Source organism: Dendrobates tinctorius, unplaced genomic scaffold, assembly GCF_039654945.1.
Source record: "Dendrobates tinctorius isolate UK_male_01 unplaced genomic scaffold, ASM3965494v1 ptg000106l, whole genome shotgun sequence".
Classification (NCBI taxonomy): domain Eukaryota; kingdom Metazoa; phylum Chordata; class Amphibia; order Anura; family Dendrobatidae; genus Dendrobates; species Dendrobates tinctorius.
The window spans coordinates 1,512,600-1,584,688 of NW_027361774.1; the positions used below are offsets into that span (position 1 = coordinate 1,512,600).

The window sequence follows — 72,089 nt, forward strand, 5'->3', positions numbered from 1 at the left end:
GCACTGTGCGATTCCTCAATGACACCTAACTCTAACATTGCCTTCACTTCTCGGGAAACGGCTTCACGGCGCGCTTCCGGGATTCGGTAGGGCTTTACGTGAACTGTGACACCAGGTTCCGTTACAATGTCATGTTTCATTAGCGTAGTCTGCCCGGGTTTTTCTGAGAAAAACTTTTGGTTGTAAAGTAGAAACTGCCTGACCTCAGTCTTTTGCCGCTCCGAGAGAGTCTCTGCAACCCATACCTCCGGTACAGTATGTGAGCAGACGGGACGGGCCAGCTCCGCTGACAAGGCAGACCGATCTTTCCAGGGTTTTATCAGATTTACATGATAAATCTGTTCAGGTTTCCATTTACCTGCCTGGTATACTTTGTAGTTTACTTCACCAACTCTTTCCTTAATCTCAAAGGGGCCCTGCCACTTTGCCAGGAACTTACTGTCCACCGTGGGGACCAGGATCAACACCCTATCTCCGGGTGCAAACGTACGGATCTTGGTGCCCCTATCATAGATTCTTTTTTGGGCTCCTTGAGCCTGTATCATGTGTTCTTTGACGATAGGCATAACAGCCGCAATACGGTCCTGCATTTGTGTGACGTGATCTATCACTGTTTTAAACGGAGTGACCTGACCCTCCCAGGTTTCTTTTGCAACGTCTAACAGTCCGCGAGGACGTCGGGCGTACAATAACTCGAAAGGCGAGAATCCCGTGGAAGACTGGGGTACTTCCCTGATGGCAAAAAGCAAATATGGAAGTAAATAGTCCCAGTTCTTCCCATCCTTGTCTATCACCTTTCTCAGCATCTGCTTCAGAGTTTTATTGAACCGTTCGACCAACCCGTCTGTTTGAGGGTGATACACGGATGTGTGTAACGGTTCGATTTGTAACAATCGGCAGAGCTCTTTCATTACCCTGGACATAAAGGGGGTCCCCTGGTCGGTGAGTATCTGTTTTGGTATACCGACCCGACTAAACACATGCACCAGTTCCTTGGCAATCGTCTTGGTGGCCATGTTACGCAAAGGGATGGCCTCCGGGTAACGAGTGGCATAATCCAAGATGACCAGGATATGTTGGTGTCCACGTGCAGACCGTGGAAGGGGCCCAACTAAATCCATCCCAATCCTCTCAAACGGGACTTCAATAATAGGTAGGGGTACCAAAGGGCTACAGAACCGGGGCTTAGGTGCAGAGGCTTGGCAGTCAGGACAAGACTCACAATATACACGAATATCGTGATGCATGCCTGGCCAAACAAAACAGTGTAATATCCTTTCGGTGGTTTTCTGGACTCCCAGGTGACCTCCCATCACATGTCCGTGGGCCAGGTCCAGCACCTGCCGCCGGTAGGGTTTTGGCACGACTAATAGTTGCACCGTATCTTCCCCCTTTTTCTCTATCTGATAGAGTAAATCATTCTCCAGAACCATGTAAGGATATGCCAGCCTAGAGCCAGGTTCTACGGGTACCCCATTTATCACTTTTACATTCGTCCTAGCCTGAGAAAGGGTAGGATCCTTTATTTGCTCGCTTTGGAAGTCATCTTTCTGAACTTCTAAATCCGGCAAACGGGGAGGTGGACGGCTGTCGGCCTCCTCCTCTTCCCCGGTCTCTTCCGTATCACCCGCCATGACTGAAAACGGGAACTGCAGGTCATTTCCCGCAGACTCTTCCGCCGAGTCTTCCGGGGAGACCTCTCCCAGGGATTCGGGACCCACATGCGCCCTGGGAGAAGAACCATGTACACTATTACCCGAGGGCATCAACTGATTCTCCCACAATTGCCAGAAGTGGGGAAAATCCCGGCCCAGGATAACATCATGCAATAACGCCGGGACGAGTCCCACTTTATGTTGCACAGACCCATAGGAAGTAGTAATGCATATGACCGTGGTGAGGTACGAACAGGTGTCTCCATGCACACACGTTACAGAAAATTTGTCTGACGGTCCTGTCGGGGCTGACACCAGACTGGCCTTCACCAGAGTCACCACACTTCCCGAGTCTAACAATGCCACCACATTTTTTCCATCAAGAGTTAAACCACACAAGTGTTTTTCCACCGCCTTTTGACCAGCATTCACACTCACTACCCGTGCAACCATAGACATGCGGTTTTTAGAGTCTGTGACGTCGCACTGCATGGGTTCAGTAGTGAGCTGACAGTTCGCAGCAATATGTCCCATCTCTTGGCAGCGGAAACACCTAACGGGCCCCTTGCTTAGACCATAGTTCGTTACTCTCGGCCTCGCAGTGCGGGCAGTCCCGTTTTCCTCCCCCACTGTCTTAGGGATTTTTCCATCTCCCCTACTCCCTGGAACAGTCTTACCGGTTCCACGTGGAGATGATGAAGAACGAGGTGGGGTAGCGTCGTCTCGGAGTCCTTCCGCCACGGAGTAACGTTCAACCAGATCCACCAGTTGATCTGCCGTCGTAGGATTTCCATGGCTTACCCACTTCCTCAGGGCTGGCGGTAGAGCTCTCAAGTACTTGTCCATGACGACTCTCTGGATTATCTCTGGCGCTGTCAACACCTCGGGTTGTAGCCACTTCTTCGTCACGTGGATCAGGTCGAACATCTGTGACCGCGGTGGTTTATCCGGCTGATAAGTCCATTGATGCACTCTCTGTGCACGGACAGCGGTCGTCACTCCCAGCCGGGCCAAGATCTCGGATTTCAATTTGTCAAAGTCCTGCGCAGCTTCAGGTTCCAAGTCATAATAAGCCTTTTGGGCCTCACCGGAAAGAAACGGGGCAATCAGGCCGGCCCATCGTGCCTTCGGCCATTTTTCTCGCACCGCCGTCCGTTCAAACGTGGTCAGGTATGCCTCGACGTCATCTTCGGTCGTCATCTTCTGCCAGTACCGACTCACGTGAATCACTCTCGACTCGGCTTCCAGGTTAACCTCCTGTAGGCTTGCCAGGCGCTGCGCCACCTGCTGGAGAAGCGAACGATCGGTAGCTGTCATGTCCACCAACTCCTTCAGCTGGGCCATCATCACCCGATTAGCTTCTTGCTGGACGGCGGTGGACTGTACCAGCGCTTTCACCACGTCCTCCATGCTCATGCTTGCAACGTGATGCCCGCGTTCTCCACCACAATGTGATAAAACACTCCGGGATCGCCTTTGCTGGGGTCAAAGGTCACGTGCGTTCAGTATGAAACTCAGGCGCAGAGCTGGGATTCGTGTATAACTGACCCTGGGTCAGGTTTATTAACGGTGAAAGCAATGCAAAAGGAAATAAAACATAAAACAAATCCTTGCCTGTCCGGCACTAACTAAACAATGGACAACCTAACTACCAACTGGCGGGCTTCTCCCGTCCAGCCAAACCACAGTTGCAGTGGGCACTGCTTCCACTCACGTGTGTGTCTCTCACACAGACAGGCTCTCTGTGTTCCCAGGCTGAGACACTCACACAACCACCTTGCATCCTTTTATATCCACCTCCCATTATCCATTAGTAAGCAGGTGCGATACTGACCAGACTAGGCCACATAGGAGAGGAATCTGGGCGAGATATACCTGCCCTCATCCACTATTCCCACATGATTCTCACAGTATGTATGTATGTGTGTGTGTGTGTGTGTGTGTGTGTATGTATGTGTGTGTGTGTGTATGTCCGGGATTGGCATCCGCACCGTCGCAGCTACAGCCACAAAATTTGGCACAGTTACACGTCTGGACCCGAGAGCGTCCTAAGCTATGTTGTGAGGCGAAATTTTAACCCCGCGCGTTCCAATTCACCAAACAATTTTGCCCCTATCTACATACTGGGGAAAAAGTGTGTGCGTATCAAGCCCCACCCCTCATTGTGATGTCACAATGGTTGCCATGACGACGCTGATGTCATCATAGGTTGCAAGCCCCGACGCTCATTATGATGTCATAATGGTTGACTATGGGATGGAGGATGTGTGATGGGTATATGGGCATGGGACTATGGGATGGAGGAAATGTATGATGGGTATATGGGCACTGGACTATGGGATGGAGGATATGTATGATGGGTATATGGGCATGGGACTATGGGATGGAAGATGTGTGATGGGTATATGGGCACTGAACTATGGGATGGAGGATATGTATGATGGGTATATGGGCATGGGACTATGGGATGGAGGATATGTATGATGGGTATATGGGCATGAGACTATGGGATGGAGGATGTATGATGGGTATATGGGCACGGGACTATGGGATGGAGGATAATTATAATTTGCTATAACTAACCACAGTTAGTTACTATGCCCGGGCAGCGCCGGCCTCTTCAGCTAGTAGTTAATAAATAACATTTCCCACATGTCTACTTCACATCAGCACAATTTTGGAAACATTTTTTTTTGTTAGGAAGTTATAAGGGTTAAAAGTTAAACAGCGATTTATCATTTTTACAACAAAATTTACAAAACCATTTTTTAGGGACCACCTCACATTTGAAGTGAACTTGGGGGGTCAATATGACAGAAAATACCCAAAAGTGACACCATTCTGAAACCTGCACCCCTCAAGGTGCTCAAAACCACATTGAAGAAGTTTATTAACCCTTCAGGTGCTTCAAAGGAATGAATGGAATATGGAAGGAGAAAATAAACATTTACTTTACTTTCACACAAATTTTCATTTGCACCTAATTTTTTTTTAACTTTTGCAAGGGTAACAGGAGAAAATGGACGATACATTTTGTTTTGCAATTTCTCCTGAGCATACCGATACCCCATATGTGGGGGAAATCTACTGTTTGGGCGCACGGCAGGGCTCGGAAGGGAAGGAGCACCATTTGACTTTATTTAGGTCACTGATGTGCCTAAACAGTGGAAACCACCAACAAGTGACCCCATTTTGGAAACTAGACCCCTTAGGGAACTTATCAGATGTGTATTGAGCACCTTGAACCCCCAGGTGCCTCACAGAAATTTATAATGTAGAGCCGTGGAAATAACAAAATAACATTTTTCTCAAATCTTTTTAGCTCCATATTTTGCATTTTCATAAGGGTAACGGGAGAAATTGCTCCATACAATTTGTTGTGCAATTTTTCCTGAGCTCGCCGATACCCCATATGTGGGAGAATACTACTGTTTGGGCGCATGGCAGAGCTTGGAAGGGAAGGAGCGCCATATTGGAGAGCAGATTTTGCTGGAATTGTTTGTGGGTGACATGTCACATTGTCAGAGCCCCTGAGGTGGCAGAAAAGCATAAGACCCCAAAAGTGACCGCATTTTACCAAATACTTCCCTGAATGAATTCTTCTAGTGGTGCAGTGAGCATACTGACACCACAGCTGTTCCATAGGAAATTATACCATTGGGCAGTGAAGAAAAAATAATTACATTTTTACCACTAAAATGTTTTATCTCCAGATTTTACATTGGAAAATAGGTAGATAGGTAAATGGTCACTACACCCAGAGATGAATTCCCAGAGGGGTGTCATTTCCAAAATGGGGTCACTTCAGGGGGGATTCTGCTGTTGTGGCACTTTGGTGAGCCGCTAAGTGCCAGAACAACAGAATCCCCCCTGAAGTGACCCCATTTAGGAAATGACACCCCTCTGGGAATTCATCTATGGATATAGTGATCATTTTCACTACATGGATGATTTCCAGAAACTCGTAGTGGAAGTTTCAGAGCAAAGATTGCAAAAATGTCATTGTAGTGCCCAATATATTGTGCCCAGCTCGTGTCTCTGGAGACCTCCCCCACCTACCCCCGGAAATTGTTAAGTCAGCTCTACTCAAATGTGTCTGTCACTAAATAAACCAAATGCTTGAATGTCAAAACCGTTCAAAACCGTGGTTCTGTGTGGAAGATTGTAAAGCAGTCATGGAGGCATAAGGCTGGCAGTGATGGGCATTGTGGGTAATAATAGCGGGGATCATGCCTCATTCCTCTCTAGGAACATACACGACATCTTCTCTGGGGGTTCTTTCTTGGTTCAAAGAATAAATGTGAATTTATACACCGGCGCTCCACCTGATATAAACTAGAGCTGCAGGTGCTGAGACAGCCTCTGTGCTAATGGCTGACAAAAAAGAGGTTTACAAAAACTAAACAGGAAAGCAGCAAGCTAAAGTTGCTACTGTATGGGTAAAATCAGAAAAGCAATACCTAGAGATCATGGAATCATAAGGTAAATGAAGAAAACCGTCTGCCTACCTTGAGGTGAATGTATGATCCAGCACGGATAGAAGGGTACTATGAAGAAAGTTTCTGGGTTACTAGCCTGCAAAATAATCCACAGAGGTAGCTGCACCAGAAGGATCCTCAACGCTGGAGCAGGGAGATGAGAGCCAGCAAGTGTACAGGTACTGGCATGAAATCACAGCGGCACGTGGAAAAGATACTGTGTACCCCAGGTGGAGGATGAGTGGGGACCGGGGAGTGTCCCCCTTCCTTAGCAATGGAGCCCACCTGAATCCTCACCGAGGATAAGAAGCACGCGGAGTGCGCCGGTGTCAGTGCCAGAGTGTCGGGGGGCATTGTCTGGGTGACGTCACCTTGAGCAGGCGAAGAAGGTCCGTGCACCTTCGAAACGCGTTGGCGATTGGCCCTTCTCAGCCTCCGTTCCCCTGCTTCTAGTCTCTGCTCTAGGTGACATCACCCAGACCATGCCCCCCGTCACTCCGGCACTGACAGCGGGGTCTCCTGGCCAGCACACGCCGCGTGCTTCTTATCCTCGTTGAGGATTCAGGTGGGTCTCATCTCCCTGCTCCAGCATTTAGGATCCTTCTGGTGCAGCTACCCCTGTGGATTATTTTGCAGGCTAGTAACCCAGAAACTTTCTTCATAGTACCCTTCTATCCGTGCTGAATCATACATTCACCTCAAGGTAGGCAGAGGGTTTTCTTCATTTACCTGCATGTTATGCCTCCATGATCTCTAGGTATTGCTTATTACACTTAAGGGCAAGCAGCTCTTCATTGCGTAAAGCCCCTGACTGCCCCTTTCGGAACTTTTTGCTGACCAATGATTGTGGAAACCCCTGACGGTTTTTGCGAATGGTCCCACAAGCCCCTATGCTATGTTCAGCCAGACTTTTAAATAAGGGTATGCTGATGTAGTAGTTGTCAATATACAGATTGTAGCCTTTTTGTAAAAATGGAGTTTTTACCCTTCGCCACGACAGCACCCACTGGAGATATCGGATCCGCCCCATTTGGAACAGGAAACCCTACAGGAAAGATAAAAGGGGCGGTCCGCCTTTCCTCCTCAGTTTTGGTTTCCTGTTCCAAAAGGAGCCTCACGATCCTTCAGGAAAGCATACCTGGGCTATGCATGCCGCCTGTGCGGACTCCACAGGAACGGCAGGGGCTGCGGTTCGGAGGCAGCGTCGGGGGAGACTCCGTTAGACGGCTCCCCCCTCATCTGATGCATGGAGAGTGATGACCGGGTCCGGGGAGGGCCGCCCGGTCTCACCTAGGAGCGCGCCGGGTGGCACCACGACGCGCAGGCTGCCGCTGCTAGGAGTGGTAAGTGCGCCAGTGGCGCGAAGAAAGAGAAGAAAAAAAATTTTTTGAAAGCACAGCAGCGGTGGCGGTGGCGTGGAGAGCGCGGGCCGCAGGCAGAAGCGGAGGCACGGTAGCCGGCCGGCGCAGAGGCACTGACCGCCGGAAGTAATGATTGAGCTTCCGGGGCAGGATGGCTGAGAGTGCGATGGCGCATGCACGGTGATCCCGGGGAGGAGGAGTGACTTCTGGGGGCAGACACAAGGAAGAAAGGAAAAAAAAAAGAGGCAATCTATTTAAACAGCGCCGCAGCTGAGCGGTGGTGAGCCATGTCGTCCCCAACAGAAGTGCATGCTCCAGCAGGAGACTCTGTGGGGGGCAGCTCCTCCAGGGACCGCAACACCAGGACAGACACCGCCTGCAGGAGTGAGGCAGGAGAGTCAAGGCCTAGGATTGGATCTCAGCCATCCGATCCGGTAATATAAGGCTTCACTGGGTGAGTGTGCAATGTATATACTCTGCCTATTAAGCTGACCTCTCCCCCCCCCCTCTCCTTTCGCCATGTCTCCCCTCTCCAGGCGAAGAAAAAAGAAAAATCTAAGCATAAGGAATACGCGTTATGCGCTTAACCTCTCCCTGACTCCTACCCCAAAAAGCTCTGTAAGCAGTGCACCAGGGAGACTAGGCAGGGGTCCACAGTGTCATCAAAGGACATTCGAGTCATAATCAGGGAGGAAATACAGGCTATCACCTGCGCCAGTACTCCCCTAAGAGTCTAGGAGCAAAAAACAGGTGACCCTCAGCTCAGAGTCAGAGGAAGAACAGGGGTTAATCTCCGACTCCTCACTCACATCCTCGTCATCATCAGACATGGAGGGACGGACATGTTTTCCTCTGGATAGTGTGGATAACCTGGTCAAATCTGTGAGGAATACTATGGGGTGTGAGGAAGCAAGGGGTGCCCAAACTGCACAAGAAATAATGTTTGCGGGGTTGGCGGAAAAGAAAAGGAGAGCGTTCCCAGTAATACTGGCAGTTAAGGCCCTAATAAAAAGAGAGTGGGAAAAACACGATCAAAGAAGTTTTCTCCCATCGGCCTCAAAGAGGAAATATCCATTTAGCAATGACGAGCTATTAAAATGGACCAAAGTGCCAAAGGTTGATGCCGTTGTAGCCTCTACCTCGAAACAATCTACTATTCCGGTAGAGGACGCAGGCTTGTTGGCAGACCCGCTAGACCGTAAGGCAGAGTCATCTTTGAAAAGATCTTGGGAGTCTACCACGGGGATTTTTAAGCCAGCAGTAGCCAGAACGTGCACCGCTAGATCTATGCTCGTATGGTTGGATCAAGTGGATCAACAAATCGAGCAGAAGGTGTCAAGAGAAAAACTACGGGCCGCTATTCCATTGATCAGAGGGGCAGCAGCCTTTATGGCCGATGCTTCGGCAGACACTCTGCGGCTGGCAGCGAGATCGGCGGCTCTGGTGAACAACGCCAGGCGGGCTCTGTGGATGAAGAGCTGGAAGGGGGACGTGCAATCAAAATCTAAGATTTGTGCAACCCCGTGTGAGGGTGAGTTTCTCTTTGGGAAAGCCCTAGATGACATACTCGCCAAAGCGAAGGAGAGGAAGAAGGCCTTCCCTGATTCTTCTGTCCCTTTCTATAGGAGAACCTTTAAAAGACGACCGTTTGGAAGAAGGAGGCAAACGGATAGATCAAATAGATGGCCCGTAAAGGAAGAAAAACAAAAGGGTAACATGTTCAGGGGTTCAACGTTCCGGAAGGAAAATAAATATTAAAAAATCAGACCCACCAGTAGGGGGTAGATTAAAATTTTTTTATTCAAAATGGGAACAAATAATTTCGAGCCCATGGATCCTAAGTATAATTAAAGAGGGAATGAAAATAGAATTCCTTCAAATCCCTTATGATTTCTTTATCATAACCCGCCTTAACTCTATAGTTCAACAAAAGGCCCTCGAAGAAGAAATTCGGAGCCTACTATCCAAGGGTGTTTTAGTAGAGGTCCCAGAGGGACAGGAAGGTAGAGGATTTTACTCTCCTTTATTTTTAATTTCCAAACCAGATGGTACGTTTAGGACAATTATTAATTTAAGGAAGCTTAATACGTTTATAAAAAATTATAAGTTTAAGATGGAATCAATCAGATCCACCATAAAGCTTCTCTTTCCAAACTGTGTAATGGCGGGGATTGACTTAAAAGATGCTTACTATCATCTTCATATCCATGATAGATACCAAAAATACCTAAGAGTCGCAGTGGTGTTCGAAGGCAAGATCCGTCATTTTCAGTATACAGCCTTGCCTTTCGGCCTCTCTACAGCGCCAAGAATCTTCACCAAGGTGATGGCAGAGGTGATGGCCTATCTTCATCAAAAAGACACTCTAGTCGTACCTTACCTAGACGACTTCCTAATAATCGGGAACTCTGTCACCCAATGTACCAAACGTGTGGCTGACGCGATCTCATCTTTGCAGGATCTAGGCTGGATCATCAATGTACAGAAGTCTAGACTCGTTCCGCATTCCCTCCAGATGTTTTTAGGGTTCCAGTTAGACTCCACAACCCAGAGATGTCTACTTCCTCAGGTAAAGATTGCACTCACAAAAGAGAAAGTGGAGGCAGCAATAGGTAGACCACGCATGTCTCTGAGAGGGGCAATGTCGCTATTGGGGTCCCTAAATTCTTGTGCCCCGGCAGTCCGGTGGGCCCATTATCATGTCCGCATCAGATCCTCCAAGAGGACAGGCGACATGGTGGTCACCTCGAGAGCAAGATAACCTTAACACAAGAGGTCTTGACTTCTCTAGAGTGGTGACTAGATGATGACCATCTATCCTCAGGAGTCCCATGGGTTATAGTACCATCTTGTATCCTAACCACCGATGCTAGCCCCCATGGCTGGGGAGCCCATATGGGGAATAGCTTTTGTCAAGGAAGGTGGAATAGAGAGGAATGGGAATACTCGTCTAATTTAAAAGAGCTGACAGCGGTATATTATGCTCTATACCATTTTCTTCCACAGCTCCAACAGAAACATGTCAGGATCTTGTTGGACAACACCACTACAGTGGCCTACATAAACAGACAGGGAGGTACTCGATCAGAGACTCTGATGTCTTCTGCGGGAAGAATCTTAAACTTAGCCGAAAGCTATTTTTTGTCCCTCTCGGCTCTTCATATCAGGGGAGAGAACAACCGAGAAGCAGACTTCTTAAGCTGACACACACTTCGGCAAGGGGAGTGGTGCCTCAATCGCCGAGTCTTCAAGGACATAGTAGCCTTATGGGGGCAACCTCAGGTGGACCTCTTTGCCACGAAAGAGAACAGACAGATAAAGATGTTTGCTTCCCTGTCCCCGTCAGATCACCCAGACATACTGGATGCCCTCCAGACCTCATGGAAGTTCAAACTGGCATACGCCTTCCCTCCGTTGATTCTCCTGCCACTGATTCGGAAGATCAGAGAGGACAAGGCGAGAGTAATCTTGATAGCACCATTCTGGCCCAAGAGACCGTGGTTCTCGTGGCTACGAATTATGTCAGTGACAGATCCTTGGGTCCTTCCTTCGATTCCCAATCTACTCTCCCAAGGCCCTTTTTTCCACCCCCAAGTGGACAGCTTACCCTTGACAGCGTGGAATTTGAAAGGCAGCTACTAAGATCAAGAGGCTATTCTGAAACACTAATTGCTACGCTCCTACAGAGCAGGAAGCAGTCCACGACCCAGATTTATACAAGAATATGGAAGAAATTCCTACAGTTTCATACAGCACCTCATACAACAGAAGTCCCGATAGTTCCTATCCTAAAATTTCTACAGAGAGGGAAGGACTTGGGCCTGGCAGTAAACACACTGAAAGTTCAGGTGTCCGTGTTAGGGGCACTGTACGGCCATAATATAGCAGGAAATAAGTGGATATCACGATTCATTACAGCTTGCGAACGGATAACTCCAGTTCACATACCTGCAATCCCCGCATGGGACTTAAATCTGGTCTTAGATGCCCTGACGGAAGAACCCTTTGAGCCAATAGACACGATATCCCTCAAATACTTGTCACTCAAGACAGTCCTCTCAGTAGCACTGACATCTGCTAGAAGAGTGGGTGATATCCAGGCCCTGTCCATAGATTCATCCTTTTTTCAGGTATACCAGGATAGATTAATATTAAAGCCAGACCCCTCATACCTGCCTAAGGTATCAACAAAATACCATAGATCTCAAGAGATACTTCTTCCAACCTTCTTTGAAGATCCCTCCACTCTAGAGGAGCGGAAATTCCACACTTTGGACGTCAGAAGAACTGTCCTAAAATATATTGCGAGGTCCAGGAGTTGGAGGCAGTGTAGGGCTCTGTTCGTATCTTTTCAGGGCTGTAAAAAAGGGTATGGAGTCACGAAGAGCACCATTTCCCTATGGATCAGGGATGCCATTCGCTTAGCCTACTCCGCAAAAAATGAAGATCCTCTGGAAGGCATCAGAGCTCATTCCACTAGAGCAATGGCGACCTCCTGGGCCGAGAGGGGAGACGTTCCAATTGAAACCATATGTAAGGCGACAATTTGGTCATCTCCTTCTACCTTCTATAATCACTATAGACTTGACCTTTCATCAACTTCTGACCTAAGCTTTGGCAGGACTGTCCTTGGCACGGTGGTCCCACCCAGGTGATGGTCTCTGGAATCTCTCCAGTGGGTGCTGTCATGGCGAAGGGTAAAAAGCCGGATTACTTACCGGTAATGCTCTTTTAATGAGTCCACGACAGCACCCGCTCACTTCCCCCCTGTTAAAGATATCGATAATAAAGTATATCTGCTAAAGATGAATAAAAGACATTGCCTAATCCTTGGCGGTCCTCCTGGTACTCTGATATGCAAAACTGAGGAGGAAAGGCGGACCGCCCCTTTTATCTTTCCTGTAGGGTTTCCTGTTCCAAATGGTGCGGATCTGATACCTCCAGTGGGTGCTGTCGTGGACTCATTAAAAGAGCATTACCGGTAAGTAATCCGGCTTATCAGCTCCCAAACGATTTTTCCCGATGTCCCCAGATAAGTAGGGCATCCTAGTGGGTTTAGTTGGCTATCTTTCCCCTCATAAATGTGAAAAACTAATGTGTATCCGGTTGAAGTCTCGCACATCTTATAGAGCTTTATTCCGAACCTTGCCCTCTTAGTAATAAATTACTTGAGGTGCAGTCCTCCTTTGAATTTTACAAGGGAAATGTTATCTGCTGGGGTGTAAAGCTTTAAGAACTTTTCTGTCAAGTCTTCGATGATGGGTGTGATTTTGAATAGTCTGTCATGTTCAGGGACATTTCTGGGCAAGCATTGACTATTGTTGTTAAAATGCCAAAATCTCATGAGCATTTCATAACGGGTCCTAGGAAGAACAGCAGAAAACATAGGGGTGGCTTGAACAGGGCGGTTGGACCAATAGGACAGAATGCTCGTTTTTTTAACAAGCCCCATAGCGAATGTAAATCCTAAAAATGTTTTCCATTCTAGGACATTAGTTGGTGTCCATAAATTTGACCTAGCATAATAGGATCGTGGATTCTGGCTGATGAATTGGGATGATGATTATTATTATTTATTTATATAGCACCATTGGTTCCATGGTGCTGTACATGAAAAGGTGTTACATACAAATTACAGATATCACTTACAGTAAACAAACTTACAATGACAGACTGATACAGAGGCAAGAGGACCCGGCCCTTTTGTGCTTACATACTACGGGATGGTGGGGAAGGAGACAGTAGGTTGGTGGGTTGCAGCAGTTCTGGTGTTGGTTGAGGCGATATCTCCGGTAGTGGTGAGGAGGTAGCGGGGTCATTGCAGGCTGTAAGCTTTATTGAAGAGGGGGTTTTCAGGTTCCGTCTGAAGAATCCGAATGTGGTTGATAGTCGGATATGTTGGGGCAAAGAATTCCAGAGGATGGGGGATATTCAGGAGAAGTCTTGGAGGCGGTTGGGTGAGGAGGAGCGACATAAATATATAAATTTGTAGACTAATATGCTCTAGCAAGCTATCTGTCACAAACAAATTAAAAAAAGAATTGGTCCAAAATTTTCCAACTCCACATTTATACCAGGAATGACCTTAAAATTAGGGATGAATGGATTAGCCAAATCTGAAGCCTCCTATCTAGGAAATGCTACATCAAGAGGCAAAGCCCCTTGGACTTTGGTGTGTGCCAATTCACGAGCACTAGGGACAGCGCTAGTACTGGGCATTGTTCCCTGAGTTGGAGACATTTCTCCAGAAGCGCTATTTGTCCTTCTTGTTGTACTGGTCCGTGTGTGTGAGGATGGACCAGAATCACTGCTCATTTCTGAGCTATCACTGTCGCTGCTACTACAGTAAAGCCCTCGAAATCCAAATCGCCATCTGACACTGCACTTTCTTCGCTGTCCGAACATAAAAGTGCATAAGCCTCCTCTGCACTATAATACTGATGGGCCATTTTATTCATTTTTATTTTTATTTTCCGGAAATAGAAAACTCTGACGTGACCAAATTATTGGGGAGACAATTGAGAAAAGCCTAATTCTTTAGAATAAACCCTAACTTCAGCCTTACATTAACCCTAACTTTAGCCTAACAGTAACCCAACTTTAGCCTAACAGTAACCATTACTTTAGCCCCTAACCGTAACTAGCATTATATGTAACCTGCCCTATTTGTTTTTCTATTGACAGATGATGGACCTGATTGAGGACTTGTTTTTTGTGAGATGAGAATTGGTATTATTTTCACCTACATAACATTGATTGGTTTCTTTATATTTGACATTTGGGAGGCAGAATTAACAAACAGTTGAACACCACACACTACTGGCTCATCCAACAAGGTTTTCTATTAGACTGTGAACTGTCATTGTCTTGGTAAATAATTAAAGTTCTTTACATAGCTTGCCATTTTTATCGTCAGTTTAAGTAGAAATGTTCAAAAATATAAAACTCAAGGTTATTTTATTAAAAAAATTGTTTTTTTATCTTAGCAGAGGACTGCACCAGGAGATCAGAGGGACAGCTGACATCTTCAATTTTTAATTCTGATGATCTTGAGATCCTACAAGATACAACGGAAGTGATTGCTATTACTCCAGATATACCATCATCCATTCACAGCAAAGATCTGTCATCCGATCCTATGAAACAGGTCCCATCTTCTGATTCTTTACTTACTACTAAGGAAAATCAAAGTCACAAAAGAGGCATTAAAAAACAAACTGCTCCTAAAGCAAAGAAGTCATTTTCATGTTCAGAATGTGAGAAATGTTTTAACCGGAAATCCGATTTGGTTAATCACCATGCAACTCACACAGGGGAGAAGCTTTTTTCCTGTTCAGAATGTGGGAAATGTTTTAACCAGAAAGGGAATCTTGATAAACACCAGAGAATCCACACAGGAGAGAAGCCTTTTTCCTGTTCAGAATGTGGGAAATGTTTTAACCGGAAAGAGCATCTTACTAGTCACCAGAGAACTCACACAGGAGAGAAGCCTTTTTCCTGTTCAGAATGTGGCAAATGTTTTAACCGGAAAGAGCATCTTATTAGTCACCAGAGAACTCACACTGCAGAGAGGCCATATTCATGTTCAGAATGTGGGAAATGTTTTAAATTGAAAATAAGTCTTAATATCCATAAAAAAACCCACACAGGGGAGAAGCCTTTTCCCTGTTCAGAATGTGGGAAATGTTTTAACCGGAAATCACAATTGGTTTATCACTATAGAACTCACACAGGGGAGAAGCCTTTTCCCTGTTCAGAATGTGGGAAATGTTTTATCCGGAAATCAGATTTGGTTATTCACCATAGAGCTCACACAGGGGAGAAGCCTTTTTCATGTTCAGAATGTGGGAAATGTTTTAAAAGGAAAATAAGTCTTGATAGCCATCAAATAACCCACACAGGGGAGAAGCCTTTTTCCTGTTCAGAATGTGGGAAATGTTTTAACAATAAATCAGCTTGTGTTAAGCACCAGGGAATCCACACAGGAGTAAAACCTTTTTCATGTTCAGAATGTGGGAAATGTTTTAACAATAAATCAAATTGTGTTAATCACCAGAGAATCCACACAGGAGTAAAACCTTTTTCATGTTCAGAATGTGGGAAATGTTATAACAATAAATCAGATTGTGTTAAGCACCAGAGAACTCACTCAGCAGAGAAGCCATATTCATGTTCGGAATGTGGGAAATGTTTTAAATGGAAAATAAGTCTTGATAGCCATCAAAGAACTCACACAGGGGAGAAGCCTTTTTCCTGTTCAGAATGTGGGAAATGTTTTAACAATAAATCAGATTATGTTACGCACCAGAGAACTCACACAGCAGAGAAGACTTTTTCCTGTTAATGTGGGAAATATTTTAACCAGAAAGCGCTTCTTGATCGCCATCAGAGCAGTCACACAGAGGAGAAACCTTTTTCATGTTCAGAATGTGGGAAATGTTTTAACAATAAATCAGATTGTGTTAAGCACCAGAGAACTCACACAGCAGAGAAGCCATATTCATGTTCAGAATGTGGGAAATGTTTTAAATGGAAAATAAGTCTTGATAGCCATCAAAGAACTCACACAGGGGAGAAGCCTTTTTCCTGTTAATGTGGGAAATATTTTAAACAGAAAGCGCTTCTTGTTAGACATCAGAGCAGTCACACAGAGGGGGCCATAACTTTTATGGAGCAGCATATGGGGCATATTATTCTATGGAGCATCTTATGGGACCTTTATTAACCTTTGTGCAGCATTATATGGGGCGTATTTTGTATGGAGCATCTTAAGAGGCCATCATGAACTGTATGGAGCATTATACGGGGCTCCTGATTCAATATGGATATTCAAAAACATTTAACCTACTGATGTCTCAATTAATTTTACTTTTATTGGTATATATTTTTATTTTTGAAATTTACCAGTAGCTGCTGCATTTTCCACCCTAGGCTTATACGCAAGTCAATAAGTTTTCCCAGTTTTTTGTGGCAAAGTTAGGGGGGTCGACTTATACTCGGGTCGGCTTATACTCAAGTATACAGTATATGGTAATTAGCCGTGCAGGCAAATTGTCCTAGACTAAACTCAGTTTTCAGATGGCCCTGTATATACTACTCAGGGAAAACTTACCTGCTCCAAAGATCATTAGCAGCTTCTAACTAATGGCCATGCTGCGGTCTGTCAAGGAATGAGTGCAATATCGTTATAAAGACTAGAGATATGTGCAGTCATAATGTCTGGGAGATCTGTGCCATTATTTAGTATGAATATGGAAATTATCTCTGAAAGGTAAGTGTTCCCTGAGCGGTATATACTGTATTTTCACATACTATCTATTCCTGACACTGGAGGGGCTTATAAACTTGCAAAGTATATAGTTTGAAGTCTGGGGTCGGCCAATATGGGGCTAGTTTTCTGACTGTTTCGGATAACATGATACATGATTTTAGGGTTTTCTTCATCTAGTCCCACTTGAATATACTTCAGTATTAAATAGTCTCCTGATGGATGAATGAATGAATGAATCCAATGAATATTCATTTCTCTTGAGTAGCGGCACAAGTGACCGCCGGCAGCAGCAGGAAGCCGGTGGCTGACACTGCGCGCTACTGAAGAGGAAGGAATACTCGCTGCTCTCTGTGCGCACAGTCCTGGTGAGTACTCCGGCAGCTGTGCTCTGCTTGTGATCAACGCATGACATCCCTGCCAAGCACTGCTTACAAGCATAAAGCAGTTGCTGAAACCGGAGCAGGACGCAGCGAGGGAGCGCCGGGTAGGTAAGTGTAATTTTTTTTATGTTTTCTGATTTGGGCCAGAATACGGATGGGGCCCTGCATACCAGGATAGGTATGAGGGGGCCAAGTGTATCAGGATGGGGGTGAGGATACCATAGATACCAGGATAGGGGTTATTAAGTACAGAGTTGACCACATTTTTTGCTTTAATTTTGTTCCTAATTTCCTGCTCTAAAACCTAGGTGTGTCTTATAGTCCATACGGAATATTTTTTTTTCCTCAGTGAACTCATTCCTCATGTTTGGCCTCATTAAAATAAAAACACTCATACTCCGCTGGCGTGCCGGCTCCACTTCAGCGGTGTTGAGACTCACTGTCCCGGGGCTTATGTGAGGTTCTCACATCACACGAGCCCTGCACCCAATCAGCGGCAGCTTCACTGTTCCTTCGGACGTATTGAACATGAAGCCAGGGCTGCGGCTGCTCTCTGATGGCCAGATGATGCTTGATTTGTCCGAAGGTGGGGACAGTGACGTCAGCGCTGATTGGGCACAGGGCTCACATGACGTAACAACCTCAAAAGAGCCAAGAACACAAGTGCCGACACCGCTGAAACGGTGCCAGCATGGGAGGTTTGTATAAGTGTTTTAATTCTAACAGGACCAAACATGAGGAATGAGAAGGGGTTGTCCAACTAGTTGTCAACCTTTTTATCAAAAATCCCACACAGGGAAAAGTCATTATTATACCGAGAGTGTGAGAAATGAATTACAGGAAAATCGTATTTCATTGACCTTCAAAAATAAATCAGACGAGGAGAACCTATATATATTATTCACAAATTGTACAAAAACATGATGCACGCGGCGTGCGTTCAAGAATGGAATATTATATGGGAGTTTTATAGGATAAATTCAAGGTGAGAATATTATATGGGAGTTTTATAGAATAAATTCAAGGTGAGAATATTATATGGGAGTTTTATAGGATAAATTCAAGGTGAGAATATTATATGGGAGTTTTATAGGATAAATTCAAGGTGAGAATATTATATGGGAGTTTTATAAGATAAATTCAAGGTGAGAATATTATATGGGAGTTTTATAGGATAAATTCAAGGTGAGAATATTATATGGGAGTTTTATAGGATAAATTCAAGGTGAGAATATTATATGGGAGTTTTATAGGATAAATTCAAGGTGAGAATATTATATGGGAGTTTTATAGGATAAATTCAAGGTGAGAATATTATATGGGAGATTTATAGAATAAATTCAAGGTGAGAATATTATATGGGAGTTTTATAGGATAAATTCAAGGTGAGAATATTATATGGGAGTTTTATAGGATAAATTCAAGGTGAGAATATTATATGGGAGTTTTATAGGATAAATTCAAGGTGAGAATATTATATGGGAGTTTTATAGGATAAATTCAAGGTGAGAATATTATATGGGAGTTTTATAGGATAAATTCAAGGTGAGAATATTATATGGGAGTTTTATAGGATAAATTCAAGGTGAGAATATTATATGGGAGTTTTATAGGATAAATTCAAGGTGAGAATATTATATGGGAGTTTTATAGGATAAATTCAAGGTGAGAATATTATATGGGAGTTTTATAGGATAAATTCAAGGTGAGAATATTATATGGGAGTTTTATAGGATAAATTCAAGGTGAGAATATTATATGGGAGATTTATAGAATAAATTCAAGGTGAGAATATTATATGGGAGTTTTATAGGATAAATTCAAGGTGAGAATATTATATGGGAGTTTTATAGGATAAATTCAAGGTGAGAATATTATATGGGAGTTTTATAGGATAAACCAAATACCAACAGAAAATAAACGACCCAAAACAAACATCAGTAAAAATAACTCATCTTTATTAGGTAAAGTATAAAAGAATTGCGCCATTTTCCGATACCCCTCATATCTACATTTTTCATGATCTTGGGTTGGGATAAGGATTATTTTTTGTGTGCCGAGCTGACGTTTTTAATGATACCATTTTGAAGCAGATACAATCTTTTGATCACCCATTATTGCATTTTAATGCAATGTTGCGGCGATCATAAAGACGTAATTCTGGCGTTTGGGATTTTTCTCGTTACGCCGTTTAGCGATCGGGTTAATTCTTTTTTTATATTGATAGATCAAGCGATTCTGAATGCGGCGATACCAAATATGTGTATGTTTTTTCTTTGTACTGTTTTGTTTTGAATGGGGCGAAAGGGGGGTGATTCGAACTTTTATATATTTTTAATATATTTTTAAAAACATTTTTTTACTTTTGTCATTGTGAAGACATACAGCATTGTATCTTAATTAGCCAGACGACTATTTTTAGCAAATGAAGAATAATAGAATGTTACCTGTATGTTGGCTTTCAAATTTAAGTGTTGATTTCTAATTGGTCAAGAAAACAGACTTTTGTTTGTGTAAGTCAGTAATATTGACTTTTATTGTGCGCTTATCCTTGATCACTAGTGATGATTGCTGATATGCTAATTATACATTGTGTTATGGAGCCAGTTTCTTGACTTATAAAGCAAAGAGGGAAAAACTATGCAAATATTTTAAATAATCAAGTAATGCTATAATAATCTCATCTCCATTCTTACCCTTTATGTAAATACTGAATGAGGGACACTTCTTAAGTCTAAAAATAGGTTACATGCCTCTGTATAAAGAGTAAAGAGACAGAGAGAAACAGCCAAAGAGATTCTGTCAAGACATCCATGCATCCCAAAAAGACAAGAGACAGGACAGCAGCCATTTAACATCATGGCTCCATTATGAGGGACACGGATCTATGATTCTACAGGAAACAACCTAGGGGTTTTCAGCCTCGGTTACAAGAACACAGATCTGCTCCATTGACCATCGCTGAAACATGGATACGTTTGGAGACAGGTTGTGGACCTCAGATCAACTGGCCTTGTACCTTATGTGGACTCAATAACCTGTCATCTTCCTACACTTGTCATTACCTCCTCTCTGTGCGTGCCACAGGTGGGGTAGTGACCCTGGAAGATCTGAAGTCACAGCAGCTATTATCCCGACGGGTCAGTGGAAGGGTGAGAGTCTGTAATGTGCCCCATCTTGGGTATTTTGATGGGACTGTTCTATGTGTTATTTGCCTGTTTTGTGGTACAATAAAGCATTGTCACACTTTTACCCTCCCCTTGTGTTGTCTGAGTAGCGTTTTGCCCACGTTAAAAGGATAGCAGGAATTCGTCAGGACGATCCCTGTGCCATGCGGTTTTGGCTAGTGGTCCAGACCGCCTGCTGACCCCCCATGTCTCCACAGGCATGCTTCAATAGTGTCCATGGGAGACTAGAAGCTGTCATAACCCAATCGGCTCTGCTACATAGAGGCGATGACCAGATCTCCTGTATGTAGCAGAGTTGCTCACTTGCTATGAGCACCGACCAATGGGCAGCACTCATAGGATCTGGCAGTGACAAAACCATAGAGGTCTGTTGGAGACCTCTGGCTGTCATGCCAACCCAATGGTGACCCGCGATCATGTGACAGGGTCACCGATGGGTGGAATTTCCGGTCCATCGTGTGCCGGAAAAAATGTGGGCTCAGTGCCGGGGCCCATATCAAAGGGAGGGAGTCCGACATCAGCGTACATTTACACCCCATGTCAGAAAGGGGTTAAATGGGATTGTTTTTACAGAGACAGAAGTGGTAATCAATCATGTATACATACAAATAATTACAGAAATACACAGCTTCTAATGGTAAATAGTATAGAGTTAAGACAAGAAAATATAATTTGTGTAAATCATGTGTAGATATAAAAATTCAGGCAAATGTCAGATGTAGCGCCATCTAGTGGCCATGTGCAGAAGTGCCATCATAGAGTAACATGTATCCTAAGAGAGCGTCACTATCAAGGTGGAGATGAGATAAGTGCACCGTATTTATTGAGTGTAAGATAAATCCATACATAGATACTGTATATGTAACCGGATTGTAGATCTATCACTGGATATCAGTGTATAAGGGGAATAGATCCTGTGCACTTATAGATGAATAGCTTATATAATGAGAGGACACAGAGCAAAGGGTATAAATAGTGAGAGAATAAAGAGCTGACAGCGCATTACATCCCTGGGATACAGAGAGGAGATATAAAGTGCAGCCAGTGCTATATGGGATATCCCAGGAATACAGTACAGCCCATATAGTGTAAAGGAGGAACCATCTAACAAGAGATGGAGATTACAGATCCTACAGACGACATGCCGGGAGTGTACAGAGAAAGATGGCAGATTCACCACTATTCCCTCTTACGGGCGTTTTGCCCCGTCAGCTTCCTCAGAGGGTACGGATAAGTGTTTCCAACACACCAAGGTCCTGCACTAATCCAGGCAAGGGGAGTAACTCTGGGGTAAAGTGGGGGTGTTCCTAAAGGAATTGGGGCTGTTCCCTGGTCACATCTATGGACCACATGATTGAGTCGGCCAATGTCAGCCAATCACATTGGAGGTTACTGTTTATACCGGCCCTTTCCTGTCCAGGGTCGTGTTATTGGCGTGACACCTAATAGTGGTGGGGACATACCCCTGATGGCTTATTGGTGTAAACCGAACGACCTGGGGCAAATGCCAATCAGAGGTCACAGGGAGCGAGTATACCCCACGTGGGTACATGCATCTGTGACACCCCCGGGTGGTGTGTCACGTGCGGGATCCAGGAAACAGCGTCACATGCCATCCCGGGTAACTCCGCCTCTGGGCACCTCTGATTGGATGGTGTCACCGAGGGGAGTGACCGGAATGACGCTGGATGGACTCGTTGCCATGGAGACCGGATGGGCCCACACCACGTGAGCATTCAGCATCCCCAGTGAAGCAGATGGATCAGGATGAAAACCTGTTGGTAAGACCAAGATGAATAATGCTGCATAGAGCCATCTGGTAGCGATCAGTCAGGTAAAGTGATAGTGAGGGGGGTCCGGAAACAGAACAATGCAGGTGAAAAGAGCCAAATGTGACCCCACCAAGTGACCAGTGAGAGTGCAACTGTGCAACGGGTAAGAAAAGAGAATAAACAGTGATATGGTAAAGATATAAAGAGAAAAGCAGCTTAATAACAGTGATGATAATAAAATCTATGGGAAGTGTTTGTGGTGAAGTGTATACACTCCTAGAAATGTTTCCTCTACAATATAGAGATATAAATGATCAGTATTAGGACGTGTAACAAAGAGGAATCTGTTATTTTATGGAGAAAATGTAAAGAGCGATAAATGACGGGAATAATGCCGACAAAAGGAGATTGGATCCTCCACCGTATCGTGTTGGGGACAAAGTCTAGCTCTCCTCCAAATTCATCCGGTTGAAACTGCCCTCCTACAAGTTGGGACCACGCTACATCAGTCCGTTTGAAATTCTTGGACGTATCAACGAAGTCGCCTACAAATTGAGGTTGCCTGCTTCGCTCCGGGACCCGAACACCTTTCACATCTCCCTCCTGAAACCTGTGGCACTGAATCGTTTCCATTCCTTGCCTGATCCTGGTCCTCAGCCGGTGGGTGCCGATGATGTCTTTGAAGTGCAGGACATTCTCGCTATGAAGAGGGTTAGAGGTAGGACATTCTTTCTTGTTGATTGGAAGGGCTTTGGTCCTGAGGAGAGATCCTGGGAGCCTCGGGAGAATATCAATGCTCCCCGTATCCGCAAGAGATTTCTTGCTAATCTCCGGGAGGGCGGCTTAGGGGAGGGGGTACTGTTACACCGCTCCATCATACCCGGCCTCCGCTCCCATGCCGCAGCCTCTCTCCTCCCGACGGCCACGGCGGTCACTTCTGACGGGCGCGCGGCCGACACCATCTCTGTATGCAATGCGCATGCGCCATAGGCCACGGCCGCGCCTCCCTTCTGCTTCTTGTGCTCCCGCTGTGCCCTGACCCGGATGCACCTTCGGACCAATGGCAGACCAGACGGGGCCATATAAGGCTGCTTCCCCCTGAGGGAGGCGCCTGATCGTTGTGTTACCTTGCACACTGGGCCCTGCTTCCTCCTGTGCTCTCTGCATCCTCTCAGTTCCGTCCCCGATGTTTCCTGCAGCAGCCTCGCAGCTCTGTCTCTCGTGTTCCCTGCATTATACTCCAGTCCTGCTCCTGTGTTCCAGTTCCATCCTACTCCAGTCCTGCTCCAGCGTTCCTGTTCCATCCCACTCCAGTCCTGTTCCAGCGTTCCTGTTCCTTCCTACTCCAGTCCTGCTCCTGTGTTCCAGTTCCATCCTACTCCAGTCCTGTTCCTGTGTTCCTGTTCCATCCTACTCCAGTCCTGTTCCTGTGTTCCAGTCCCATCCTACTCCAGTCCTGCACCAGCGTTCCTGTAACATCCTACTCCAGTCCTGCCTCCGGTGTTCCTGCTCCATCCAACTATCCATAATCCTACAGTCCTACTTCAGTCCTGTCTCCTGTGTTCCGCTCCAGATATCTCTCCATATTCCAGCCTTATAGCCTACGCTTCAGTCCCGCACTCCTACTCCAGTCCATTCTGAGCCGCCCCTCTCGGTACCGGCTACCGTGGCACTTGAACCCCTGGGCCTGCTCCTAACGGTCCCTGTATAGGGGTCGGTTCAACCTGGCAGCTCGCCCGGGACCCCTCGGTGCCACGGTCCAGAGGGTCCACTCCTGGAGATTCCGGCTCCTGACCATCCACGCTAACATATGTACTGAATATCACTTAGTCATTGTGCGACCAAATATATGTGTGTTAGTAGATCTGAATCACTAACAAGTTTTGTATGTATGTACCTGGTCTTTTGTTAATTTGTGCATTCTAAAATGTTCCATTTCTGTTGTTCTTCAGCTTCCTGTCCACTGGCCTGTCTTATGCCGCTCTCCACCATGACTTTCTCATTGGAAGATCTACCATTTCTGGCATAGTCAGGTCGACATGTAGTCAAATATGGTCAAGACTACATCAACTCGTCATGCCCGAGCCCAGGATGGAAGACTGGTTGAGGATATCAAGGGACTTTGAGGAGGAATGCCAGTTTCCTAATTGTATTGGGGCCCTTGATGGCAAACATATCCGGGTGCGTAAGCCGCCGAACTCTGGCTCCCAATTCTTCAATTATAAACAATACTTTTCTGTTGTATTGTTGGCTCTGGCCGACCCTCAATGCAAGTTTATAATTCTTGACATTGGGGCCTATGGAAAGACGGGAGACTCTAGAGTCTTCAATACTTCCATTATGGGTCGGCGGCTATGCACCAACCAGTTGGATCTACCACCAGTATGCCAGCTACCAGGCTCCACTCAAGAATCAGTCCCTTATGTCCTTTTGGCAGATGAGGCATTTCAGTTAAGGCGCAATGTCATGAGGCCATATCCCCGGCGCAACCTGGACCACGGCGCAGAATTTTTAACTTGCGCCTATCACGTGCTCGGCGACTGGTGGAGTGTTCCTTTGGCATTCTTTGTGCCAAATGGCGGGTACTCCAGTCTGCCATTCAGCTGAGTGAACAAAATGTTAATGAAGTATTTAAAGCCTGTGTCATTCTTCATAACTTCACCAGGATACATGATTGTTCCTCCTCTGCTGGGGTTGTGCGTAGGCCGGACAATGTGCGTAGGGCGAGACCACATATCACCCCTCAACGTAGACCACTCTCTGGGCTCAAAGTGCGTGATATTTTTACAAATTACTTTATGTCACCTGAGGGGGAATCTTCTTGGCAAGAGCATGCTGTGACTATGTTATAATTTTTTGGTTTATGTCTGTCTAAATGTATATATTTAAACCCCTTATGATTCTATGACTGTTTAATTGCATTGGTAAGCGTATGTTAGTATGCTGACACCTTTTTTTAGAATTGAGACCGAGACGTAAAATGTAGTAGACAAATGTTTACTTTTGCCTTTTTTTTTTTAAAGAAAAACATATTATTGCCATATGATAAATGTGGCAATGGGCCAAATTGGCCTTTGTAAAGATGTGAAAATTGGGTACAAATAACACTTTCTGACATATTAAACAACCACAAAACCATTAGGCAATACCAAAATGGCAACAATATAAATTTTGGTAGGTTGGGGTAGGAGAAGGCGGAAGACCAGCCTGTGTTTGCTGCTGGCTACTTTGCCCAACTTGGCCATCGCCCTGTGTGGGGGCATACTGTTGCCCATGATGTGGGTAGTGTACTGCCTCCTGGGATTGTGGTTGGTACTGGCCAGAGTGATACTGGAGAGGGGCCTCTTGTTGGGGCTGGTAGGCCCGTGTCTCATACCCACCAAAATAGCCATGTCGTACCCAACCAGGTTGGGACCAGCCTCCAACACTGGGTGGGAACAAGTGGCCATATTGGTGAGGTTGGCTAGAGCCAGACATATGTGGCTGCTGTTGGAAAGGTTGGGTAGGGGGAGGAAGGGGGTGAGGTGTAGGCCCATGTATTTGAGGATCATCAGAGCCTGCTTGAGCAAGCATGTGTGTGGGGTGTCTAAGGCACATCAGATTTCTGGGTGAAAGCTGCCACCTCTCCAGATATTCAAATAACTCATATGGGGTGTGTGCTTGCATCAAGCAGGATCTGAAAACATCCTCGAATACATAGCCTCACCTCACGGGAAAAGGCACGAAGATAAAGGGCTAGGCTGCATGAGTATGCCTCCTCGCCATCATCATTATTGAATCAAGCCAGATAGTTCAGTGCCCCTGTGTCAACATTGGTACGGGTATCTTGGGCAGAGATATGGCGCCTTCTTCTTCCTCGCTGGGATGGTCCAGCAGGCTGTGGGGAGCCCCGGATCTGGGCAGTTGGGCTGCTGCTGATGTTGCCCTGCTCCTCCTGTATGGCTGATGGTGCAGCAGCAGACGGTCCTGCTTGTGGATGTGGTCCTGGTGGTGGGGTTTGTGGTGCAGGCACTGGGTTTTCCTGAGAGGAATCTTCACCCATGCTTCTTCGAGGGGGAGAAGATGGGCCAGCCACCTCATCCCCTACAGACCGAGGATCTATGATGGGCTCGGTATCTGAGCCAGTTCCTCTCTCCGTAAGGTTGGACCGAGTTCTGTTATGAAATAGAACAGAGCCATAAATAAATCATTTTTTTGGCCCTGTAAAGTATCTGTGTAATGTGGTGTGAGGTATCTACTTACGGTCTCAGATCCAGAATAGGGGCGAGGAAGGAGAGGCGGTCATAATAGATATATTTCCTCTTTATGTGGCCCGCATCACCACTCCTAGACCGCTGCTGACGTTCCCGCCTGTATTGGTCGCGGATGCTGCGCCAGCGTCTCATCACATCTTCTACTGCAATGTGACAGGAAATATTCTCAATTTCACATATTTGCTAGGTCAAATTTGCTACCAGTAGCCTAGGCATGTGGCCTTCTAGGGTGTGCTTTCTACCCAGGGTGGCATATATAATTGGGGCATCCAGGCCAGATACACAGGGTCACAATAGTTCAGGTATCAAGTAATTACACTTAATAACTTGGTTGGCTAGGAGGATGAGGAGCTTGTGGTCTGGGCCAAATTATGGCAGTGTGTAAAATAATGCGTATTCTTGTAAAATACTCAGGACTAGTTACCAGATAAAAATATAGTGGTTTATTTGGATTCTTCCATCAAAGAAAAGATTATTACAGAAAAACATAAAAAATAGGTGAAAGAGAGATTGTCCATTAGTTCATAGCAAAGCAACATGTATTCTTTATCTGGGATCCCACATGGCAAATGGCGTCTGTCTCTGTTCGGCTTCTCACGTATCAAAGTTACATTCCAGCTGTTCGTAATGTCATGGCCCAGCACAGATGACTTCCACACGTCTGTGTCTCATGATGGGGAGGGAGCAAGCAAGCACGACCTCTAGAGTTAGCCATGAATTATATACGTCTCTTAAAGCACGTGGTCTCTATAAATGGAGTTGTCCTCTACCATGAGCCAAGCTTACAAAAATAACCTATGTCGTGTCAGCTAAAGCAATGTACAGAACTGGGTGTAATAAGAAATTAACAGATTATTAATATTTAACAATTCCCCCTTTTGAGGGAGACAGACATTAATTGGAACCCTCAAAATATAACAAGATCTTCTTTCTTCTTTGACAAAATAATTTAATATCAATAATATCAGATTATTGTTATACGTACTCAATGACATAATTGATGTGAATTCATGTTATGGTAAGCCGTGAACAATATTCATATACAATATGTATAATTATACTTCCCTAAGTCTAAATTGAAGCATCTCAGGTCCAGTCATCATCATCTGATGTCATCTGGTCTTCATTTTGATGTTCTTCTGTCTTCTTCTTGATTCTTTTAAAAATACAGTTTTTCTATAGCATATAGATGTTGTAGAAATCGTGTTGTGTAAAAATCAAAGTCCATAAATTCAAATGTTGATAAGAAAACAAAGTCTATAGATGAAATGCAGCTTTAATATCTGTGCAGTGTCACCTTTAAAAACCTGGGCTTACATTGGCTCGCCTTGGATATTTCTGGAATCCTCCATCAGTACTGGTCTTTGAACAGGTGTGACGTCTTTGGTCAGCAAAGCAAGGGTTAAAATGACTCTTCCTTGCTAAACATAGCACCATAACCAGTCCTCAGTCCTAATGCACAGGACACGTCAGGGTTGTAGCTTCCTGACAATTACCTTATTGTTCACCAGCCTTCATCGAAGCTTTACAGGTGATTGGAAACTTCTGGAACTTGGTAAGAATGTGATAACACAGTTCATCTCAGCATCATAGGATCATTGTCCTCTGGTTGTCAGGTTAGACACTTTAATTGTGACTGTCGGTGGTGGATACTGCACTTGTAACTGTCAGTGGTGGATTCTGCACTTGTGGCTGTCAGTGGTGGATACTGCACTTGTGGCTGTCAGTGGTGGATACTGCACTTGTGACTGTCAGTGGTGGATACTGCACTTGTGACTGTCAGTGGTGGATACTGCACTTGTGACTGTCAGTGGTGGATACTGCACTTGTGACTGTCAGTGGTGGATTCTGCACTTGTGACTGTCAGTGGTGGATACTGCACTTGTAATTGACAGTGAATACTGCACTTGTGACTGTCAGTGGTGGATACTGCACTTGTGACTGTCAGTGGTGGATACTGCACTTGTGGCTGTCAGTGGTGGATACTGCACTTGTGGCTGTCAGTGGTGGATACTGCACTTGTGACTGTCAGTGGTGGATACTGCACTTGTGGCTGTCAGTGGTGGATAGTGCACTTGTGACTGTCAGTGGTGGATACTGCACTTGTGACTGTCAGTGGTGGATACTGCACTTGTGACTGTCAGTGGTGGATACTGCACTTGTGGGTGTCAGTGGTGGATACTGCACTTGTGACTGTCAGTGGTGGATAGTGCACTTGTGACTGTCAGTGGTGGATACTGCACTTGTGACTGTCAGTGGTGGATAGTGCACATGTGACTGTCAGTGGTGGATACTGCACTTGTGACTGTTAGTGGTGGATACTGCACTTGTGACTGTCAGTGGTGAATACTGCACTTGTGACTGTCAGTGGTGGATACTGCCCTTGTGACTGTCAGTGATGGATACTGCACTTGTGACTGTCAGTGGTGGATACTGCACTTGTGGCTGTCAGTGGTGGATACTGCACTTGTGGCTGTCAGTGATGGATACTGCACTTGTGGCTGTCAGTGGTGGATACTGCACTTGTGACTGTCAGTGGTGGATACTGCACTTGTGGCTGTCAGTGGTGGATACTGCACTTGTGACTGTCAGTGATGGATACTGCACTTGTGACTGTCAGTGGTGGATACTGCACTTGTGGCTGTCAGTGGTGGAAACTGCACTTGTGACTGTCAATGATGGATACTGCACTTGTGGCTGTCAGTGGTGGTTACTGCACTTGTGGCTGTCAGTGATGGATACTGCACTTGTGACTGTCAGTGGTGGATACTGCACTTGTGGCTGTCAGTGGTGGATACTGCACTTGTGGCTGTCAGTGGTGGATACTGCACTTGTGGCTGTCAGTGATGGATACTGCACTTGTGACTGTCAGTGGTGGATACTGCACTTGTGGCTGTCAGTGGTGGATACTGCACTTGTGAGTAACACAGTCTATTACTCAGAAATCATAGCTTTGTTACCTTCTGGGACTTCTGGATAGCGGCATTCTTCTTTTTGCAACTGATAAGAATCAATTTAGAAATATGAAAAGTCTTTATTAACCCCTTCACTACCAAGGGTGGTTTGCACGTTAACTACCGGGCCAATTTTTACAATTCTGACCACTCCCTTTATGAGGTCATAACTCTGAAACGCTTCCGTGGATCCCGGTGATTCTGACATTGTTTTCTCGTGACATATTGTACTTCATGTTAGTGGTAAAATTTCATTCATATATCTTGCGTTTATTTATGAGAAAAATAGAAATTTGGCGAAAATTTTGAAAATTCCGCAATTTTCCAACTTTGAATTTTTATGCCCTTAAATCACAGAGATATGGCACACAAAAAAGTTAATAAGTAACATTTGCCACATGTTTACTTTACATCAGCACAATTTTGGAACCAAAATTTTTATTTGTTAGTAAGATATAAGGGTTAAAAGTTGACCAGCGATCTCTCATTTTTGCAACACCATTTTATTTTTACGGACCACATCACATTTGAAGCCACTTTGAGGGGTCTATATGATAGAAAATACCCAAAAGTGACACCATTCTAAAAACTGCACCCCTTAAGGTGCTTAAAACCACATTCAAGGAGTTTATTAACCCTTCAGGTGCGTCACAGGAATTTTTTGAATATTTAAAAAAAATTAACATTTAACTTTTTTTCACAAAAAAAATTACTTCAGGTTCAATTTTTTTTATTTTACCAAGTGTAACAGGAGAAATTGGACTGCAAAAATTATTGTGCAATTTGTCCTGAGTACGCTGATACCTGATATGTGGGGGGGAACCACTGTTTCGGCGCATGGCAGAGCTCAGAAGGGAAGGAGCGCCATTTGACTTTTTCAATGCAAAATTGGCTGGAATTCTGATCGGACGCCATGTCGCATTTGGAGAGCCCCTGATGTACCTAAACAGTGGAAACCCCCCACAAGTGACCCCATTTTTGAAACTAGACCCCCTAAGGAACTTATCTAGATATGTGGTGAGAACTTTGAACCCACAAGGGCTTCACAGAAGTTTATAATGTACAGCGGTACAATTAAAAAATCATATTTTTTCCACAAAATGATCTTTTCACCCCCAATTTTTATTTTCCCAAGGGTAACAGGACCCTAAAAGTTATTGTGCAATTTGTCCTGAGTACGCTGATACCCCAAATGTGGGGGTAAACCACTATTTGGGAGCATGGCAGAGCTCGGAAGGGAAGCAGCGCCATTTGACTTTTTTGGCTGGAATTGAGATCAGACACCATGTCGCGTTTGGAAAGCCCCTGATGTACCAAAACAGTGTAAACCCCCCACAAATGACCCCATTTTGGAAACTAGACCCCCCAAGGAACTTATCTAGATGTGTGGTGAGAACTTTGAACCCCCAAGTGCTTCACAGAAGTTTATAACGCCCAGGCGTGAAAATAACAAAAAAATTTTTTTCCACAAAAATGATATTTTTGCCCCAAAATTTTTATTTTCCTAAGGGCAACAGGAGAAATAGGACCCCAAAAGTTATTTTGCAAATTGTCCTGAGTAGGCTGATACCCCATATGAGGGGGTAAAACACTGTTTGGGTGCATGGCAGAGCTTGGAAGGGAAGTAGCACCATTTGACTTTTTCAACGCAGAATTGGCTGGAATTGAGATCAGATGCCATGTTGCGTTTGGAGAGCACCTTATGTGGCCAAATAGTGGAAACCCCAATTCTAACCCTAACCCTAACCCTAGCCCTAACCCTAGCCCTAACCCTAACCCTAGCCCTAACCCTAGCCTTAGCCCTAACCCTAGCCCTAATGGGAAAATGGAAATAAATACATTTTTTTAATTGTATTATTTTTCCCTAACTAAGGGGGTGATAACGGGGGGTTTGATTTACTATTTATGGCGGTTTTTATGTTTGACAGCTGTCGCACGCTAAAAGACGCTTTTTATTGTAAAAATAGTTTTTGCATCACCACATTTTGAGAGCTATAATTTTTCCATATTTTGACCCACCGAGTCATGTGAGGTCTTATTTTTTGCGGGACGAGTTGACGCTTTTATTGGTATCATGTTCGGGCACGTGACATTTTTTGATCGCTTTTTATTTCGTTTTTTGGGACGCAGAATTTACAAAAACCAGCGTTTCATGAATTTCTTTTGGGTGGTGCGTTTACGCCGTTCCGGGTGCGGTAAAATTTATAATGCGGTTTTATTCTTCTGGTCAGTACGGTTACAGCGATACCTCATTTAGGTCGTTTTTTTATGTTTTGGCGCTTTTATGCAATGAAAACAATTTTATATAAAAAATAATTATTTTTGCATCACTTTATTCTGCGAGCTATAACTTTTTTATTTTTTCACTGATGATGCTGTATGGTGGCTCGTTTTTTGCGGGACAAGATGACGTTTTCAGTGGCACCATGGATATTTATATGCGTCTTTTTGATCGCGCGTTATTGCACTTTTTGTTCGGCGGTATGATAATAAATCATTATTTTTTGCTTTGTTTTTTATTTTTTAAGGGGTTCGCTTAAGGGGTTAACTATTGGGACAGTTTTATAGGGCGGGTCGTTACGGATGCAGCGATACAAAATATGTGTACTTTTATTGTTTTTTGTTTTTTTTATTTCCAAAAAATGAATTTATTGGGGAATATTTTTTTTTTTTTAAATTTATTTGGCGATTTTTTTTAAAATTATTTTTACACTTTTTTTATTTTTTTTTTACTTTATTACAATGTCCCAGGGGGGACATCACTGTCCTGTGACAGATCGCTGATCTGTCACATCACAGATCACTGTGACAGATCAGCGATCTGTCACAGGCACTGCACAGGCTTCCTCATGCCTGCACTTTGCAGGCACTGAGGAAGCCAGCTTCCTGCAGGCCCCTGGAGATCCCCGTCGCCATATTGGATCCGGGGACCTGCAGGAAAGGAGTCCCCCGCAGCAGCGCTGCACATTGCGCTGCCGTGGGGGGCTCAGGGAAGCAAGGAGGGAGCCCTCTCCCTGCCGATGCTTCCCTTTAACCCCCGGTACACCGCGATCGTGTTTGATCGCGGTGTGCAAGGGGTTAACGTGTCGGGGGCGGTCCGTGACTGCCCCTGACACATTGTGCCGGGTGTCAGCTATGATAATTAGCTGACACTCGGCCGCGATCAGCGGCGCTCACCACGTGGGCGCCGCTGATCGCGATGATGTAATATTCCGTCCATGGTAATTAGGTCCATGGTCACATGGACGGAATATTACGTCATTTGTAGGTAAGGGGTTAACATAATTTCAGTATCTTGCTTGAAGTCTTCATTCCCTATTCTATACCAAATCTGGTAATTTTCCTAACCTATAATATCACAGCGTACCATAGCAATCAGTAATATCCATATAATTATTATCAGAATTTGTACCATATATGGATTTCAATGTTTGAAATAATAAAACAATAATAAGTGATAATCAGGGCTGTGGAGTCGGTAAGCCACAGTTGCGACTCCGACTCCGCCTCCTGGATTTTATCAGGCTCCGGCTCCGACTCCGGCTCCGACTCCTTCATAAATGGCCAATTCATAACAACAAATTTACTGTTGTAAAATATTAAACATCGTGCTTATTCAGTTTCTCACCATCATATAAGTAATCAGACCACTTAGAGCAAAAACTACATTTATTAGAATACAATTAGAATATAGCAAATAAGTTTTATAAACTTTTCTAAACTGTAAGTAAATATGCAATAAACACTTTTATGCAGTTAATAAGAAGAAATCTATAAATTTGTCCTCAGAAAAAGTTTTGCCTCTGTCAGATCCTCCTTCATGGATGCCCTCAAATCTGATCTAATTATTTTGAGAGCAGAGAACAACCTCTCTACACTAACTTGTGTTGGTGGCAAAGCAGTAACCACTCGGGCAACATCTCTGACAATGTCAGGATACAGAGGAATCGCTTGTTGCACTGTTATTTTTGATGAACGGTCAAATTTCTCAATTTCTTTTAGTGCACATGAAAAATTCTGCTGAAATGTACTGGCTGTGTTCCTTGATGGGGATGACTCTTCTTCTATGCGGGAACGCTTTGCACGGTCCTTGTGATCCAAATATTTTTCAAAATTAAATTCTTCATCAGTTGATGATGAGGGTGAAGATGTGGCAGGACGACCGAATTCTTCTTGTTCCTCCTGACTGTTCTGCAACCCTTTCATCCTTACTGCTATTTCAAACAGAGCTTCTTTTCCTTTACTTAGCTGTTGATCATCTAGAAGAATCCGATGCATTGGGTCTACATAAACAGCTGCCAAAAGAATGTTATTTTGTAATAGTAGCTCCTCTCTCCGTTTCATTGATGTAGCAATGCCACTTGCAATTAACCCTCCTCTTTGGGACAGGCGAAACATCAGGTTCTTCCACTCCTTTAAGAAAATACTTGGAGTTAAGTCCTCTGCTTGTAATTTTTTAGTCACTGTAAATGGGTGCTCTAGCAATTTTTCCAGCTCAGTCACCTGATTCCACTGACTTTCATTTAGCGTCAGTTGAGGGTTAGCCATGTCTACAAGAAAGGTTTTCAGTTCAACCAAGCGCTGAATCATTAAGTAAGTACTGCCCCATCGTGTGGCTTGATCAATAATTGCCCCTTTTCCAGCACGTCTCTTCAAAATTGAGTCAACTTTAGGGGTTCTGGCAACAGTAGCCAATTTTGTCACCTTGCCAATCAGTGCAGCAGCATGTCCTTCTTGCAGACTGTCTCTTATAGCCAGCTGTAGCGTATGCACAACACAGCGCATGTGATGAATGAAAGAACATATTGACACAGTTTCAACAAGATCATCTAAACTATCATGTTGCTGTAAATCTGAAGCAACTTCAGTTTGCTCCTCAGTTACAATACTGTGTTCCTCTATTTCAAACATTTCTGTCTCTGTGGACCCAGAATGTTCTTCTAGCTGCTGGTCACCATCATTACTCTCATTCATTAGCTCGGCATGGTGGCTCAGTGGTTAGCGCTGCAGCTTTGCAGCGCTGGGGTCCTGGGTTCGAATCCCACCAAGGACAACATCTGCAAGGAGTTTGTATGTTCTCCCCGTGTTTGTGTGGGTTTCCTCCGGGCACTCTGGTTTCCTCCCACATACTAATAGGGAATTTAGATTGTGAGCCCCATCGGGGACAGTGATGATGATGTGTGCAAAATGTAAAGCGCTGCGGAATATGTTAGAGCTAAATAAAGATTATTATTATTATTAATAGTACTTATCATATTTGAAGCATTGTGAGTTACGACAGAAAGAACTTGCTCTTTTTTAAGTTCATAGTCTTGCAGAACCTTTTCCACCAAGACCTGGAGAAACTCACTGGTGTGATGAGCTTTGGTGTCTTTTACTGCCAATGTCTTGGTAACTATTTCATTTTTGTCACAAACAAATCGGACATTGATGGCAAAATAGTTCACTCTGTGACATGTGCAGGCAACCATTTTAACAAACAGAAAGCGTCCCTTGAGAGTTTTCTTAAGTTCTTCCTTTTGTTTAAAAGCTTCTTCGATTACTAATTTTCTAATACTCTCTCTCTCTCCAGAGAAACACCAAGCTTGCGGGCCATTTCCCCATTCAGACACATAAAAGCTGGTCGTGAAAATAATGAAATAGGCACACTATCCTTTACAACAAGCTCTATGATCTGTTTTTTAAATGTATCTACTGTCATTGTCACAGTAACTTTGTCACTGACAAAATATCTTGCAACTGATGGCTGCAAAGTTCTCTGCTCCTTTGTTTGGCTGGAAGAGCTGGGCACTGGTTCATTGGTTTGGATGCAGTCTTTCTCATCCACTGCTTTCAGTACTTCTGGATGAAAGCGCTGTAAATGTCTCTTTAGATTAGAAGCTCTGGTAGGAGCATTTTTATCTTTGCCTGAATATGCACTCATCTTGGTTTCACAGCATTTGTTTTCGTCTGGATCATTTGTCATACACTGACAGACATAATGTTTTCTATCTTGAGTGATGGTGAAATGTTCAAATACAGCTGATTTAATGTGATGCTTCTTTGACATTCTCAGGTTTTTAATTCTGCATTCCTAATCCAAATGACAATTGTTTTTCCTAAAAACAATTGTACAAAATTATTGCCAGGTCGTACAACTGATATAGTGGTCAGTAATACTGTTATTATTCCTCATGTACTCACAGTTAACTGATGCAAAGTTTGTTGAAAGGATAATACTTCTTACAGTCTTGCTCTTCTGAGTAGCAGGCAGCTGTGAGATGCTTGGAAGATGCACACCTAGTATGATCTAGTCTAGAGGAGGAGCTTTACTACTAAGAATTTGCAACACATTTTCACTTTCAGTTTCATACATTGTAAGTAGGGGGGTTGGGGCAGCATGAGGTTAACCAAGTATAAGATTAGATAAGGGCAGTGGAGAACAGTGACACACAAGAAGTAAGAAATGTCTCTATCTCCAGCAGAACTGCTTATCACTGTTGTTCATAGTTTGATAGAACATATATATTTGAGTAACATTTATAAAATTCATATGAAAGTTCAATTATGAAATATTAATACATTTTTTTTAAAGCTGGAGTCGGAGTCGGTACATTTCTACCGATTCCGACTCCAACCAAAACTAACTCCAACTCCACGACTCCGACTCCACAGCCCTGCTTAGGACGGGTCATCAATGTCTGATCGGTGGGTGCAACACCGCCACTCCCATCACTCGCCTGTCACTGGAGGCTGGAAATGCACACACCCTGCAGCCCTCCAGCACCCGCACCCGCTTACAGCCCTCCATCTCCCACACACCCTGCTCCCCTCTATCACACCCCCCCGCACCCTCCCGCTCCCCTCTTTCACACCCCCCCACACCCCTTTATCACACCCCCCCTGCACCCTCTCGCTCCCCTCTATCACACACCCCCTGCACCCTCTCGCTCCCCTCTATCACACACCCCCTGCACCCTCTCGCTCCCCTCTATCATACACCCCCTGCACCCTCTCGCTCCCCTCTATCACACACCCCCTGCACTCTCTTGCTCCCCTCTATCACACACCCCCTGCACCCTCTTGCTCCTCTCTATCACACACCCCCAGCGCCCTCTTGCTCCCCTCTATCACACACCCCCTGCGCCCTCTTGCTCCCCTCTATCGCACACCCCCTGCGCCCTCTCGCTCCCCTCTATCACACACCCCCTGCACCCTCCTGCTCCCCTCTATCACACACCCCCTGCACCCTCTTGCTCCCCTCTATCACACACCCCCTGCACCCTCTCGCTCCCCTCTATCACACACCCCCTGCACCCTCTCGCTCCCCTCTATCACACACCCCCTACACCCTCCTGCTCCCCTCTATCACACACCCCCTGCACCCTCTTGCTCCCCTCTATCACACACCCCCTGCGCCCTCTCGCTCCCCTCTATCACACACCCCCTGCGCCCTCTCGCTCCCCTCTATCACACACCCCCTGCGCCCTCTCGCTCCCCTCTATCACACACCCCCTGCACGCTCCTGCTCCCCTCTATCACACCCCCTGTCCTCCCCATGTTCCCTGTTCCCGCCATTACCTCTCACAAGTTTCCGATCTCCTGCAGCTTCCAGCCTGCAAACTCTCTGGCTCCTCCCCCATTGCGCCACATGGTCATGACGTCACCGCAGGTCCTGTACCATCCAGTCACATGTAATGTCTTCCGGTTAGGCGGGGATGTGGCAGACACTGAGGCCCCTGATCATGTGACTTCTGACTCCTCCCCTTCTGTGACCTCATCACAGGTCCTGTGCACACAAAGCAGCCATATATGTGGCAGACGCTCCTGGACCTTCTGCTTTCTGGGTCGGTTCCTCCTGTGAGTCCTATTAACCCTTTCGCTCCCTGTCTTCTCCTTTCTGACAGGACAATCTCTGAATTCGGACAGTGTGACCGGAATTTCAGCAATGTGAAAGGAAGAAATGACAATTTTACTGTTTTCCTCACAGAAATGTGACTTTCCCCCAATGTATCATTGTCCTAAAGGTGACAGGAGCGCTGAGGCCGCACAGTGCGCCGTGTCTCCTGAGTGCCGATACCCCACAGGCTCGGGAGGGAAGGGGCGCCATTGTGGCTGGGATAGACGGCGGACGCCGTGTGACGTGTGAAGAGCTCTGACACCAGAACAGCAGAGACCCCACAAGTGGCCCCATGTTACCCCCTCCACCTCTGGGGGCTCATCTAGGGGGCAGGGAGGATTATTAACCCTCAGGGGGTCACAGAATTGTGTAACATTGAGCGGAGGAATGAAATGTTCCCACTAAAATGTCGCTCTGACCCCGAGTCTGTAATTATCACACGGGAGAAGAGGAGAAAACAGAAACCACTTGTTCCACAATTTCCCCTGAGCGCCGATACCCCATAAGGGGCCGGACACTCCTCAGGAGGGAAGGAGCGCCGTCTGACAGGGCAGAGTCTGCTCTTATGGTGTTAGGGGCCATGTCACATTATCAGAGCCCCCAATAAGAGGCGCCATGTTACACCCGCCACCTCTCAATTACTCATCTTTCTCCCAGAATTTTATACCATTGGGCGATGAGGAAAAAATAATTACATTTTACCACAAAAAATAGTTTTCTCCCCAGAGTTTACCTATATACAAGGGGAAATAGGTAAAAACGGCCCCAAAATGTGTCCGACAATTCCCGATGACTGTCCAGCGCTTCATGCCCACCCGGCGAGGCTTGGGAGGGAAGACGCTATTGGATTCCTGGAGAACACATTTTCTCAGGATACAGTGGGGAGAATAAGTCTTTGATGTTCTTCCGATTTTCGAGGTTTCCCCCTACAGAGAATGGAGAGGTTGGTAATTGTTATTGTAGGAATACTTCACCTGTGAGAGACAGAATCTAACAATAAATAACAGAAGATCACATCCTATGATTTCTAAGGAATTAATGTGAATTTTATTGCATGAAATAAGTATTTGACACAATAGAGAAACAGGATTTTTGGCCCCCTCCTCCATACAGATCTCCATATATTTCAGTTTTCGGAGCTGTCGCTTGGCAACATTGAGTTTCCGCTCCTCCAAAGATTTTCTGCTGGGTTCAGGTCTGGAGACCGGCTAGACTACTCCAGGACCCTGACATTCTTCTTTAGTGGCCACTCCTTACTTTCCCTGTCTGTGTGTTTTGGGTCATTGTTCTGCTCGAAGACCCAGCCTCCACCCATCTTCAATGCTGTTACTGAGAGAAGGAGGTTGTTAGCCAAAATCTTCCGATACATGACCCCATCCATCCTTCAATACGTTGCAGTTGTCCTGTCCCCTTTGCAGAAAAGCACCCCCAAAGTATGATGTTTCCCCCACTAGGCTTCACGGTTGGGACTGTGTTCTTGGGGTTGTATTCATCCTTCTTGTTCCTCCTCACATATGTATGGAGTTGACACCCAAAAATTCTCTTTTGGTCTCATCTGACCACTTGACCTTCTCCCATGCCTCCTCTGGATCATCCAGATGGTCATTGGCGACCTTCAAATAGGCCTGGACATGTGCTGGCGTGAGCAGGGGAACCTTGCGTGCCTTGCAGGATTTTAATCCATGACCGCGTCATGTATTACTAACTGTAATGTTTGAGACTGTGGTCCCAGCTCTCTTCAAGTCATTGACCAGGTCCTCGTCCCATGTAGTTCTGGCCTGATTCCTGACCTTTCTCAGAATCATCCTTACTCTACAAGGCGAGATCTTTCATGGAGCCGCGGACTGAGGAAGATCAGTCATCTTGTATTTCTTCAATGTTTGTAATAATTGCACCAACAGTTGCCTTCTCACCTAGCTGCTTGCCTATTGTCCTGTAGCTCATCCCAGCCTTGTACAGGTCTACAATTTTTTCCCTGGTGTCCTTAGACAGCGCTTTGGTCTTGGCCATTGTGGAGAGGTTGGGAGTGTGATTGAGTGTGTGGACAGGTGTCTAGTATACAGGTAATGAGATTAAACAGATGCAATTAATACAGGTAATGAGTGCAGAGTAGGAGGCTTCATAAAGAAAAACTAACAGGTCTGTGAGAGGCAGAATTCTGGCTAATTGGTCGGTGATCAAATACTTTTTTCATGCAATAAAATGTAATTTAATTATTTAGAAAATATAAAATGCGATTTTCTGTTTTTTATTTTTACATTTAGTCTCTCACAGTTGAAGTGTACCTGCAATAAAAATTACAGACCTCTTCATTCTTGTAGGTGGGAAAACTTGCAAAATTGGCAGCATAACAAATACTTATTTTCCCCACTGTAGTTTGTGGACTCCATATACAGTATGTGGGCCGTGCTATATACTATGTGGGCCGTGCTATATACTATGTGGGCCGTGCTATATACTATGTGGGCCGTGCTATATACTATGTGGGCCGTGCTATATACTATGTGGCTGTGCTATATACTATGTGGCTGTGCTATATACTATGTGGACTGTGTTATATACTATGTGGGCTGTGCTACATAATAATAATAATAATAATACATTTTATTTTTATAGCGCCGACATATTCCGCAGCACTTTACATTTCAGAGGGGATTTGTACAGACAATAGACATTACAGCATAACAATAATCACATACAGTAGATTATAACAAATACCAAGAGGAAAGAGGGCCCTGCTCGCAAGCTTACAGTCTATGAGGAAAGAGGGAGACACGAAAGGTGGGTGGTAACAGTTGCCCTGATTGTATGGACCAGCCATAATGTTAAGTGTGTAACAGTACAGACACAGAGGGCTAATGGAGGCATAAAGCATGTGGGAACATGATGCGGGGAACCTGGTTATGGTAAAACTTTTGGCTCTGCCACACAGGGATAGATTAGGTTAATGTGTTGGGGTGGTAGGCCAGTCTGAATAAATGTGTTTTCAGGACACGCTTAAAATTGTGGGGATTGGGGACTAATCGTATTGACCTGGGAAGTGCATTCCAAAGAATTGGCGCGGCACGTGTAAAGTCTTGGAGACGGGAGTGGGAGGTTCTGACTATTGAGGATGCTAATCTCAGGTCATCAGCAGAACGGAGGGCGCGGGTAGGGTGGTATACTGAAACAAGGGAGGAGATGTAGGGTGGTGCTGAGCCATGGAGGGCTTTGTGAGTGAGGGTAATAAGTTTATACTGAATTCTGGAGTGGATGGGTAGCCAGTGTAATGACTGGCACAAGGTAGAGGCATCGGTGTAACGATTGGTGAGGAATATGATCCTGGCTGCAGCATTCAAGACAGATTGGAGGGGGGAGAGTTTGGTAAGAGGGAGACCGATTAGAAGAGAGTTACAATAGTCGAGACGAGAATGAATAAGAGAAACAGTAAGAGTTTTTGCAGAGTCAAAGGTAAGAAAAGGTCGAATTCTAGAAATGTTTTTGAGGTGCAGATGACAAGAGCGAGCCAGTGATCGAATGTGGGGGGCAAAGGAAAGCTCGGAATCAAGTATGACCCCAAGACAGCGGGCCTGTTGCTGGGGAGTAATAGTGGAACCACACACAGAAATGGCAATGTCGGGTATAGGTACATTAGTAGAGGGAGGAAACACCAGGAGTTCAGTCTTTGACAGGTTCAGTTTCAGATATAGTGAGGACATGATATTAGACACAGCGTTTAGACAATCGCCGGTGTTTTCTAGAAAGGCTGGCGTGATGTCAGGAGAAGAAGCGTATAATTGGGTGTCATCAGCATAGAGATGGTACTGGAAATCAAATCTACTGATTGTTTGACCAATAGGGGCAGTGTACATGGAGAAGAGGAGGGGACCTAGAACCGATCCTTGGGGGACCCCAACAGTAAGGGGAAGATGAGAGGAGGAGGAACTGGCAAAAGATACAGTAAAGGAGCGGTCGGAGAGATAGGAGGAGAACCAGGAGAGAACGGTATCCTTGAGGCCAATGGAACCGAGCATAGTGAGGAGGAGCTGATGATCCACAGTGTCGAATGCTGCAGAGAGATCCAAGAGAATTAGCATGGAGTAGTGACCATTTGATTTAGCTGTTAGCAGATCATTAGAGACTTTAGTAAGGGCAGTTTCAGTGGAGGAGTGTAAAGAGCGGAAACCGGATTGGAGAGGGTCGAGAAGAGAGTTTTCTGAGAGATAGCGGATAAGACGGGAGTGGACCAGGCGTTCCAGGAGTTTAGAGATGAAGGGAAGATTAGAGACAGGTCTATAGTTAGCGGCACAGTTTTGGTCGAGGGATGGTTTTTTAAGTAGTGGATGTATGATGGCATGCTTAAATGAGGAGGGAAAAATACCAGAAGAGAAAGGTTAAATATTTTAGTTAGGTGAGGGGTGACAGCAGGGGAAAGGGACTGAAGGAGCTGTGACGGAAATGGGTCACTGGTGCAAGTAGTTGGGCGAGAAGATGCAAGGAGCCTGCTTACTTCTTCTTCTGTGACTTGTTCAAAATCAGAGAGTGAGTTAGATGCAGTGGGGGAGGGAGGACAGTGCATGGTATGAGGTGATTGGGAGATAATTTCCTGTCGGATCTGGTCAATTTTTTCTTTGAAGTAATTGGCCAGATCGTCAGCTCGGAGCTCCGTGGTTGGGGCCTGTACTCTTGGATTGAGTAGAGAATGAAAAGTGTCAAAGAGACGTTTCGGGTTATTGGACAGTGAGGTGATGAGGGTGTTGAAATAGGTTTGTTTGGAGAGGTGAAGGGCAGTGTTGTATGTTCTAAGCATAAACTTAAAATGGATGAAATCTTCGGGTAGATTGGATTTTCTCCACAGACGTTCGGCGCACCTGGAGCACCGCTGCAGGAAACGTGTTTGCACCGTGTGCCAGGGTTGTCGCCGTCTGCGTTGTGGTGTTCTATTTATAGGGGGTGCAAATTCATCCAGGGCACTTTGAAGTGTTTCATTGTAATGCTTCAATGCAGAATCAGGACAGGAGAGGGAGGAGATAGGGGCCAATGAAGACTGCAAGTTCTTCACAAGTTTCTGGGTGTTAATGGCCTGTATGTTTCTATAAGTCTGGACAGTGGGGGTGACCTGAGTGGCCTGGCAGTTCTTGATAGAGAATGAAAGAAGATTGTGGTCAGAGAGCGGGAGAGGGGAGTTTGCAAAATCATCCACTGCACAAAGCCGAGAGAAGACCAAATCGAGGGAGTTTCCGTCTTCATGCGTTGGAGAATTAGTAAGCTGCGAAAGGCCAAATGAGGAGGTTAGAGATAAAAGGTGAGTAGCAGATGGTGAGAGGGGAAGAGCAATGGGGATGTTGAAATCACCCATGATGAGGGTAGGGATGTCACAGGAGAGAAAATGTGGAAGCCAAGTGGCAAAATGATCCAGGAACTGATGGGAGGGGCCGGGAGGACGATACACCACCGCCACTCGCATGGAGAAGGGGGTGTAGAGTCTGATGGCATGGACCTCAAAAGAAGGGAAGACAAGTGAGGGTACTTGAGGGATAACCTGAAAGGTACATTTTGGTGATAGGAGCAGACCAACGCCTCCACCAGCTCTATTGTCTGATCTTGGGGTATGAGAGAAGTGAAGCCCCCCGTATGAAAGAGCAGCAGCAGCGGTAGTGTCTGACTGCTGGATCCAGGTTTCAGTAAGAGCCAGGAGGTTAAGAGAATTAGAAAGGAAAAAGTCATGAATGAAAGAGAGTTTGTTACACACTGAGCGAGAATTCCAAAGTGCACAATTAAGAGAGACAGATGGCATGCAGGGAATATTAATAAGATTAGAGGGGTTTCTGAGTGTAGCAGTCGGGAGGTTTGACTTTCTATAACATGGGGGACCAGTGTTGGGAGCAATGTCTCCTGCGACTAGGAGAAGGAGGATAGAAAGAGTGAGCAGATGGTTAAGTGATTTGTGAGAGCGTCTCTGATGTTGAATGGTGGGACTGACTGGATCTGTGCAGTTTAACAACGTGAAAAGAGCATGAGTGCTATACATAGGAGAGGAAAGAAGCGAGGGGCCAATGTTGATGGAGTGTAGAGAGTTAATGCCAGGGCGGTGGATGTGTGTGAATGCAGCGGCCAGGATTAAAATTACACAAATGCATATGGTATATATTTGTTGTACTCCAAATGTACAGGGAGTAGATGTATATAAATGTCTTACCTGTCTCCTGCCCTGTCTAACTGCCATGTTATAACTGCCAGTACTTTGATAAACTGTACTTGGATAAAGTGTGCATAAATGCCCCCTGCATAAATGCTATCCCCAAGCTATGTCTGAATATATAGGAGGATAAGACTTAGAACTTTTTTTTTTTTTTTGGGCTCTCTCTCTTCTCGTTAATCAATCACACTAAATTGAGACACCAGGACCCAATAAAATGTTGTGGTCAAATAAACACATGTCCAGCACTACATGGATCATAAAGCACTTTGAAAAGTTTCTTGACCTCACAACATAAGGGGACAAGCAGAGTAAGTTGAAAAAACTATATACCAGATATAAGCTTGCAGAGTTGAAAACACAGAGATAGCATTCAGGATTAACTGCTTGCTGACATTGAATGGAGACACGGGAGTGGATTCAGAGCAGAGATTGGAAAAGCTGGTTACCTGTATGAAGAGAATAGAGATGCGTGTCACATTCATCCATGTTATAACTGCCAGTATTTTGATAAACTGTACTTGGATAAAGTGTGCATAAATGCACCCTGCATGCTATGTGGGCTGTGTTATATACTATGTGGGCTGTGCTATATACTATGTGGGCCATGCTATATACTATGTGGGCCGTGGTATATACTATGTGGGCTGTGCTATATACTATGTGGGCTGTGCTATATACTATGTGGGCTGTGCTATATACTATGTAGGCCGTGCTATATACTATGTGGGCCGTGCTATATACTATGTGGGCCATGCTATATACTATGTGGGCCGTGCTGTATACTATGTGGGTTGTGTTATATGCTATGTGGACTGTGCTATATACTATGTGGCTGTGCTATATACTATGTGGGCTGTGCTATATACTATGTGGGCTGTGCTATATACTATGTAGACTGTGTTATATACTATGTGGGCTGTGTTATATACTGTGTGGGCTGTGCTGTATACTATGTGGGCTGTGTTATATACTATGTGGGCTGTGTTATATACTATGTGGACTGTGTTATATACAGTTGTGGCCAAAAGTATTGACACCCCTGCAATTCTGACAGATAATATTGTTTCTTCCTGAAAATGATTGCAATCACAAATTCTTTGGTATTATCTTCATTTAATTTGTCTTAAATGAAAAAACACAAAAGAGAATGAGGCAAAAAGCAAAACATTGATCATTTCACACAAAACTCCAAAAATGGGCCAGACAAAAGTATTGGCACCCTCAGCCTAATACTTGGTTGCACAACCTTTAGCCAAAATAACTGCGACCAACCGCTTCCGGTAACCATCAATGAGTTTCTTACAATGCTCTGCTGGAATTTTAGACCATTCTTCTTTGGCAAACTGCTCCAGGTCCCTGATATTTGAAGGGTGCCTTCTCCAAACTGCCATTTTTAGATCTCTCCACAGGTGTTCTATGGGATTCAGGTCTGGACTCATTGCTTGTCACCTTAGAAATCTCCAGTGCTTCCTCTCAAACCATTTTCTAGTGCTTTCTGAAGTGTGTTTTGGGTCATTGTCCTGCTGGAAGACCCATGACCTTTGAGGGAGACCCAGCTTTCTCTCACTGGGCCCTACATTATGCTGCAAAATTTGTTGGTAGCCTTCAGACTTCATAATGCCATGCACACAGTCAAGCAGTCCAGTGCCAGAGGCAGCAAAGCAACCCCAAAACATCAGGGAACCTCCGCCATGTTTGACTGTAGGGACTGTGTTCTTTTCCTTGAATGCCTCTTTTTTTCTCCTGTAAACTCTATGTTGATGCCTTTGCCCAAAAAGCTCTACTTTTGCCTCATCTGACCAGAGAACATTCTTCCAAAACGTTTTAGGCTTTTTCAGGTAAGTTTTGGCAAACTCCAGCCTGGCTTTTTTATGTCTCGGGGTAAGAAGTGGGGTCTTCCTGGGTCTCCTACCATACAGTCCCTTTTCATTCAGACGCTGACGGATAGTACGGGTTGACACTGTTGTACCCTCGGACTGCAGAGCAGCTTGAACTTGTTTGGATTTTAGTCGAGGTTCTTTATCCAACATCCGCACAATCTTGCGTTGAAATCTCTTGTCAATTTTTCTTTTCCGTCCACATCTAGGGAGGTTAGCCACAGTGCCATGGGCTTTAAACTTCTTGATGACACTGCGCACGGTAGACACAGGAACATTCAGGTCTTTGGAGATGGACTTGTAGCCTTGAGATTGCTCATGCTTCCTCACAATTTGGTTTCTCAAGTCCTCAGACAGTTCTTTGGTCTTCTTTCTTTTCTCCATGCTCAATGTGGTACACACAAGGACACAGGACAGAGGTTGAGTCAACTTTAATCCATGTCAACTGGCTGCAAGTGTGATTTAGTTATTGCCAACACCTGTTAGGTGCCACAGGTAAGTTACAGGTGCTGTTAATTGCACAAATTAGAGAAGCATCACATGATTTTTCGAACAGTGCCAATACTTTTGTCCACCCTCTTTTTTATGTTTGGTGTGGAATTATATCCAATTTGGCTTTAGGACAATTCTTTTTGTGTTTTTTCATTTAAGACAAATTAAATGAAGATAATAATAACAAATAATTTGTGTTTGCAATCATTTTCGGGAACAAACTGAGTATTATCTGACAGAATTGCAGGGGTGTCAATACCTTTGGCCACAACTGTACTCTGTGGGCTGTGCTATATACTATATGGGCTGTGCTATATACTATATGGGTTGTGCTATATACTATGTGGGCTGTGTTATATACTATGTAGGCTGTGTTATATACAACGTGGCTGTGCTATACTATGTGGGCTGTGTTATATATTATTGGGGGTATAGTATATTCTATGGGGGAGGCTGTGTCATATACTATGGGGGCTACATTATATTCTATTGGGGGCTCTTTAGATTTTATGAGGTAGGATTGCATCATACTCTTTGGGGCTACATTATATTCTATGGGGGGATGTATTATATTTATTATACTCTGAGGGGTGATTGCATAATACCCTATGAGGGGGGCTACATTATACTATATGAGGGGGGCTACTTTATACTATATGAGGGGTGCTGCATTATACTCTATGAGGTGGTTGCATTATACTCTGTGGGGTGGTTGCATTATACTCTGTGGGGTGGTTGCATTATACTCTGTGGGGTGGATGCATTATACTCTGTGGGGTGGTTGCATTATACTCTGTGGGGTGGCTGCACTATGCTCTATGGGGTGACTGCATTATACTATTTGTGGGCTGCATTATACTGTATCGAGGACTATGGGGGGAATACATTATACTATATGAAGAACTATGGGGTGCATTATACTATGGGAAGTGAATTGTACTACATGGATGACTCTGGTGGTGCGTTATACTATATGGAGCACTATGAAGAGTGTATTATACTATGTGGAGGACTGAGCAGTGTATTTTCATATATGGAGGACTATGATGAGTATATTATACTATATGGAGGACTATGGGAAGTGTATAACACTATATGGAAGACTGAGGAGTGTATTTTACTATATGGAGGACTATAGGGAGTGTATTATACTATATGGAGGACTATAGGGCACATACAGTCATGGCCAAAAGTATTGACACCCCTGCATATCTGTCAGATAATACTCAGTTTCTTCCTGAAAATGATTGCAAACACAAATTCTTTGGTATTATTATCTTCATTTAATTTGTCTTAAATGAAAAAACACAAAAAGAATTGTCCTAAAGCCAAATTGGATATAATTCCTCACCAAACATAACAAAGAGGGTGGACAAAAGTATTGGCACTGTTCGAAAAATCATGTGATGCTTCTCTAATTTGTGTAATTAACAGCACCTGTAACTTACCTGTGGCACCTAACAGGTGTTGGCAATAACTAAATCACACTTGCAGCCAGTTGACATGGATTAAAAGTTGACTCAACCTCTGTCCTGTGTCCTTGTGTGTACCACATTGAGCATGGAGAAAAGAAAGAAGACCAAAGAACTGTCTGAGGACTTGAGAAACCAAATTGTGAGGAAGCATGAGCAATCTCAAGGCTACAAGTCCATCTCCAAAGACCTGAATGTTCCTGTGTCTACCGTGCGCAGTGTCATCAAGAAGTTTAAAGCCCATGGCACTGTGGCTAACCTCCCTAGATGTGGACGGAAAAGAAAAATTGACAACAGATTTCAACACAAGATTGTGCGGATGTTGGATAAAGAACCTCAACTAACATCCAAACAAGTTCAAGCTGCCCTGCAGTCCGAGGGTACAACGGTGTCAACCCGTACTATCCGTTGGCATCTTAATGAAAAGGGACTGTATGGTAGGAGACCCAGGAAGACTCCACTTCTTACCCCGAGACATAAAAAAGCCAGGCTGGAGTTTGCCAAAACTTACCTGAAAAAGCCTAAAACATTTAGGAAGAATGTTCTTTGGTCAGATGAGACAAAAGTAGAGCTTTTAGGGCAAAAGCATCAACATAGAGTTTACAGGAGAAAAAAGAGGCATTCAAAGAAAAGTACATGGTCCCTACAGTCAAACATGGCGGAGGTTCCCTGATGTTTTGGGGTTGCTTTGCTGCCTCTGGCACTGGACTGCTTGACCGTGTGCATGGCATTATGAAGTCAGAAGACTACCAACAAATTTTGTAGCATAATTTAGGGCCCAGTGTGAGAAAGCTGGGTCTACCTCAGAGGTCATGGGTCTTCCAGCAGGACAATAACCCAAAACACACTTCAAAAAGCACTAGAAAATGGTTTGAGAGAAAGCACTGGAGACTTCTAAGGTGGCTGGCAATGAGTCCAGACCTGAATCCCATAGAACACCTTTGGAGAGATCTAAAAATGGAAGTTTGGAGAAGGCACCCTTCAAATATCAGGGACCTGGAGCAGTTTGCCAAAGAAGAATGGTCTAAAATTCCAGCAGAGCATTGTAAGAAACTCATTGATGGTTACCGGAAGCGGTTGGTCGCAGTTATTTTGGCTAAAGGTTGTGCAACCAAGTATTAGGCTGAGGGTGCCAATACTTTTGTCCGGCCCATTTTTGGAGTTTTGTGTGAAATGATCAATGTTTTGCTTTTTGCTTCATTCTCTTTTGAGTTTTTTCATTTAAGACAAATTAAATGAAGATAGTAATACCAAAGAATTTGTGTTTGCAATCATTTTCAGGAAGAAACTGAATATTATCTGACAGAATTGCAGGGGTGTCAATACTTTTGGCCATGACTGTAATAATATATGGAGGACTATGGGGTGTGGATTGTACAATATGGAGGACTGTGGTGCACATTATAATATATGGCGGACTATGGTGTGAATAATACTAAACAAGCAAAATGCTGTTTATTCATCTAGTGATTGGATTGTTTATGCTGGAAGAAAAATCATTGTTCTCGGCAGCACATCGCCGGTGTAAACTGTAGATGTGCTGCTGATAACATGATACTGTATGGGGACAGAATGATCTAATAGTGATTGTTCTGTTCCCATCATTATTCCTCAGCCGGTGTAAAGAGGCCAGGAAACAAGTGTGGAACGATTTCAATATTGTCGATCACGCTTGTTTAGCGGCCTGAACTCAGCGCATGTAACTACAACCGAAATGCTCCTCTGTGATGTGCCATATGTCAGTATTTGGACCCCTTTTTAAACTTTGCCTAAAACCGGCCCTGTGTGTCACGGTAAGTTTGTAAAACCATTTAGCTCCAGATAATTGTATAAACAGGTCAGTTTTAAGCGGTAAAGGATAGGGAAGGTGACCCGTGACTCACAGGCACAGCCCTCCATCCTTCTACCAAACCCCCCACGGTGACCGGAGAGGAGCATGGCCGTATATGAGCCTCAGTCGGACTCCGGAAGGGAGGAAATAAATGAGATTTGGGCATTTTGGTTTCACTAAATTTTGTATTTAGAAACTTATTAAACCAAGTCCAAGTTATGATCTCCCATGCAAGGGAGCGTAAACTAACAATTTACCACACATTCAATAAACTTCAAATAATATAAGGGAGACAGGACATAGGCAGGGGTAGGGAAAGGCACAAAGGATTTATTTATACAATATCCAATAATCTATAATGGTGTCATCAATAACCAATCCAGGGCGATTAAAGCGGTTATGCAACCCACTATTGTAGGATCATATATGAATCCCGTCCCAGGCCGTGACAAGTTCTCAGTTGGCTACGGAGAGAGCCTCCGTGCCTGATCCAGTCGAGTATCTGAGTGAAGCTCCATCCAGGGATGCCGAACCCTGAAAAAAGAATCCAACCTGTCGATTCTAGTTGCTTCTATTCTTTCATATAACATAATGTCATTCATCTTTTCACCATAGATAATGACAGTGAGGGCGACTTCCACTTGGCTGCAATGTGGATTTTAGTGGCCATACATAAGTAGTTTACTAGCTTCTGAAAGCTTTTTGGAAGCCGGGAAGGCCTGGTTCCCAGTAAAAGGGTAGAAGGTTCCAGAACAACCGGTCCACCATACATCTGTGCTATCAGACGCTTCACCTTCTCCCAAAGCCCAGAAACCACCGTACAAGTCCACCAAATATGTCTCATGTCACCAGATATTCCACAGCCCCTAAAACAGTCTCCTGAGATATTGGGGAAAATACTGTGAATTTTTTCCTGTACATAATAGACTCTGTGCAATAGTTTTAAGGAGGTCTCCACAAGGGAAGTCTGGTGACTACCTCTTCATAGGGTGTCATAGCTACGATACCATTCATCAATTGACTGTTCGAACCCCAAATCCTCCTCCCATTGTAACATATACTTTAATTTCTTATCATCTTGTGGAGAATTTATAGCATAGTAGATCAATGAGATCATTTCCCTGCCCAAAGGGTTATTTAGACATTTATTTTCAAAAGTCCTTGCCCTGAGTGTAGTATCGCTCGGGAAGATCTGCTTTGCAAAGTGGGAGATCTCGTTCAATCGCATTACCTCCCTAACTGGAGGGTCAAATTTTTGAGCAAATTCCTGTCTGTCAAGTAAGATATTAAATGGGGAACACAAATGTTTAAGTATATGAATACCTTTCAGCTTCCACCAAGAAAAAATTTGTGGCTCAAGGCCTGGCGGGAACATGGGGTTTTGTAATATAGCTGTCAGGGGAGAAGGGCTTGATTGTAAGTTATATTTAAACCGGACTTTCCTCCAAAGAAGCAACGAGTGGACTGTAAAACGAGCCACATTCATTAACCCCCGTGGAAGTCAGTCTGTGGTCCACATTAGGCCTGATAAAGAGAATGGTTTGGAGAGAAATGATTCCAGAATAACCCATCTCGGACTATTGGGATATGAACACGCACTTATTAATGGAGCAATCTGTGCCGACTTGTAATAAAGTGTAAAATTAGGGAGGGATAAACCCCCTTCTTTTCTGTGACGGAACATAAGTTTTTGCACAATTCTGGGTTGTTTTCCGAGCCAAAGAAACTTAGACTTCATAGAGTGTAAATGAGTGAACGTTCTGGCTGGTACCATAATTGGGAGGGACCTAAATAGATATAAGAAGCGAGGCAGTGACACCATTTCTAATGCATGTATTCTGCCGAGCCAGGGTAACTTTGAGGAAGCCCATCTATCCAGGTCCCTCTGGAAGTTTTGGATCAGTGGAGTGTAATTCCACCTAAACAGAGTTGACCTCTTGGCTGTTAAGTTGATACCCAGATATGTTAGACAATGTTCTTTGTGTATAAACCCAAAATGGGAGGCTATATTAGTTTGCTCTGTCTTAGGAAAATTTACAAATAATGCTTCGGGTTTATCAATGTTAATCTTTAACCCTGAGATCTTCTCAAATTTGTGAAGGAGAGAAAACAAGTGAGGGAGTGTAGTGTGGGGACTTATTAATGTTAGCAGGAGATCATCCGCTGAGAGGCTGACTTTATATTGGTCTCCCATATTCTCAGGGCCCAGGATATTCTGATCTCTCCTTATTGCTTCCGCAATGGGTTTCATTGCAAATGTAAAAAGATCCGGAGATAGAGGACAGCCCTGCCTGGTACCCTCTGAATATTAATTGGAGGGGGATGTGGTGACGGGAGTTTTACATAAGCGATAGGGCTATCATATAACAATTGGAGGCACTTTATAAGTTTAGGGGAGAATCCGACTTCCGATAGAACCGTAAAGAGGTATGTCCAGGACGCCGAATCGGAAGCCCTCTCAATATCTAATGCAAGCAGGAGAAGTCGCTTTCGCTGTAGGTTAGTTGTATGAATAATATATAACCCTCTCCTAATATTATCTGGGGCCTGTCGCGCTGGTATAAAACCAACCTGATCCCGATGGATGAGGTGAGGGAGGATTTTATTGATCCTGTTAGTCACAATGGATGTAAAGATTTTGAAGTCAATGTATAAGAGGGATATAGGTCTATAATTTGTGGTGAGATGATCTTTCTTAGGGTTAGGGATTACGGTTACATGCGCCACGTAGAGCTCAGGGGGCAGCTGTGAGCCATTTAGTAGTGAATTACAGAGGTTTTTATATGTGGTGTCAGCACATCGCTGCATTTTTTATAATATATTGCTGTAAGACCATCCGGTCCCGGGGCCTTTCCTCTTTTTAGTTTTTTGATTGATGAAACTATTTCCTCCTCAGAGATGTGTAAATGGAGTTGTTGTGCCGCGGACTCAGTCAGGTTAGGTAGATGTAGTGTGTGAAGGAATGACTCCAGTAGTGAGGGGGGGTGATTGTGGGGGGAATACAAACTCTGGGGGTATTCATTATAAGTGCTATACATGACATCGGGGTGGGCTGAGATCTGACCCTTAGGGTCTGTTATAGAGGAGATTATATGCAGTGACTCTCTCATTCTGAGCTTACGAGCGGCATCTTATTAGGCTTATTGGCATGGTGATAAAACGCGGCTTTACTCCAAGTTAGCGCCTCTCCGTTCTGGTGGTGAGAATGGCGTCTAATTGTCATTTCATATCTTGTATTTGTGTAGATAAGTATAGGGGTGAAGAGCGCTGATTGGCCAATTCTAACTCCTGCAGTTTCTCCTCCAGTCTGGGCTGTAATTCAGACCTTTCTTCTTCCTGTCGGCCGCTAACTTAATCACAGAACAGGGAATAGATTTTCTGTGCGCGAGTCACATTGCTCCAAGTGAGGCCTCCTGCGCTGTGTGAGTTTAGGGGAAATTTGTTATATCTTCTCTTATAGCGGTTACATTAGAGATTTGGGCATTTTAGCTCCTGGTGTGGAGTCGATAGCACAATCATATGCCGCCATATAGTAGACGGCCGGTAACCGGTGAGAATTCCCTCCTGTGTGGGGTCTATTTCCCTCCAGAGAAATCACACGTTACATTCCACACATAACACTGTGTACAGAAGGCGGCGCGGGGTAATTGTGCCAGTAGTGAGGGGCGAATAATGGCGGGAATGTCACTGACTGAGGAGAAGGCTCCATGGAGGTCTGCACTCCGGAGATCATGTGACCCCTGACTCCTCCCTCCTGTGACCTCATCACAGGTCCTGTGCACAGAGCAGCCATATATGTGGAGTGCGGCTCTGCAGGTTAGTGATGGGCAGTCCAGCTCTTCTGGCTCCTTTCCCCACTTTTCTCCCTCCTGTCCCTTCACTATAAAGCCTGGGCCTCATTATACAGCTGTACAGGGGTCTAGTGAAGGCTTTTTAGCCCTTTCCTCAGTCTGTAGCTCCTGGGCACAGGCCCTCACTCCTGTCCCTTCACTATAAAGCCTGGGCCTCATTATACAGCTGTACAGGGGTCTAGTGAAGGCTTTTTAGCCCTTTCCTCAGTCCGTATCTCCTGGGCACAGGCCCTCACTCCTGTCCCTTCACTATAAAGCCTGGACCTCATTATACAGCTGTACAGGGGTCTAGTGAAGGCTTTTTAGCCCTTTCCTCAGTCTGTAGCTCCTGGGAACAGGACCTCACTCCTGTCCCTTCACTATAAAGCCTGGGCTTCATTATACAGCTGTACAGGGGTCTAGTGAATGACTTTTTAGCACCCCACTGGGAATTTATCTCCAGGTAAAGGCACAATTGTGTCTCCATGGGGGTTGTGCTCACAGCCCAACATCGTGTGGCCCTCCAAAGAAATGCCACCCCACACCATTACTGACCCACTGCCAAACCGGTCATGCTGAAGGATGTTGCAGGCAGCAGATCGCTCTCCACGGCGTCTCCAGACTCTGTCACGTCTGTCACATGTGCTCAGTGTGAACCTGCTTCCATCTGTGGAGAGCACAGGGCGCCAGTGGTGAATTTGCCAATCCTGGTGTTCTGTGGCAAATGCCAAGTGTACGGTGTTGGGCTGTGAGCACAACCCCCATCTGTGTACGTCGGGCCCTCAGACCATCCTCATGGAGTCGGTTTCTAACCGTTTGTGCAGACACATGCACATTTGTGGCCTACTGAAGATCATTTTGCAGGTCTCTGGCAGTGCTCCTCCTGTTCCTCCTTGCATAAAGGTGGAGGTAGCGGTCCTGCTGCTGGGTTGATGCCTTCATACGACCCCCTCCACATCTCCTGGTGTACTGGCCTGTTTCCTGGTAGCGCCTCCAGCCTCTGGACACTACGCTGACAGACACAGCAAACCTTCTTGCCACAGCTCACATTGATGTGCCATCCTGGATGAACTGCACTACCTGAGCCACTTGTGTGGGTTTTAGAGTCCGTCTCATGCTACCACGAGTGTGAAAGCACAATCAACATTCAAAAGTGACCAAAACATCAGCCAGAAGCATTGATACTGAGATGTGGTCTGTGGTCCCCACCTGCAGAACCACTCCTTTATTGAGGGTGTCTTGATAATTGCTATTAATTTCCATCTGTTGTCTATTCCATTTGCACAACAGCATGTGAAATTGATTGTCAATCAGTGTTGCTTCCTAAGTGGACAGTTTGATTTCACAGAAGTTTGATTTACTTGGAGTTGTATTCTGTTGTTTAAGTGTTCCCTTTATTTTTTTGAACAGTGTATATAGATATACACTCACTGGCCACTTTATTAGGTACACCTGTCCAACTGTGTGTTAAGACTTAATTTCTAATCAGCCAATCACATGGCGGCAACTCAGTGCATTTAGGCATGTAGACATGGTCAAGACAATCTCCTGCAGTTCAAACCGAGCATCAGTATGGGGAAGAAAGGTGATTTGAGTGCCTTTGAACGTGGCATGATTGTTGGTGCCAGAAGGGCTGGTCTGAGTATTTCAGAAACTGCTGATCTACTGGGATTTTCACGCACAACCATCTCTAGGGTTTACAGAGAATGGTCCGAAAAATAAAAAAAATCCAGTGAGCGGCAGTTCTGTGGCCGGAAATGCCTTGTTGATGCCAGAGGTCAGAGGAGAATGGGCAGACTGGTTCGAGCTGATAGAAAGGCAACAGTGACTCAAATTGCCACCCGTTACAACCAAGGTAGGCAGAAGAGCATCTCTGAACGCACAGTGCGTCGAACTTTGAGGCAGATGGGCTACAGCAGCAGAAGACCACACTGGGTACCATTCCTCTCAGCTAAGAACAGGAAACTGAGGCTACAATTTGCACAAGCTCATCGAAATTGGACAGTAGAAGATTGGAAAAACGTTGCCTGGTCTGATGAGTCTCGATTTCTGCTGCGACATTCGGATGGTAGGGTCAGAATTTGGCGTAAACAACATGAAAGCATGGATCCATCCTGCCTTGTATCAACGGTTCAGGCTGGTGGTGGTGGTGTCATGGTGTGGGGAATTTTTTCTTGGCACTCTTTGGGCCCCTTGGTACCAATTGAGCATCGTTGCAACGCCACAGCCTACCTGAGTATTGTTGCTGACCATGTCCATCCCTTTATGACCACAATGTACCCAACATCTGATGGCTACTTTCAGCAGGATAATGCGCCATGTCATAAAGCTCGAATCATCTCAGATTGGTTTCTTGAACATGACAATGAGTTCACTGTACTCAAATGGCCTCCTCAGTCACCAGATCTCAATCCAATAGAGCATCTTTGGGATGTGGTGGAACGGGAGATTCGCATCAGGGATGTGCAGCCGACAAATCTGCGCCAACTGTGTGATGCCATCATGTCAATATGGTCCAAAATCTCTGAGGAATGCTTCCAGCACCTGGTTGAATCTCTGCCACGAAGAATTGAGGCAGTTCTGAAGGCAAAAGGGGGTCCAACCCCTTACTAGCATGGTGTACCTAATAAAGTGGCCAGTGAGTGTAGATTTCTTTTTTCCTTACGTTGGAGGGCCCAATTCCAGCTATTGCTGTGGGATCTGTGATTTCTATCTACTCCACTGTGTACAGGATAATAGAGTATAATAAAGTAGTTATGGACGTGACGTAACTAACATTGTGCAGTGACTCTGCTTTCCATATAGTGATGGATATTTCTTGTTGCTGAAACTGTGATATTTTTTTTCCACTTTAAACCTTTTTTAAACCCCTCTGATCAGTGCGATCATACAACATACAAGCCTCTGATGGCTCCGGTGATGCCCTGTACTACTGTAGTGCCGTGTATCATCACTGCCTGTCAGTGTAATACTAACGGCCCCATACACATGAGATCAGAGTTGGCTGAACGGACATTTGGCAGACGGCGATCTCTCCCGACTCCCCCATACACACAAATATTCCAGCTTTCCTGTGGTCTGTATGAGAGGGTCGCCTCCAGACTCCTCTAGAGGAGGATTATCTACAGGAAGAACAAACGGATTATCCTCTGAAATTCAGGATGCCAGATCCTTCTCTGCCCTGACATCATCTGTCGGGAGGCCCCCAAATACATTATATGGTCGGCCAAACCCCCCGAAATCAGTGCTTTCATGGAACTTTTGTCTACTGTGTATGGGGGCGTTATAAGGTAACTTATTGGACGCTGCCTCTGGCCCGGCCTAATAGACCTTCATACATTGCAGTCTGTAATATCCACACGTTATGAAGAATTCAAGGTATTAAACTTTAGATACACAGTCCAGACCCCATTATTAGGCAGGTAAGGCCTGTTTCACACTTCAGTTTTTTTGTGTCAGTTAAAATCCGCCAAAATGGCGAAAAGCGGATCCGTTGCTAACTGATGTGAACAGATGCCACCGGACCGTTTTTTTTGACGGATCCGATGAATGAAGAATTTTAAAGGAACTGCAGCCCAGGGGGGGGGGAGGAGGGGGGAGAGAGAGAAAGAGAGAGAGATTTTTTTTTTCCAGGCGCCAGAACAGACTTTAGGGTTAAATTTCAGAGTGAGTGAAGTTTTTCGGGCATGCACAGTGTGAAGTGCGGATCCTGCCGCCCGAAAAAACGTTACATGCTCTGTTCGGGCATGTCGGTGGACGGCAAAATTTTGGCGGATCCGCAAAAAAGCGGATCCGTTTTTTTTGCAAAACGGCGGATCTTGACTGATGGACAAAAACTGAAGTGTGAAACAGGCCTAAGTATCGAAGTAACTAGACCGCCCCATACTATCGAGTACTTGGAGGCGGGGGGCATTCAGCCAAACTCTGTCACACCTTCTTAGATGCCATGTTTGCTTTTCAGGGTTTTTGTTGCAGCCCCTCCTGTGCCGTCCCTGCGGTGTACATCTATGTTCTGGGGCACAAAAAGATTAATTTCTTTTTAATAAATGTTTAACATGTTAAAAATTATAAAATGTGTCTTCTGCTTTTTACATATTTTTTTCTTCTTACAAGAATTGTTGGAGCCAATTTTCTTTAGAAACATTTTAATATCGGCTTTTTCTGGAGTTTTTCTTGTAATATAGGAAAGTCTAAGGCCAGAAATAATCCCCATAAATCACTGTACATGGAGACTTTGGGATCAGATCATTTCTGTCCGTTGTGTTTGTGGAAACTAAAAATCTTTTCTAAAAGCCTCAAACTTCTGTGTGTGACTCAGAGCTGAGATCTAACGTGATAGAAGATTCCAGTGCGGGGAAGACGGGAAACCTTCATATAGACGGCCGGTGGGGATGGAGGCAGTGACCGACTCTGGCCAAATCTGTCTCTAGAGCCGCAGTAGAAGATGAAGATGTCGTCCTCATCATGAAGGAGTTATTTCTCATGTCGCGTGTAATGAATATCTCCTGCAGTATTGCTAATGCCGATTCCAGTGTCGGTAATGAGACGAGAATTAGCGTTATGGAAGATGAGTCTATGAGGAACATGTTCAGCTGCCGACTCCGAGGAGGAAACTGCTTGTTGTCTGTGGCCTAAATATATAGGTTTCATTAGTAGATGTCAGGGAAGAAAACTAAACCCTGTAAGATAATAAATCTCCTCATATGTTTCCCTTATTCTCTCCAGTAATTGTATTATTACACAGGATTCTTATGATGTTACATCGGATCATCTTCTTCTCATTCAGGTCTCTACAATATCGGATCCTCTCAGTGAAGATCTTCTACATAAGAGAATTTTCCTGATTTACCCATCAAGGATGGATATGGACAGAGACAAGATGGCGGAGAGGATGTTACACCTCACCCTAGAGATCCTCTTCCGTCTCACTGGAGAGGTGAGAGATTCTGATGACGTCACATTACATCATTCTTATCTATGGGAATAACAGATGGACAGAACTGGAGAGGTGAGGACTCTGGAAATGTCTGTAGTGAGATTTATTAATGTGTCTCTCCATAACCAGGATTACATAGTGGTGAAGAAGACCTCTAGTGATTGCTGTCAGGACCCTGTGTCTGAGGGATGTGGAAGACCCCTGAGCCCAATCACGGGGCCTCCACCTCACCCCCTGATCCATGAGGACATCAATGACCAGAAGATCCTAGAACTCCTCTACAAGATGATTGAGCTGCTGACTGGAGAGGTGACACTGCTGGGAATGCTGGGACATTATACAGTAACGCTATGAAGGGATCGGGGGATGACGGTATCATTGTATGTGTCAGGTTCCTATAAGGTGTCAGGATGTCGCTGTCTATTTCTCCATGGAGGAGTGGGAGTATTTAGAAGGACACAGAGATCTGTACAAGAACGTCATAATGGAGGTTCCCCAGCCCCTCACATCTCCAGGTAATAGACAGGACTAAATACACACGGCCTATAATTATCTGTATGTAGAGAATGAATTCAGTCCCTGTATGTGTTTCCTCCAGATCTATCCAGTAAGAGGACAACACCAGAGAGATGTCCCCGTCCTCTTCCTCCACAGGACTGTAACCAAGAAGATCCCAGTGCTCCTCAGGATCATCAGGTAGATGGAGAGAAGGTGTCAGGAGATCTCCCCTATGATGTGAAGACGGCTGTGAAGGTCTTGTGCTCAGTCTTGTTTTATCCACCAGTATTATATGTTTTATACTTGTGTAATGAGAACGGTGCAGATGGCAGGATTAGAGCTGATCATAGATGGGACTTCTCCATCTGTCGGTGACTTTTACAATATTTGTTTCAGGGTGAAGATCTGACCCATATTAATACTACAGAGACATATGTGAGAGATGATGAGTGGTGTAAAGAGGAGATTCCCACATATGACTACCCAGGTGAGTAGTAACCACTGAATGCAGAGAAGTCACAGATTCCTCTCAGTCACCGGCTGTGGCTGCTTTATCGGTGGTGTAGTCCGGCCGTATTACCATGATCACCATTTTGCCTCTAGACCACAACATTCTCCTCCACCCAAAACTGTTCAACGACTTTGGGCAGTGAAAGCCCTTTTCTATAGAACTTACAACCTGGAGTATCCACCTACCCCCTGGTATTAGTGTGAAGGTGAACCTTTAAAGCGAGATCTATATGATTGCTTGTACCTGACCTAATATAGGCCGAGTGCGCGCTTAAGGAGTCACACCGAACACAGAGTTAGATGTCTACTCCTTCCTCAGCAAAGGCTTGCACACAACTGAAGTTTATTCTCAAGACAAAGAGACAGGAGATGGGTGTCACACAATCTCCTGAGTAGCCAGTGTCAGTCTATGATAGGTCCATTTCACCTTCACTTCCATATATGGTATCCAGTATCTCAGCTTCTGCATTCCAAGGATTCCTTCCAGGGTGTTGTCTGAAGGCACAGACACCATCTTGGTACACCATATGTGAACTGACTTGTATAAGGGTTAATAACTGATTTCATTAGCCATTCTCTCCTTCACATTAGGAGACGCTGACCGTTACCTGCCCAGATCTGTAACTATAAAGCTAAATGACAACGTACGTAGAATGTGCTGACAAGATAGAAAATCACTTGAAGAAAAATCTTATGCTGGGCCTGTAAGAGAAAGCGGAGGGTAATGATGCTGTTTGCTTCCTAGATCCCTGAGATCTTATCGGATGAATCTTCTCTCTCTTCTGTGCTGCTGAATGTCTCATGGTCCCTACAAGACCAGGTCCAGTCTTTCTGGTCAAACTTCCCTTTTATGATCGACAACAGTAAATGTGCAGTGAGGCCAAGTGTGAATTTCTGTCCAATAACAGCAGAGTTTCCCTTTATCCTGACTTTTCAATTTGTATTAAAACCAACTAACTTCAAGGAGTATTGTGATAATCTACAGGACAAACATTCCACCTGTGCCCTGATAGAACTCTAAGCTGTGCGTGGCTGATGGCTGTAATATACATTCATTCCTGCCTGCAGGAGATGTGTTGGCTCCAGCCCTGGTGTCATGGATTCACTCCACGTCATACATTACATTGTTTTCGATCCTAAGAAATTCAGATTACTGCACAATCTCTCCTGAAATGGGGAGCAATATTATTTTCTCTAATCTTCTGCTCAGGATTCATAGTAGCTCCAATGGTCCACCATAAATGAGGGCAACTCTGGTTTACTGTTGTATAATCTGTATTTGTAGTTTTCAGTTAATGAGATTCTCGTGCTCTGGGGCGGGGTGGTGGGCGGGGCTTTGTGGTGCTCTGATTCCATATTCATCTGTATTGGCTAATGACAGGTCGCTGATCCCTCACTGACCTGCCCCCATTATTACATAATACATATAATAGCATTGATATTATTGGTGATAATGCCTATAATATTGTGGCTATTGTGAGGCTTAGAAAAAAAAATTACATCCAGCAAAATGACACCAGCGGCGCCTGTGCAGTAACCTCTATCTCTTACTTATAGATGCTACTGCGCAGGAGCCGCCATGACCGGTGACATTTTGCTGGATGTCATTTTTTTTCTAAGCCTCACAATAACATATTGTGCCCAGCTCGTGTCTCTGGAGACCTCCCCCCACCTACCCCCGGAAATTGTTAAGTCCGCTCTACTCAAATGTGTCTGTCACTAAATAAACCAAATGCTTGAATGTCAAAACAGTTCAAAAACGTGGTCCTGTGTGGAAGATTGTAAAGCCGTCATGGAGGCATAAGGCTGGCAGTGATGGGCATTGTGGGTAATAATAGCAGGGATCATGCCTCATTCCTCTCTAGGAACATACACGACATCTTCTCTGGGGGATCTTTCTTGTTTCAGTTACTGGGATGAGTGCAATAAAATGTCGCTCAGTGAGTCTTCTGACATCTTCACATTCTAAAGGATTGGCGGGGACAACATTGTCAGAAACAAGATTTTCAGTGACCTTTTCCTGATAATCAAGGAAAGTATCTGCATTTCCGGCTTTTCTGGATAACACAAAAGAAATATATGTGGCCACCTGAAACAAATACATGACTAACTTTTTATACCAGACATATGATTTTCTTGATACCTGGTATGGCTGTAGAACCTGATCTGCAAGGTCCACACCCCATATATTTGTTGTAGTCAATGACAGACACAGGTTTTGGAGTAGTGGATCCCTGTTGGTCTGCAGTGGCCCTTGTGGCATCTGTGTGGATCGAGCTCAGGATGAAAATATCCTTTTTATCCTTATACTTAAGGGCAAGCAGCTCTCCATTGTGTAAAGACCCTGACTGCCCCTTTCGGAACTTTTTGCTGACCACTGATTGTGGAAACCCCTGACGGTTTTTGCAAATGGTCCCACAAGCCCCTATGTTAAGTTCAACCAGAGTTTTAAATAAGGGTATGCTGGTGTAGTAGTTGTCAACTTACAGATTGTAGCCTTTTTGTAAAAATGGAGTTATCAGCTCCCAAACGATTTTTCCGGATGTCCCCAAATAAGTAGGGCGTGGCTGGAACAGGGCGGTTGGACCAATAGGACTGAAAGAATTGGCCGGAGCTGAGCCTCCCCTGCCCCCCCAAAGGAGGCATAGGCGGAGGCCAGCATGACGGGGGGGTGGTCGGCTACCAGGGGGAGTACCCTGGAGTGGGGGAGTATATAGAGGAGGGGTGTGGGTGTCCCCTTCCTCTTTGGATCTGGTACCCCCAAGAAGAAGTCACCTTTACCATGTCTGATGTGGAGCGGGTGTTGGAGCAGCTGCGAGCGACGGCGCGGTCACAGCCCCCAGGCTGGCTGGCATCACGGGTGGCCAGCATTGTTCCTGGGACGTCCGGAGAGTCTGCAGCAGCAGCGGGGAGGGAACGGCGCTACAGACGGGTGAGGCATCCCGAGTGGCTCTCACCCGATTCATCCCCCAGGGCCTGGCGACGCCGCCGGAGCCCCTCCGGGGACCCTCCAGGCCGGGCGCAGCGTTCTGTGCCTGTCGCCGCTACCCGGCCTGGGAGGAATCCGCAGGCCAGGCGAGGGCCCGCGGCCTACCTCCAGCAGGGGGGCGGACGTCGGGGGAGCTTCGGCCTGCAGCCTGGCAGGGCTGCCATCATCATCCCCAGGCAGTGGGGAAACACCGAGTGCGGCAGGGGGCCACGGCGAAGGGGCCCAGCATCAGCTGTCCGCTTCGGGGGCCGCTGCAAGAGGAGGGGGACGTCTCCACACCAGGACCGCGGCATGCTCCCCTGTGGGGCCGCTAACAGCGATGCCCATGTACAGTGGCAATGGGCTCTTTTCCGGGGGCCTGTAGGCGCAGCGGGGGGCCTTTAGTGCTTCGCTGCAGGAGCCAGCCGTGGCAGCGGGAGCAGAACTCACGGTGTCCCGGTCAGCGTCCATTGCTGGGGTCCCGTCATCGGGGTCCCTCGGGGGGCCCAGTCATCATCATTTGGCTCCTCCTGTGGGGAGTCCCAGAGGTCGACAGCAAGCTGGCGAAGGTACATCCGAGGACCCAGGTTTTCCGGCTGGAGGGCACACAGCCCCCTCGCAGCCCGGTGAGTATGGCTCTGTGTCCCCTGTTTGTCTTCCAGTTGCAACATCATCCTGGTTGGGTGGGGGGCCGTTGGCGGAATCCCTCGGGGTCAGCGGGGGGTTGGGATTTGGTGGCGTAGCCGCGGCCGGGGGGGTTAGCGATGTGCTTGCGGATATGCGGAATTTGGTGTCACGTCTGGAGCGGGGTCTCACTTCATCGTCACCAGTAGCAGCTTGGGCACAAGCTGGGAGTCCTGCGGGGCGGAGTGGGGCGGATTTGGCCGGGCGCGCAAGTGAACCGGTGTCGGTGTCGGTGCAGACTGAGAAAGAGAAAGAATGTCGCAAACACTTGGACGATAGAGCGCATGGGGAGGTGTATGTTTGTTTTGAGGGTCAGTTGGGGGCTCATTTAAAGAAAGAAGTAAAGGAGTGCATTTGGAAGGACGAGTATGTGGAAATATTTTCCCTCTTGCCATTAGAGAAATTTAATTTGGATAAGGGCAGAAGTAGATGGCGTCTGATCCCGCAAACGTTCATTAATTGGCAACAGGCGTTCGCTATTTTGGCGAGCGTCATTGGAGAAAAGTCCCCTGATAATTGCTCGGCGTTATTTTGCTATTTTGACGCCATCGGGGAGGCCTATAGGGTGTGCGGGGGTCAGGCTTGGTTGCGCTATGATGAGCAATTTCGGCAGAGGAAGGCCGTCCGTCCGGCTATCCGTTGGGACCAGAAGGACATTGGGCTGTGGATGCGGGTCATAGCTCAAAATAAATTTGGTAGCTCCTTTCATGGGGGGGCTGGGAGTACCAGCCAGAGTAGCGGCAGTTCCGGCGTCTCAGGAGGGGGCGGGCAGGTTCAAACGGGAAATCATAAGTTGGGGGTGTGCTGGCAGTTCAACGACGGCCCATGTAAATTCGGGGCGAACTGCAAATTTAAACATCTTTGCTCCAACTGCAATAGCGCGTCCCATGGAGCCGCCAAGTGTTTCAAGAAAGGGAAGCCCCGAACCGGCGGTGGTAATTCCCAAGGGGGAGACTCCAGTGAGGCTGGAAAGGATGGTCCCTTATCTAAATAGATATGGGGACAGGGAGAAGTCGGCTTTGCTGTACGCGGGTTTCAAGGACGGTTTTGTTATCCCTCACCCCTTTTGCTATTCCGCGGGTTTTAAAAAATTTGCGTTCGGCCTTGTTACATGGTTCAGTGGTTTCAGAAAAGCTGGAAAAGGAGGTTTCGTTGGGCCGTATGGCTGGCCCCTTTGTTTCCCCCCCTTTTTCGGATTTGGTTGTTTCTCCTCTAGGAGTGGTTCCGAAGAAAGAGCCGAATAAGTTTCGGCTTATCCAACATTTGTCGTACCCTCGCGGGGGTTCTGTTAACGATGGTATCGATCCGGAATCTGTTCGGTGGTTTACTCCTCCTTTGATGAAGCAGCGCGGTGGGTGCGAAAATGTGGTCGGGGTGCCCTTATGACTAAAACGGACGTGGAATCCGCTTTTCGTTTGCTCCCGGTTCATCTGGATAGCATGAAGTTGTTAGGTTGCTATTGGGAAGGCATGTTTTTTGTGGACAGGTGTCTACCCATGGGATGTTCGTTTTCTTGTGCGTATTTTGAAGCCTTCAGTTCTTTTTTGGAGTGGGTCGTGCGCGATGTTTCCGGTTTTGATTCGGTCATTCATTACTTGGATGATTTTTTGTGCGTGGGCTCCGGGGATTCCGATTGTTGCGAGAGACTGTTACAGGCCATCGAGTGGGTGGCGGAGCGTTTTGGTGTTCCTCTCGCGCCTGAAAAAACCGAAGGCCCCTGTACATGTTTGCGTTTTTTGGGAATTGTCATTGATACGGTGAATTGGGAGTTCAGGCTGCCTGAGGATAAGTTGGCTGATTTGCGGGCGGAGGTGGTCCGAGCGCGCAGGGTCAAGAAGTTGTCGCTGCGTGATCTCCAGTCGTTGCTGGGAAAGCTCAATTTTGCATGTCGAGTCATGCCAATGGGGCGTGTTTTTTCACGTCGTCTGGCCAGTGCGACCGCGGGTGTTCGAGCCCCTCATCATTTCATCAGGTTGTCAGCGGAACTCAGGGCCGATTTGGGAGTCATTCTTGGAGGGGTACAACGGCCGTTCGTTGGTGATGGAAGAGGTGGTCAGCAGTGACTCGTTGGAGTTGTTCACAGATGCGGCTGGCGGTTTTGGTTTTGGGGCTTACTTTCGGGGGCAGTGGTGCGTGTCCCGGTGGCCTAAGGAATGGATTGCGGATGGCTTGGTGCGCAAAATCACTTTGCTGGAGATCTTTCCGATTCTGGTAGCCGTCCATTTGTGGGGACTTGAGTTTCGGGATCGGCGGGTGCGTTTTAATTGCGATAACATGGGCGCTGTGTGCGCGATTAATGGTCTTACTGCATCGTCTCCCCCAGTCGTTCGGGTGTTACAGCGGTTGGTTCTCCTCTGTTTGGACCTGAATGCACAAGTGACCGCGACGCATGTTCCAGGTGTTAAGAACGATATCGCTGACTCTCTCGTTTACAGTGGGATCGGTTTCGCTCTTTGGCGCCAGAAGCGGAGGTCATGGGTTTAGCTTGTTCGGAGGAGCTGTGGATAGTGGCCTACGGGCCGCGGCATCGCTGATTGAGTCGTCTTTGGCTCCAAAGACCTGGGAGGCTTACCGGGCTGTATGGTGCAAGTGGGAGGAACAGTTAGCGGCTGACGTAGCAGTCGGGCCCGGCTTGGATCAGGAGGGAGTTTTGTTGTCTTGGTTGGGGTGGGGGGCCTCCGAGGGTTGGTCGGGTGCAAAAGCCATGCGTGTTTTAGCGGGTTTGTCCTTTGGATTTCGCTTGCGCGGCTGCCGCGATTGGACGAAAACATTTTTGGTGAAACAAGCGGCGAAAGGGTTTCGCCGGTTAAAAAGCGGGGGTGACTTGAGGCGTCCGATATCTTTTGAGGTGCTTGAACGGTTGGGCGGCATTTTGGAGACGGTGTATTCTTCACGCTATGAGGTTTTGTTATTTCGCCTAGCCTTTTCGTTGGCATTTTTTGGCGCATTAAGGGTAGGGGAACTAGTATCGGGGAACAAGCAGTCAGCCGGGGGTATATTGGCCAGGGATGTTGTGCTTACTGCGCGGGGCATTGAGTTTTGGTTGCGACGGTCTTAGATGGATCAGGCGGGTAAAGGTCGCCGAGTGGTGTTGGGCCATGTGCCCGGGTCTTTGATGTGTCCCGTTCAGTGTTTGCAGGGGTTTTGGGAGCTGGGTCCTAGTTTGAGCGGCCCCCTTTTGTGTCACGTGGATGGCTCTTGTTTGTCGAGATACCAATTTGGTGCTGTTCTCAAGAGGTCCATCCGATCGTTGGGTTTGGATGAATCCCGTTTCGCTTCTAATTCATTCAGGATTGGGGTGACATCAGAAGCAGCAGTTCGGGGTTTGGATGTGGCTTCGATTCGGCGCATTGGTGGTTGGGCGTCCAATTGTTACCGAAGTTATGTTAGGTCGGTGGATGGTGATGGGTAAGGCGGAGGGCGGCATTCACGTTAATGGTGTTTGTGTTTGATATTGGCATCGCCTTTTTTATTCCAGGTGTCGAGCCGTTGCTGGTGTGGATTTTTGGTCATTCCTTCGTTTACTGGGGAGCGTTGCGGGTGGATGTCCGGAACGAAGGCAGACAGCTCGGTTTTTCCAGGAACACGGCCTTGGTGCGTTGGTGTGGTTTTAGGGGGATGAAGTGGAGACGTGTCTTGCCGGAGATACACGAGTGCGTTCGGTTGGACCGTGCTCCAGACATCCTGGTGTTGCATGTTGGGGGGTAGTGACTTGGCGGTTCGACCTTTTCGGGAGTTGATACGGGACATCAAACAGGACTGTCTGCGCTTGTGGTTATTGTACCGAGGGGTCACTATCGTTTGGTCCGACATTGTTCCTCAGAGGTGATGGCGTTCCATGAGGTCTCTCGCTAAGGTTAATAAGGCCCGGATAAAAGTGAACAGGGCTGTGTCTTCTTTTGTTATCAGGAATGGAGGGGTGGCGGTGCGACACTTTGATTTGGAAAAAGGCGAGGGTGATTTCTGACTGGCCGATGAGGTTCATTTGAATTCGGTTGGTTCTGACATTTGGGCTCTCGGATTCCAGGAGGGTATTGAGCGGCCCATGGCATGGCGGGTTCGGGGGGTCTCGGGCCATTGAGGTGTTCAATGGGCCTTCGTTGTGGCGGTTTCGAGAGGGGGGAGTCCTTGAAGTCGGTAAAAATTGGGTGTGGAGACTCAGTGTCTAGGGTCTCCTTTGTTAAACAGGTATCTTGGGGGTGATCTGGTGAAAGGTGGGGGGGGAGTTTCCGGCCGAAGTGGCGGATCCCCGAGTAGCTTAGTGGACAAGATATATCGGTGTTGGTGCCCCCGAGCCAGTGGGGTATCGGCTGGGAGCAATCATGAGGGGTTTTTGTCCACAGCAATTTTTGGGGTTATTCACCAAGATCTTGGGGCTTCAAGGACTCCTTCTCAGGTTCATGTTATTGTTAATGTGATTTATGATTCACTGTTTGTGTTTTTGGTGTTTATAATAAAGGCTGCTGTGGCCATAACATTCCAAAAGAAATTCCGAGTCTCCGTGTTCTGTGGTGGGGATTATTGGAGGTGATGCGGGGGGGGAATTTTGGTGACAGGGTGAGATTTGTTCCCACGCCTGTCTGGTGGCAACTCGACACTACCAACGTCAAGAATTGGCCGGAGCTGAGCCTCCCCTGCCCCCCCCAAGGAGGCATAGGCGGGGGCCAGCATGACGGGGGGGTGGTCGGCTACCAGGGGGATTACCCTGGAGTGGGGGAGTATATAGAGGAGGGGTGTGGGTGTCCCCTTCCTCTTTGGATCTGGTCCCCCCAAGAAGAAGTCCCGCCCTCCCTCCCTTTGTGTTCTTGGTGTGTTGTTGGTTATTTTTATTTTGGGTCATGGCGGTTTCGAGAGGGGGGGAGTCCTTGAAGTCGGTAAAAATTGGGTTTGGAGACTCAGTGTCTAGGGTCTCCTTCGTTAAACAGGTATCTTGGGGGTGATCTGGTGAAAGGTGGTGGGGGAGTTTCCGGCCGAAGTGGTGGATCCCCGAGTAGCTTAGTGGACAAGATATATCGGTGTTGGTGCTCCCGAGCCAGTGGGGTATCGGCTGGGAGCAATCATGAGGGGTTTTTGTCCACAGCAATTTTTGGGGTTATTCACCAAGATCTTGGGGCTTCAAGGACTCCTTCTCAGGTTCATGTTTTTGTTAAAGTGATTTATGATTCACTGTTTGTGTTTTTGGTGTTTATAATAAAGGCTGCTGTGGCCATAACATTCCAAAAGAAATTCCGAGTCTCCGTGTTCTGTGGTGGGGATTATTGTAGGTGATGCGGGGGGAGGTTTGGTGACAGGGTGAGATTTGTTCCCACGCCTGTCTGGTGGCAACTCGACACTACCAACGTCATGCTCGTTTCTTTAACAAGCCCCATAGCGAATGTAAGTCCTAAAAATGTTTTCATTTCTAGGACATTAGTTGGTGTCCATAAATTTGACCTAGCATAATCGGATCGTGGATTCTGGCTGACGAATTGGGACGCATATAAATTTGTAGGACAATATGCTCTAGCAAGCTATCTGTCATAAACAAATTAAAAAAATAATTGGTCCAAAATTTTCCACCTCCACATTTATACCAGGAATGGCATTAAAATTAGGGATGAATGGAGTAGCCGAATCCGAAGCCTCCCATCTGGGAAATGCTACATCAAGAGGCAAAGCCCCTTGGACATTGGTGTGCACCAATTCACGAGCACTAGGGACAGCACTAGTACTGGGCATTGTTCCCTGAGTTGGAGACATTTCTCCAGAAGCGCTATTTGTCCTTCTTGTTGTACTGGTCCTTGTGTGTGAGGATGGACCAGAATCACTGCTCATTTCTGAGCTATCACTCTCACTGCTACTAAAACCCTCGAAATCCACATCACCATCTGACACTGCGCTTTTTTCACTGTCAGAACGTAAAAAGTGCATAAGCCTCCTCTGCACTATAATACTGACGGGCCATTTTATTTGTTTTTATTTCTTTTTCCGGAAATAGAAATCTCTGACATGACTGACGTGACCAAATTATTGGGGAGACAATTGAGAAAAGCCTAATTCTTTAGCCTAACAGTAACTAACTTTAGCATAACACTAACCCTAACTTTAACCTAAAAGTAACCCTAACTTTACCCCAACACTAACCCTAACTATAGCGCTAACTGTAACCTGCCTTATCTGTTTTTCTATTGACAAATTATGGACCTGAGTGGGGTCTTTTTTTTCTGTGAGATGAGAATTGGTAATATTTTCGCCTACATAACATTGATTGGTTCCTTTTTTATTCGATATTTGGGAGGCAGAATGAACAAACAGTTGGACACCACACACTACTGGTTCATCCAACAAGGTTTCCTATTAGACTGTGAACAGTTATTGTCTTGGTAAATAATTAAAGTTTTTTACATAGCTTGTCATTTTTATGGACAGTTTAAGTAGAAATGTTTAAAAATATAAAACTCAAGGATATGTTATTAAAAAAAATGTTTTTTATCTTAGCAGATGACTGTACCAGGAGATCAGAAGGACAGCTCACATCTTCAATTTTTAAATCTGATGATCTTGAGATCCTACAAGATACAACTGAAGTGACTGCTGTTACTCCAGATATACCATCATCCATTCACAGCAAAAATCTGTCATCTGATCCTATGAAACAGGTCCCATCTTCTGATTCATTACTGACTACTAAGGAAAATCAAAGTCACAAAAGAGGCAGTAAAAAACAAACTGCTCCTAAAGCAAAGAAGTCATTTTCATGTTCAGAATGTGGGAAATGTTTTACATGGAAATCACATTTTGTTAGGCACCAAAGAACTCACACAGGGGAGAAGCCTTTTTCCTGTTCAGAATGTGGGAAATGTTTTATCAATAGATCAGAAGTGGTTAGGCACCAAAAAACTCACACAGGGGAGAAGCCTTTTTCCTGTTCATTATGTGGGAAATGTTTTAACCGGAAATCAGATTTGGTTAATCACCATAGAACTCACACAGGGGAGAAGCCTTTTTCCTGTTCGGAATGTGGAAAATGTTTTAACAAGAAAGAGCATCTTATTAGTCACCATAGAATTCACACAGGGGAAAAGCCTTTTCCATGTTCAGAATGTGGGGAATGTTTTAACCGGAAATCAAATTTGGTTAATCACCATAGAACTCACACAGGGGAGAAGCCTTTTTCCTGTTCGGAATGTGGGAAATGTTTTAACAAGAAAGAGCATCTTATTAGTCACCTTAGAACTCACACAGGGGAGAAGCCTTTTTCCTGTTCAGAATGTGGGAAATGTTTTAACAGTAAATCAGATTGTGTTAAGCACCAGAGAATCCACACAGGAGAGAAGCCTTTTTCCTGTTCAGAATGTGGGAAATGTTTTAACAGTAAATCAGATTGTGTTAAGCACCAGAGAATTCACACAGGGGAGAAGCCTTTTTCCTGTTCAGAATGTGGGAAATGTTTTGTCAACAAATCAGAATTGGTTAGGCACCAAAGAACTCACAGAGGGGAGAAACCTTTTTCATGTTCAGAATGTAAGAAATGTTTTATCCGGAAATCACAATTGGTTAATCACCAGAGAATTCACACAGGGGAGAAATCTTTTTCATGTTCAGAATGTAGGAAATATTTTAACCGGAAATCAAATTTGGCTAATCACCTTAGAACTCACACGGGGAAGAAGCCTTTTTCCTGTTCAGACTGTGGGAAATATTTTAACCAGAAAGTGCTTCTTGATCGCCATCAAAGCAGTCACACAGAGGAGAAGCCTTTTTCATTTTCTTAATGTGGGAAATATTATACTTGGAAATCAAGTGTTAATAAACATCAGAGATGTCACATACGAGAGAAGCCTTTTTTATGTTCGTAGTGTTGAAATAGTTTTAACCAAAATTGAATCTTCTTAAATGCGTTGTCTCTTGTCATTCCTCATGTTTGCTGACAAAAGGATAAAACTAAACTTTATTAATTCCAAATCTAAAACTATACCCATAATTTGCCCCTGAAGGTTAGTCAATAGATGACTAATAGAAAAAACATATACCGTATTTTTCGCTTTATAAGATGCAATTTTGTTCCCCCAAATTTTGGGGTAAAGTGGGGAGTGCCAAGACAATGACAGTTCACAGTCTAAAAGAAAACCTTGTTGGATGAGCCAGTAGTGTGCGGTGTTCAACTGTTTGTTCATTCTGCCTCCCAAATATCGAATAAAAAGAAACCAATCAATGTTATGTAGGCGAAAATAATACCAATTCTCATCTCACAAAAAAACAAGTCCCCACTCAGGTCCATCATTTGTCAATGGAAAAACAGAGGGTCCCACACTATTAGTGGCTCAAAGGCTGCTGAAAACCAACAAGGTTTCTATAAACCAATCCAGCAAAGTCCGCTCTCACTTCGGAGTCTTGCAGTGTGCGCAAACAACATTTAGGATCCCTGTATTTAGCAATATTATAGTGAGAAGAATCCGCTTAATATTTGGTGTGTGTCTCCTGGAGCACAATCTGGGCACTATGTGCTGGGTAAAAAAATGACAAATGTGTAATTTTCACTCTCCAACATCCACTACATGTTAATTTCCAGAAAGTGGCTGTGGAGTCAAAATATTCACTCCTCCTAAGGATTATAACCCTCAGTGAATTAATTTATAAACTGGAATCACTTTATGGGGATTTCGACTATACTGGTTTTCTGTCATTTAGTTATATTAGGGCTTCTGCATATGGTGTGTCCAATCTCATCTGGGATCTGTTCCTGCTGTCCAGCTGGAGTAATCTGCTCCCTACTTCAGCCAATTGGAAAGTACCACACCCTACTAAAGCGCAAAGCACATGGCCGGAATCTGCCAGATACAGCGCTGTTCTCCTCTGGTTCAGTCCTCTGTGCTCAGCTTGCGGCTTGTGTATTTGTTTCCTGCTGTGACCGTGGCCCGTTTACTGACTACTCTTGTGCCTTCTGATTCTGTATTCTGTCCTTCTGGTTCTGACCCAGCTACCTGACTATTCTTCTTACCATCTAACACCACAGAATAGCAGGTAACACCATGGTCCAAGCCTAGGGGTCCCAGTGCAAGTCCAGATGAGAGGGTGTTAAAGGGCGATGAGCAAGGCAATCCTTGGGATATGGAAAGCAGAGAAGATAGAGCCAAGCATGTTCATGGAGGACATCTTTTGAGCTGCCAGGTTACCATGAACAGTGCTCCCAATACATTGTGTCTGCAAACTATTCCAGCTAGACCTGCATTCAAATAGCTAAATGGCGCTCCTTCCCTTCTGAACACTGCCATGTGCCCAGACAGTAGTGTACAACCGTATGTAGGGTATAGTGCGAAGCTGGAAAATAATTTGTAAGATCCATTTGTTTTCTATTATCCTTTGTGAAGAATTCCAAACTTACCACCACATAAAGTGACACACGTCAGATATTAATAATGGGGCCTGATTAAGAACACAAAACTGGCTGCGGGAAGAGGTTAAATCAGAGTATAAATAGCGTATGGGTCTCGGTGACGTCACAATCTAAACTATCGTAAGGACCAATATTTTCTGTCAGATGAGTTTCATGAAGAAATATTACACATTTATAGAGAGCTGTGTATAATAGTGCAGAGCTGAGATGTCTTAACCCCTTCACCCCCAAGGGTGGTTTGCA

At 45.4% G+C, this 72,089-nt stretch overlaps 1 long non-coding RNA gene across 1 annotated transcript; it reads right to left on the reverse strand.

Annotated features, from left to right (window-relative positions):
• Positions 1 to 25,001: 25,001 nt before the first annotated feature.
• On the reverse strand, positions 25,002 to 36,964 carry LOC141100564 (uncharacterized). Its single transcript, XR_012234717.1, has 3 exons — positions 36,873 to 36,964; positions 26,348 to 26,501; positions 25,002 to 26,259 (listed from the first exon to the last, which is right to left on the reverse strand). It is a non-coding gene; the product is annotated as an uncharacterized lncRNA (long non-coding RNA).
• Between the last annotated feature and the right edge of the window lie 35,125 nt (positions 36,965 to 72,089).